Source organism: Malania oleifera, chromosome 10 (assembly GCF_029873635.1).
Source record: "Malania oleifera isolate guangnan ecotype guangnan chromosome 10, ASM2987363v1, whole genome shotgun sequence".
NCBI lineage: Eukaryota > Viridiplantae > Streptophyta > Magnoliopsida > Santalales > Ximeniaceae > Malania > Malania oleifera.
In genome coordinates, this window is record NC_080426.1 from 16,952,429 (window position 1) to 17,024,517 (window position 72,089).

The 72,089-nt window shown below is 36.8% G+C and overlaps 2 protein-coding genes across 4 annotated transcripts; both read left to right on the forward strand.

The window, feature by feature from the left end:
- The first annotated feature begins 18,719 nt into the window (after window positions 1-18,719).
- On the forward strand, window positions 18,720-34,534 carry LOC131165438 (protein RNA-directed DNA methylation 3). Of its 2 annotated transcripts, none has more exons than XM_058123263.1 (18): window positions 18,720-19,079; window positions 22,681-22,934; window positions 23,025-23,180; window positions 23,287-23,445; window positions 23,528-23,611; window positions 27,019-27,086; window positions 27,173-27,544; window positions 27,636-27,687; window positions 27,753-27,908; window positions 28,022-28,165; window positions 28,296-28,401; window positions 28,473-28,622; window positions 28,717-28,771; window positions 28,869-28,933; window positions 29,311-29,380; window positions 30,327-30,363; window positions 30,485-30,545; window positions 30,636-34,534. In XM_058123263.1, the coding sequence occupies exons 1-18, from the start codon at window positions 18,905-18,907 to the stop codon at window positions 34,352-34,354; spliced, it is 5,883 nt and encodes a 1,960-aa protein (XP_057979246.1). In that variant the 5' UTR covers window positions 18,720-18,904; the 3' UTR covers window positions 34,355-34,534. The 2 variants fall into 2 exon arrangements, with proteins under 2 accessions (XP_057979246.1, XP_057979247.1); XM_058123264.1 differs by having other exon boundaries at window positions 18,737-19,079; window positions 30,642-34,534.
- A 643-nt stretch (window positions 34,535-35,177) lies between these two features.
- On the forward strand, window positions 35,178-49,429 carry LOC131165439 (serine/threonine protein phosphatase 2A 57 kDa regulatory subunit B' beta isoform-like). Of its 2 annotated transcripts, none has more exons than XM_058123266.1 (3): window positions 35,178-35,317; window positions 35,544-36,765; window positions 48,786-49,429. In XM_058123266.1, the coding sequence occupies exons 2-3, from the start codon at window positions 35,602-35,604 to the stop codon at window positions 49,110-49,112; spliced, it is 1,491 nt and encodes a 496-aa protein (XP_057979249.1). In that variant the 5' UTR covers window positions 35,178-35,317; window positions 35,544-35,601; the 3' UTR covers window positions 49,113-49,429. The 2 variants fall into 2 exon arrangements, with proteins under 2 accessions (XP_057979249.1, XP_057979248.1); XM_058123265.1 differs by having other exon boundaries at window positions 35,198-35,420.
- Window positions 49,430-72,089: the final 22,660 nt, after the last annotated feature.

Here is a 72,089-nt window from a genome sequence, read left to right on the forward strand (position 1 = left end):
CTTCTCAATAAGGGAAAATAAACTAAATATAGCTGTGTGGCAACATGAATATTTAAGGTACATATACGTATACATATATAGTACATTTCATAATTCTGTAAACATCCATCATATCTTATTGGATAAACATATATTTTCACATCTGTTAATAAATCATAACATACATCAAATCATCTGTTATAACTGTAGTACTGAAAACAAACCCAGGATGAATAACTAGCTGGTGTCATGTATTACCCCCTATGATGGGTTGTGCAGCCCGAAGGCAGGACCCGACAATGGCTGGCCGACCACTGCCGAATCAAATATGTCTGTAAGTACGATGAGCCCGCCACACCCTATTCCGGACTGCCAGGTAGACGTCCACACTCTACTGAAAGCCACATCGACTATCCATCTCCCATCCCCTCGTGGGATGGTTAGCATTAATCTGACGTAAATATCTGATTTACACATATAGCTACGATACCGAGCCCCTGAACTGAACTAAACTAACATCCTGGTGGTGATAACATATAATACATGATCATATATATAACATCATTATGGCCTCGTGCCGAAAATATAGTAATTACGGCCTCGTGTCGAAAACATAAATACATGGCCTCGCGCCAATAACATAAATACGGCCTCGTGTCGATAACATAAATACGGCCTCGTGTTGATAACATAAATACATGGCCTCGCGCCAATAACATAAATACGACCTCGTGCTGATAAACATCATTATGGCCTTGTGCCGAAAATATAGTAATTACGGCCTCGTGTCGAAAACATAAATACATGGCCTCGCGCCAATAACATAAATATGGCCTCGTGAAAACATAAATACATGGCCTCGCGCCAATAACATAAATATGGCCTCGTGTCGATAACATAAATATGGCCTCATGCTGATAACATAAATACATGGCCTCGTGCCAATAACATAAATACGGCCTCGTGCCAATAACATAAATATATGGTCTCGCGCCAAAATTGTTTCAGGTATATATATTCTGAAAATACATCATTTATCATATAATCGTCAAAACCATCACAACATAATTCATCTTTTCATAATACCTGAAAACATGTTTCGTTCGTAAAATTTTTCAAATCCTAATACATTCCACGTAAAACAATATTCATGCTACACATGTGCTGCAAAAAAAAAAAACCATACTTCATATTCTAAAATCGTGAATTCCTTACATCTCATACATACATATACATTTTAATCATCATAGCAATATTTTCCCAATTGTACATTTCATTCGTAATATAACATATGCTTTTCTAAAAATAAATTTACTCATAATCAATAATAATTTGTATGAAAAATTACTGCTTTAGTTTATTCCCTTACCTGGCTACTGAGAAATTCGTTAGGACCCAAAATTTCACGCCCTTGGCGCCCGAAATTTAACTCCTGCAATTTACATTTTCCTCAGAGTAATTAATCTATTTCTCTAAAATAATACTCATCTAGCCTTCCCTAGGCTCCATATACCTCAAATTAATATTTAAACTATTATTTAACATCCCCACTTAATTTTCCAAATTTTGCCCGCGGGTCCCAAAATTACACCCGCGGCACTCACCCGGACCCTAAATTCCAGAAATCCTACTTCAGTTCCAGATGCTTAATATTTTAACATTTCTAAATTAATACTAATTAATTAAAAATAAGCCCCTTAATAACCCCCGTACCCCAAATTTGGGGTTTCGGTCTGACACCCCCACGAGAATTCCGTCCCACTAAACTTGTAGAGAATCATCCCTAGATTCTCGTGGTGGTATCCGTTCGTCAATTGGGCTTATATTTTGCAAGAAATTAAAGAAAAAAGGGAAAATGGCTTACCCCAGGGAATACGCCTATGCCGCTCCTACCACCGATCCGCTCTGGTAGAAATGACGGCAACGGCGAATGGAGTCCAGTGGTATTTTCGAATTTTTGATTGGGCGAAAATCTGTCACGAATTCAAGGAGAGAGGGAGAGAGAACGTGAGGAGAGAGAGAGAGATTGCAGGTTGCAGGAAAGAAAACAAATAAATAAATAAAGAAGAAGAAGAAGATAGAAGATAAGGGGGGGTGTGAATAATATATTAACAGAACTCACCTGAAGTTTTCAGGTGATTTTATATATATATATATATATATATATAATAATAATAATAATAATAATAATTTTAATTAATATCAATAATAATATATTTTATTAATAAAATAAAAATAAATTTTAATTAATTTTTTTTCTTTTTTTTTTCTTTTTTTTTAAATCCGTTTATTTAATTAATTAATTAATTATTAGTATTATTATTATTATTATTTTGTGAATCATTCTACTAATCTTTTATATCTCTTTTTGGGATTTTCAAAGGTGCTGTTGGAATCTTGGTTCCGCTGCCGACATTTCTACTGGAGCAGATTTTTCATGGGAACGGCTTAGGCCCTGGTCATGGGGAAAGATAATTTTTCTCCATTTTCTCAATTTCGCCGTTAATATATGGTTAAATCGACGAATGAACACCACAACGGGGTCCTAGTTGTCGTCATCGTCATTATGAGGTAGGTAATTTTTCAATTGGGATTTTTTAGGCCATACTCCAAAGCGAGAGTAGGATTTGAGAAATTTGACAATTTGGTTAAATTTAAGGGTATTATTATTAATTTAGGAATTATAGCCCTAGGAAATATTTAAATAATATTTTATTCAGGAATAATTTATTAGAACCAGAAATTTAATTTCAGGGTCTGGGTGAGCGCCGCAAGTATTTTTCAGAGTCCCTATTGGCGTAGTTCAAGAAACCAGGTAAGGGGAAAAATATATATTAAATCAAAATTTTTATGAATTTAATGGAAAAATAAATTGTGTTAGATATACGTGTATATGTTTCGGTATGGGTAAAATGCCAACTGTTTAAATTATATTTTTTTTCGAGTTTAAGGTTGTTTATTAGATATGTATATGCGAAAATGAACTGATGGAAGTGGAAAAATATTTTCAGAATAATCATGTAAGAAATGAAAGGGATTTTCAGTATATAAAGGTTAAAGGTTGGTTGACTTATTTTACAGGCAATGTATAAATTTTATTATTAAATTGTGTGGCATGAGAATCTGTGCAAATATATGTTAAATGTATGAGATGCAGGCTAAGTAAGTAAAACAATGAGAATAAAATATGATATGGACAATGTTGCCTGTGTATGTTAAATGCAATCATGTAAATGTAAGACAGCTGAAAGACAGCCATGTTAGCAGATCTAGCACACTTCTGTGTAGACTAACTGATGACAGCTAAAAGGAACTGTGTTAACAGATCTAGCACATTTCTACGTAGACTAACTGATGATGGCTAAAGATCAGCTGTAGTACGAAGTAATGAAATGAAATGTTATGCAATGAAATGAAATGACAAAGGTAAATGATGTAAATGGGAAAGAGTCACTTAAAGTGAAACGAAATGCAAAGTTAAGTTATGAACAGGAATGAATGTGCATGAATGTATAATGACAGAAAAGAATGATGTATTATGATATTAGAAGTATGTATGTATGTAGAACATGTTACGATTGGGCGAGACGTACCTTTTGTCTGAGGGCTTGCTGAGTAAGGCGAGTGCACTAGTAGCTACAGATGTAGCAGTAACTGCATAATGTACTAGGGTAGAGGAAACCTGCTTGTATAGGCAGGTAGATTTCCCTATCCTTAGGGCCTTTGTCGGTAAGCTATTATTGAACGGTGTGAGTACGAGATCAATTTATCACTTGAGGGCTTACTGAATAAGGTGAGTGCCCTGGTATGCTTTAGCTGCGACCTTTGAGTTGCCTAAATATCAGAGCAGAGGGGTGCTACTTGTATAGGCAAGTAATCACCCCTATCCTCAGGTAATCTCATGGGTTAAACATTTGCATGTGTTTGATTAGGTTCAGGAAATAGTTTCAGGAAATTATGTTAATGATTTGCAAATATTATAAAATGATATGTATAATCTCATGTTGGCCACACACTGTTTTAATATATTGTTTCTTCCCTTACTGAGATGTGTCTTACTCGAATATGAATTTTTTTTTTTTTCAGGATTTCCTCGAGATCGAGCTTTGAGAGCTCGAGGTTTTTATAGCATTACTAAGAAATAGAAAAGGAAAATGGTATATTTCTATGTTAATTTTGGGGAATGTAAATATTTAAGTTTTATGCCTTTATGTTTTAAGGCTATTGAGTAAGGAATGATTGTGAAATTACTGAATTGTTTTGGGAGTTATGTAGATTTATGGAAATGCAGGTGATGAATGATTTAATATAGATTATAGTTAGAATTAGTAAACTCTGGTATGATGTCATATGGAGATTATGATTATGTTTTCCGCTACGTATGTTATGAAATATGATTTATGAGGATATGATTAGGTATAACGCATCGGACCCGGGTTTAAGGGTTCGGGGCGTTTCACTTAGTCCAGCCTTCGGGCCCCACAACCCGTGCCATGGGGATGTAAATGACATGTTTGTCACAGGGAGTGTCTTATATGCATATCTGTTAATTTATGTGAATATGGTTAATTAATAAGATAATTTCGAGGGCTTACTGAGAAAGGTGAGTGCCCTGGTAGCAGTAATGGTACTAGAGCAGAGGGAAGCTACTTGTATGGGCGGGTAATCTTCCCTATCCTTGGCTAATTGTGTGTGTGAGTGTAAAATAAGAATATTTTCATAAATGTGTTTATCTATTTAATGAACTGATTATTTTCTGTACACTAAATGCATGCTGGCCACACACTGACATTAACTTAGTCTTTCCCTTACTGAGCTGTGCCTCACCCCTACTTTACAAACTATCTTTTCAGGGAATCCTAGAGATCGGGTCTAGTAGGCTAGAGGAGCCGGGCTAGTGGTGTAAATTTTATGTAGGTAGTGTGTAGATAGAGATTTTATTTTGTTTAGTTTTAAAGGATGTAATTATGTGAAAATGGATATATTCGTGTATAAAGATAGTTAGAACTCTGGTAATGTAATTTGAGGATTTTATATTTTATTTTCGCTGCGTACGTGTGTTTTATATTTGATGAATAAGGTATGAGGTACACTGACGTCACTAAAGTAGCACTCCGGATCCACGTAGCGGGTTAGGGTTGTTACAGGTAGTATCAGAGCCTAGGTTTGTTAGATTCTGCAAACTTTGAGATTTGATAATTACCAAAGTATAGGTTGAGATAAGATAGGGATAAGAGTGGGTAGGTTAAGATGGGTTTTAGTCTGGAAGCTTGGAGGCAGAAATCTATTGACGGACTTATGTGATTTTCTAAATCAGTCGCGAGTTTCAGAAAACCATGGTAAATCCATCGATGATTTCGTTTCTAGGTTGAGGGACTTGAACTCAGGAAATTTAGGTTGGAATGTTTGGATGAGTGGGTATGTGTGTGAAGTTAATGTTAAGATGGAGATTTTTTTTACCTTAATGGTTTGTGATAAAATTGGAATATGAATTATTAAATTAGAACCCGTATATTATATCAATTCCATTATTCCATATTTGCTTTAATTATGTTAAATGTGAAATTTTTAAGCCGGGTTATATCCTATTTACACACTGTCAGATAGTGTCATTGTATTATTTGATTGAGGTACAACCCACTCATTTGTGTCTCGAGGATTTGTTAGACTATGTGGGTTAGAGGCTCAATTGTTAGAGACAAAGTTAGTAGTGGGCACACCGATAGGGTTAGTGTTAATATATAACAGGGTGATCGGGGATTATCCAGTAGAGATTCGGGGGAGAGTGCTGCCTGCTAGTTTGATAGTCATTGATATGTATGGTTTTGACATCATTCTGGGCATGGACTGGCTAGCATCCAGCTACGCGAGCATTGACTGTCATAGGAAAGAGGTGGTATTCAGACCTCTTGGGGAGTATGAGTTTGTATTTGTTGGGTCGTGTGTGCATTCGACACCACAAATTCTTTCGGCTATCCAGACAAAGAGGTTACTTTTAGGGGGATGCTAGGGTTACCTTGCAATGGTGAAGGAAGTGCCGAAGGAGGAACTCAAGTTGGAAAATATCCCAGTGATAAGGGAGTTCTCTGATGTTTTTCCAGAGGATTTACTGGGGTTGCCTCCTGATCGAAAGGTGAAATTTGCAATTGATCTGATCCCAGGGACAACACCAATCTCTAAAGCCCCATACAGAATGGTTCCAGTTGAATTAGAGTTAAAGGAGCAACTACAGGAGCTTCTAGACAGGGGATTTATCGGACCGAGTGTATCGCCTTGGGGCGCACCGGTGTTGTTTGTGAAGAAGAAGGACGGGTCGATGAGGATGTGCATCGACTACCAAGAGATTAATAAGGTAACGGTGAAGAACAAGTATCCATTACCCCGAATTGACGACCTGTTTGATCAGCTTCAGGGTAGGCAGATTTTCTCTAAAATTGATCTACGATCTGGATATCATCAGGTGAAGGTTAGATCAGATGATGTACCAAAAACTACTTTTTGAACTTGGTACGGCCACTACGAGTTCTTGGTTATGCCGTTCGGGTTGACGAATGCTCCAGCGGTATTTATGGATATGATGAATAGGGTATTCCACGAGTACTTAGACCAGTTTGTTATTGTGTTCATAGATGATATTTTGGTCTATTCAAGGAGCCCTAAGGAGCATGAAGCTCATCTGAGACTAGTACTTCAGGTACTCAGGGAAAAGAAGTTATTTGTTAAACTTAAGAAATATGAATTCTGGCTAAAGCAGGTTGCATTTCTGGCTCATGTGGTATCCAAAGAAAGGATTTTAGTGGATTCGAGCAAAGTGGAGGTTGTAGTTGACTGGGCAAGGCTGAAGAACGTGCAGGAAGTCCAAAGGTTTCTAGTTTTGCCGAATACTACTGCCGATTTGTCGAGGGGTTCTCCAGATTATCAGGGTCTTTGACACGATTCACGAGGAAGAATGTGAAGTTTGATTGGTACGACGAATATGAGTAGAGCCTCTAGTAATTGACGCAACGTTTAGTCACTACCCCAGTGTTGAACCTTCCATTAGGTGAGGGTGGATTTGTAATTTAGAGTGACGCATCGTAGAAGGGACTTGGTTGTGTTCTAATGCAGCAAGGGAAAGTCATTGCATATGCGTCTCGCCATTTGAAAGAGTATGAAAAGAACTATCCTACGCACAACTTGGAGCTGGCAACAGTTGTGTTTGCATTAAAGATCTGGCGACACTACCTTTATGGTGTAAGGTGCGAGATCTTTAATGACCATAAGAGTCTCAAGTACTTTTTTCTCCCAGAAGGAGTTAAATATGAGGCAGCGCAGATGGCTCGAGTTGATAAAGGATTACAACTGCACCATTAGCTATCACCCAGGAAAGGCGAACGTGGTAGCCGATGCATTGAGCCGGAAATCTGGGGGTAAGTCAGCCTCAGTAGTTATGGCTTCTCATCATATCGTGATGGACCTGGAGAGGTTGGGTGTAGAATTGGTAGAAGGGAATCATCAGGCATTCATTTTTAGTTTGGTGGTTCAGCCGACTTTACGGAGAGAGAATCAGAACAGCTCAGTTGAAAGATGTAGAGTTGATGGAGATAGTAGAGAAGATACAAGATGAGTAGCATACAAACTTTAATGTTGTTGAAGATGGAGTTCTCAAATTTCACACTCGATTGTGTGTGCCAGATGATGCAGAAATAAAGAGGACGATTCTGGGGGAAGCTCACCGCTCTCTCTATATTGTTCACCCGGTAGCACGAAGATGTATAGAGACTTGCGAAAAAAATTATGGTGGAGTAACATGAAGAGGGAAATTGCTAAATTTGTGGGTCAGTGCTTGACATATCAGTAGGTGAAGGCCGAACACCAGAGGCCAGCAGGACCACTTCAACAACTGGACATCCCTACGTGGAAGTGGGAGCATATCTCGATGGACTTTGTATCGGGATTGCCTTCAGCGTTGCATGGGCAGAATGCCATATGGGTAGTGGTTGACAGATTGACGAAGACTGCCCATTTCATTCTGGTTAGAACCAGTTATTCTATGGATAAGCTGGCATAACTCTATGTTCAGGATTTAATTAGAATACATGGCGTGCCCGTGTCCATCGTTTCAGATCAGGATCTGAGGTTCACTTCCGTTTCTGGAAGAGTTTGCAGGGAGCGTTAGGTTCCCAACTCACTTTCAGTACTGCATTTCACCCTCAGATGGATGGATAGTCCGAACCAACCATTCAGATTCTCGAGGATATGCTACGGGCATGTGTATTAGATTTTAGGGCCAGTTGGATCCGATATCTGCCGTTGGTTGAGTTTGCATACAATGACAATCACCAGGCCAACATTGGAATGACACCATATGAGGCTTTGTATGGTCGCTGGTGCAGATCTCCGTTGTACTGGGATGAAGTAGGCGAGCGGTAGATTTTGGAACCAGAACTGTTCAGTAGGCCTCTGCAAAGGTCGAACTTATCAGGGAAAGGATCAGGGCAGCCCAGAGTCGGCATAAGAGTTATACGGATACTCGCCAACGGGAGCTAGAATTCGAAGTAGGTGATATGATCTTCTTAAAGATTGCTCCGATGAAGGGGGTGATGAGGTATGGAAAGAAGGGCAAGTTGAGCCCTAGATACATTGGGCCGTTTCAGATCCTAAAAAGGATTGGTTCGGTGGCGTACAGGATAGCACTACCCCCGGCACTGTCCAGGATACACAATGTGTTCCACGTGTCCATATTGAGGAGGTATGTTCCAGACCCCTCGCATGTGATCAGTTATGAATTATTGGAGATCGAGGATAGTTTGGCATACGAGGAAGTACCAGTTCAGATTTTGGATCAGAAAATACAGGAACTGTGTATTAAGGATATACCATTAGTGAAGGTGTTGTGGCAAAATCATGCAGTTGAGGAGGCTTCTTGGGAGTTGGAAACGGAGATACATCAGAAGTACCCGTAGTTGTTCAGTGAGGACTAGTGCCAGACAGGTAAGGGTAAAGTTATATATAGAGGGATTAGAGTAGGTTGTGTGGGTTAGTTATGTATAGTTTTAATTAGGGATAGTCTTTGGGAAAATTTGTTATGGATATTGTAATTTCCCAAAGGCAGTATTATAACAACGGTATTCCTCCGCCATAAGTGAGAGTAGTTAATAAACGTGGGATAAAGCCGCTATGTGGGTGGCTACCGACTCTTTTGTAGACAGGGGTAGTGAGTTAAGAATGTGATTGGTAATAGTTAACAAATTTCGAGGACAAAATTTTTGTAAGGAGGGGAGAATGTAGTAATCCTAAAAAAAAATAAATTTTTTTTTTAAAAAATAATTTAAATTTAAATTTAAATTTAAAATTTTTTTTAAAAAAATAATAAATTAATTAATTAATATTATTAATTAAATAATATAATATAATATATATATATATATATATATATATATATATATATATATATATATAAAATAACCTGAAGGATCTTGAGATCCTTCAGGATTAAGAAAAGAAACAGAGACAGAGAAGGGCGTCTCTCACGTGTCCGTCTCCTCCGTCTCCTCTCTCCCACTCTCCTCAATTTCGTCTCCGATATTTGGCCAATCGAAAATCTGAAAATATTGTTGGGCTCTGCTCGCCGTCACCGACATTTCTACCGGAGCGGATCTGTCGTGGGAGCAGCGTAAGCATATCTCCTAAGGTAAGGCCAAATTTCAAATTTATCTCAATTTCTCTTAAACTATAAGCCCCATTAACGAACGAAAATTGCTAGGAGACTCGTGGGGAGATTCTCTACAATCTAGCTGGAGCGAGTTTTCGAATCGGAGCTCTAGGGTACCAATCCTAAATCGGGGGTAAATTTGAAAATTTAGGCTTTTATTAGGCTATTTAGGGTATTCAAAACTTAGGAAAATTTTAGAGAAAGTTACTCTAGGAATTATGACAAATAATATGGTGAAATTTGAATTTCAGGATTCAGGGGTTTTTGAACACCTAGGGCGTAGGCCAGGGTGTTATAAGGTTTTTTCAAGAATCAGGTAAGGGGATTAAGTTAAATCAATAATTTTATGAAATTTGAATCAATTTAACTGTTATGTTTATATAAATATATATTATTTATTTATTTATTCATTTGAGAATTTAAAGGTTATTTTGAAAACCAATCGTTCGAAATAGATTTTACAAACCTAGGATATATGGTATGGTATTTTTGAATAAAATGAACGGTGGAAAGTTTGTTTGTTTATATGGATATGTTGAATATGGAAAATCGTGTGGCAGGTGATTTAATTTGTATGGATTATTGTATATCTGAATTTGGGATTTTGAAATACTGAATTGTTTGAGAAATACTGTAAATGCTTGTGAAAATACTGGAACTGTTTATGAAATGCAACAGTTTGAACCAACGGCCAATGGCCGGGTGTTATTGGATTGGCCAAGGGCTAGGATTATTATTTGACGGTCGAGGGCCGAGTTTTAATTAATAGCTATATGCTAGATTGTGTTTTGTGGCTGGGGGCCAGGTTTTTTGAATAACAGGAAATATATGTGAATTAATGTTAAATGGTGATTTCTATTATCTAAATTGCATGATATGCTTTAGGAACCCTGGGGACCAGTATATTGTGAGCATGGTATCGTTGTTAGTTAGACCATGTGCACCCACACTGTCTGGATAGAAGTGTAGGGGGTCCAGCCGATTGCCTGCGTGAGGTTGAAGTAAGAGCGTCGGACTTGCAGCTTTGCTGTGGATGCCTGCAGATGTGTTTGCAGAGGATGTTGTTTTTGACTTTGTTTGGGCTGATCACCTAGGCTTAGTCCAACTTTCGGGCTGCACAACCCGTGCCATGGGGATGTAAATGACGTGTTTGTCACAGGGAGTGTCTTATATGCATATCTGTTAATTTATGTGAATACGGTTAATTAATAAGATAATTTCGAGAGCTTACTGAGAAAGGTGAGTGCCTTGGTAGCAGTAATGGTACTAGAGCAGAAGAAAGCTACTTGTATGGGCGAGTAATCTTCCCTATCCTCGGCTAATTGTGCGTGTGCATGTAAAATAAGAATGTTTTCATAAATGTGTTTATCTATTTAATGAACTGGTTATTTTCTGTACACTAAATGCATGCTGGCCACACACTAACATTAACTTAGTCTTTCCCTTGCTGAGCTGTGCCTCACCCCTACTTTACAAACTGTCTTTTTAGGGAATCCGAGAGATTGGGTCTAGCAGGCTAAAGGAGCCGGACTAGTGGTGCAATTTATGTAGGTAGTGTGTAGATAGAGATTTTAGAGGAGCCGGACTAGTGGTGCAAATTTTATGTAGGTAGTGTGTAGATAGAGATTTTATTTTGTTTAGTTTTAGGGGATGTAATTGTGTGAAAATGGATATATTTGTGTATAAAGATAGTTAGAACTCTGGTAATGTAATTTGAGGATTTTATATTTTATTTCCGCTGCGTACATGTGTTTTATATTTGATGAATAATGTATGAGGTACACTGACGTCACTAAAGTAGCACTCCGGACCCACGTGGTGGGTCGGGGTTGTTACACTAGGGAGTACATTTGTGTTGGCATATGGGTTTACTCTCAATTGGTGCCATCATGTACTAGACTATGAAGGGATGTTGAAAGTTCGTATATTTGTATTGACTAATGGATGGTGTCATTTCCTTTAGTAAAGATTTGCTAGCGCATAGTGGCAAGTATATGGTCTTATAAAGATGGTGTTATAGAATGTGAGTTGTCTTTAATGCTAGTGGAATGTGAGTTCAACACTTTCAAGACTCAAGTCATGATTTTCTTAATGACCATCTCAGTTGGGACAAGGGTTGTGGTGCTATGATATTTGATCACAAAATTAGATCCATGAATGTTTTTAGACATTTGAATGAGTGACTTAACAAAACTTGATGTAATCTTATTGTTGCATGGGTATGACTCTGTCGCATGATGGACATATTTGAAAGATGATCCTTTCAACTTTGAAAATTTTCACCCCATGACACATTACCTTACAAGCTATATATATATATATATATATATATTTGATTAAATAATGGAAGCAACACAATCGGGATAAATACAAATGCAATGGGGATTTCCCCCATTAAGTGGATTGAGTAATATAGCCAAACATAGGCATACAAACATGGACAAAGTATTAATCCCCATTTATTGTCGCCTTCCTCACTAAGGAAAAATACTTGGAAGGACTGATTCCTCCATCCAAGATTTGAAATCCACCACTCATAATACATTATAAGATCACTATAGGGAAAAAAAACTTGTGAGTAATGGTTGCTCCACATAAGATTGAAAATCCACCAACCACAAGATTATATATTGATGCCCTAGACCCCCTAAAGTGGTGCCTAACTAGCATTATTGGGACCTACATCAAATTATGTGTACAAGTGCTAATGTAACATTCTATGATTAGTGACTCTAAATCTTATGTGGTGGAACTATTCATTCCAAGTATTCTCCCGTGATGGTGTCATGGGGCCCACATACCTATGACTCTCATCAAATCATATCTATCGCTTGCATGAATCGAAGTATTAACGTGTTTTCCGCAATTGGTGGATTCCAAATCCTATCTGAAGGAATCAACCTTTGCAAGTCTTTATCACTTAATTTTTTCCCATCACCTTGCCTTAAATGAAAATAGTTTTTTTAAGCAAGAAAGTTTAGTAAATTCAAAATATAACAATCACATATGATATTCATATTCAAGTCAACAAGTATTCTTTAACATGTCATTAGGTGTGAAAATCATTTGTAACATATATGATGAGCAACATTGGTGCACAATAGGAAGATTTGCTTGAATTCAACAATTTATTATGATTCATTAAAATGACTAATTAATTTTGTAACAATTTAATAATACATCATTTTTGTTTTTTTTTAAAGATGTTTTGCTGTACTGTCCATAATAAAAAATAAATACTTTCCAATACTTCATAGAAGCCTTGTACATATTTTCTTATATCTAATAAATTTAATTGCCATGTACTAATCTTTCTCTCTAGCTGTTATATATATTAAGTTTAAAGTGACCAATTGCTTGACAAACAAATTATAACAAATAATGTTTTTTACCTATATCGGATTATAGAAATATATACTATCACCCGCAAGACTTTTATTAATTACAAAATTTCTTTATGAAATAACTCTAACCTTCCCGACCTTATAGGGTTAGTGAAAAATCAAACTTTATTAGATTAAGTATTAGTTAGTCAACAAAAATTACGGGCTAACGATGCCAAATTTTTTTTGTCATGACACAAATACCCTTGCAAATAAATTTAAATGAAAAGAACAAATATAATTGATTCTTGATTAGAATTTTAACTAAATGGATAATAAATAATGTAGACAACAATAGGTGATAATTAATTTATGGACAACATGATCTGTATTACTGCACTCACCGAAAAAACTCACACACTTCATGTTTATTCATTATTTATTTAATAAAAATACATCTAGCCCGTAAAAAAATATTTTTGTCATTACAAATTTAATTATTATAATCATTTGGTAAGCTAGTAGATTGTTAAACTGGTGTTGTTTATATTTTTACCATGGAAATGGAGGTGGCAATTTAATTTTTTGTGCATTTCAATAATAGTATTAATTTATATTATAGTTTTTTCAAATTCACATTATTCTATATTCGAACCTTTATTTCCATCATCTTAAACAATATGTATATTTTTCCACCAAATTTACATTGCGAGATGAATAAGGTGTTTCTCATGCACGAAAAAATATGCAATTTTTATTAGAAATCTGAAATATTACCATGAATTAAAGCCCCAAGTTTATTGTTTATTTTTAATGAGTATCTTTAGAAAAATTAGACACATTTTGTACTCATTTTTTAGGGTTAAAAGACATTGACTTTCCCAGAACTTTGAAAAATAGATGCAGATCTCTTCCGGAGTTTTGCAAAAAGAGGGGAACTTCCCCTTTGTTTTGAGAATTCATAATTTTCATTGATATTTGATTTTTGAGACACTTAAATGATTATATACCGCTTCGTATGTTAGTCTTTTTGTCAACTATAAGAAAAAAATTGCATTAGACCTCAAAGGAGGTTCACATATTTTTGTTAAGACTTTAATGGCTAGTTCAGATCAAACATTTTGTTTGAAAAAATAAAAGGAAAGGAAAATAAAAAATAAATTTATTTTTCACTATATTTTCTCTCTATATCGAATACCATTTAAAATTAAAAATTATTCTAATTTGATTAAAAACTAAGAAAACCAAATGTTATGGACGTGTAAAATTATAATTTCATTCATTGATTTGGTATATTTTTTATTTTCCGTCTCACCAAACATGAAAAAGTAGAATTCTTCTCATTTTTTTTCTGAATATTTTTCAAGTTCCAAACGGGTTGTAAGAGGGATTGCACCCTTTTATCAAACTTCAGTGAATGTTATTGTTTTTGACTCGTTATTTTTATTTTTAATTTATAAACAACTCAAAGCATATTTGACAAAATATTTTTAGTGTCTTTGATAACATATGTTAAGATTGGACAAAAATGATTTTCTCCGCAGTAAGTAAAACAGAAGATAATTTAGAGAACCAATTGCGAGAAGCTTGCTTGAGGCCATAAAGGGATTTCTGAAGACGACAAACACGAGTCTCCCCCTGTTTGCAATAACCTGGGGGGGATCATATAAACCTCCTCATCGAGGTCACCATGAAGAAAAGCATTGTTGACGTCCAATTGAAGGAGATGCCAATTCCGAGTGGCCGCCATTGCAAGAACACACCTGACAGTGTCGAGTTTAGCAACAGGGGCAAAAGTATCATGATAATCCAAACCTTCTACCTGAGTGTAGCCCTTGGCCACCAAGCGAATTTTGTGTTGCTCTATGGATCCATCGGCTCGGAGTTTTGTTTTGAACACCCATTTACAGCCAATTGGTTTTTTTCCAGGGGGAAGGTGTTGAATAACCTATGTATTATTGGTTTCTAAGGCTTGGATTTTAGAGGTCATGACATCATGCCAATGGGAGTGTAGCACAACCTAAGAATATGAGGTGGGTTCGGGATGTTGGAACATAACAGAAAGAAAAGCCAAATGTGGAGTAGAGAAACGATGGTAAGATAAAAAGGAGGAGAGACAATGAACCGTACCTGAGGGACATCTTGAAACTTGTGAAACCGTGGAGGACTTTGGCAAAGTAAGACAGATATAATCAGCTAAGTGAGAGGGATGTGTGACAGCTCGTTTGGGCCGTGAAGAGGTAGGTGGAGGGGGTGATGGGGGGGGGGGTGGAGGGGAAGGGGGTGAGGGTGGGGGTGTTGGGGAGGGGACCAAGGGAGAAGGAGAGAGAGAGAGAGGAGGGGCTAGGGTTAGGTGTGGGTGGTGGAGAAGGTAAAGTGTAGGAAGGATGTATAGTAGGAAGAGGAAGAGGAAGGACTGGAGAAGATGTGGGAGTTGGAGAGACGAGATGATAGGGAAAAACATTTTCTTCAAAAGTGACATCACGGGAGATGAAAATTTTTTTGTTTTCAAGATCGTAGACACGATAAGCCTTATGATGAGTAGGATAACCTAAGAAAACACATCGAAGAGCATGAGGAGAAAATTTATCGCGATGTTGGCGAGTAGTTTGGGCATAGCACAAGCACCCAAACACTCGCAAGTGTGTATACAAAGGGGGTTTTTGAAAAAGAAGTTCATATGGGGACTTATGATTGAGGTTGGGTGAAGGAGTGTGATTAATTAAATAGGTGGCTGTTTGAATGCATTCGCCCCAAAAGGAAACGGGAAGATTGGCTTGAAAACGTAAACACCGAGCCACATTAAGAAGATGACGATGTTTACACTCGGCAACACCATTTTGCTGTGGTGTATCCACACATGTGCGCTCGTGAAAAATGCCTTGATCATGGAAAAAAGTTTGAAGTAGGGTGGATAGAAATTCTCGACCATTATCAGTGCGTACATGCTTCACAATGCAATTGAAATGATTTTTGGCCACGGTGCAAAAAATTTTAAGGTAAGTGAAAGTATCAGATTTCATGCGCATAAAATAAAACCATGTAGCACATGAGTAGTCATCCACAATTGTTAAAAAATAATGTGCACTAGAGAGTGAAATGGTAGGATAACCACCTCACATATCACAATAAATCCGATTAAACAAAATGTGCTCTTATGTGTATTCAAGGAAAAAGGTAAATGAATGTGCTTGGCTCGAGCACAAACATCACAAGGCAAATAAGAAGAAGAAATATTGAAGGTTTTCGGCATACATGAAATGGAAGGGTGACCGAGACGTTGATGCCAAAGAGTAGTGTCAGAAACACGTTGAGAGTGGAAAACTAAGGCGGAGGGGGGTTTATAGTGGTAAAGCCCATCACGTACTTCACACGTTCCAATCAGCCTCCTCGTTGATAGGTCCTGAAAGACACAAAAGGTGGAAAAAAATATAGTAACACAATTGAGATTAGTGGTAAGTTTGCTGATGGATAATAAGTTAAATTTAAATGAAAGCACATAAAGAACATTAGAAAGAGAGAAATTAGGAGAAAATCGTATATTACCCATATGAGTTATAGGAATAATATCACCATTTGGAAGCTTAATGGGGCATGACTAATTGAGAAGCTGAATATTATCAAGAGAAGCCAAATTGGAAGTCATGTGATCGGAGGCACCTGAATCAACAATCCATTCAGTGTTAGAAAGAGAAGCAGAATGACAAGAGGCGAGGTTACCAGAAAAATTGGTAGAGTTGGTGTTCAAGGGTGATAAAGGATCCAAGAGTCGACGACATTGTTCGCTGGTGAGACCAGGGATAGCAATCTCAGAAGAGGTTGAAGAACCGGTGATAGTATGTGCAGCCATTGAGGAATCAAATGCTTCCATAATGTTAGATAGTTCAGATAAAGGCGTTGAATCTGGTTAAAGCCGAGCTTTGCAATGACCAGAAAAAGAACTTTCGATTGAATAATTGTGCCGTAAGAATTGTAACTTAAGAGATCGCCTGAGCACACGCCAGAGAAATACAACGAGCGCCGATGATGAGGACTTAGAGATATGGCTGGACAAGACCGCTGCGCGCCCTTTCCTGAGAAAGGGCCGGAGGACTGAGACGCGAATCAAGAACGTCAGAGAAGACAGTCGGAGTATGCTGCTGGTGGAACACGGGGCTGCTCGGGTAGGCTGGTGTGGAGAGGTTGCCGGGAAAACCAAGTGAGAGTGCAAATAACCTTTATTGATGCAAAAGAGCAAAAACCAAGAAGCTGCCAGAAAACAGGTGCCGGCGGTGACGGTCTGCAATTTTCGGTGAGGCAGAGGAGGGTGTGATTCTGGAGGTTTCTATTCCAAAGAGGGTGCGACGGAGACAAATGACGACGGCGAGGAGGGTATGATTGTAAAACTCAGTGCAACGGAGACGAATGACGACGACAACTTCATGTAAGAAGGAAGAAAGCAAAGCGACGACGAATGAACGATGACGGCAACGACGAGCAAACGACGATGGCGACGACGATTTCAGTGCAGGAAGGAAGAAAGCTGAGCGACAACGGCCAAGTAATGATGCTATTGCGCCTACAAGATGACCAAAATTGCAAGTACCGGAACTGCATTGAGAGTTACAAGACGCGATTGAAAATGGAGCGCTGCAAGATGGCTGGAGCAGAGGATGATGCCAGAACGAAGAATGACCAGTAGGCCGGGACTGGATACATGCGAGTCGGAGTAGCCCGAAGTCGAAGAGAGATCGCCGACCTGAGAGAGAACGCCAACTTAGAGAGAAGGAGCAGCCCGAAGTTAGAGAAAACTACAGCGAGTGCCGGAAACTGAAATGGCAAGAAAGTAGAGATCTGAGAGACGATGATGACCGGAGAACTGAACAACAAAGGATGACGACGGAAACGAAGGACGAATCGCCGGAAAAAATGACCGAAAAATAGAGATTGAAAAATAGAGCCGGAGACGAGAAATCAGAGAGTTGGGAGAGACGGCCAGAGAAGACGAACTGATGAGCCAGATATACGAAGGCCGCGACTGAGAGATAGTGAGCGCCACAAACTAAGAGAGATGAGAATCCTTCTGAGGGCCAAACGACGGCCGGTGACTGAGATACTGAGAGCCAAGAGAGATGCTGGAAACGAAGCCGAGGGATATCGCCGGAAACGACGATAATTGAGAAGGAGAGAGCGGATGGCGGCGGTAGCGGCGGCAAAGAAAAAATAATAGGTTAAGAAACCCTAGTCTCTGATATCATGTTAAGATTGGACAAAATTGATTTTCTCTATTGATATCTTTAATACAAGGATTACAAGGGTATATATACATAAGAGAATTGGAAAAAATGGAAAGTAAAGATTGTGTTAAAATGGAAAGTGTATATATATCTAATAACATCTAATCTCCAAGAAATTAAGAAATATTGTTTTATAAAATATCAGAATATAATTATCAAACATTAAAATTACCGAACTCTTTGGTGTTTGTCATATTAATTTTCACCCCTTTACATTGAACAAGCAAAAATTTGATTCTCAATAAATTTTAGATTCTTCATTTTCCAAACAAGCGGGGTTCGTTTTCTATCCTCACTCAAATTTTACCGAAGAAAAAAAAAGTTATGATTTTTAATTCTAAAGAATATTTTTTCATTTTCAATTCTCCCCAGTAAACAAACCTAAATATCGGATAATTGTGGGCCATTATTATAAAATCAGTATTTGTTCCATGTATAAAAATGTTCCTTATTACAGCTTAGCCACTTACCGCAGTAAACTCTCCATCAGACCAGCCCTCCCTCCCTCCCTCTCTCTCTCTCTCTCTCTCTCTCTCTCTCTCTCTCGCTCTCCCGCTGTCTATCTGTCGCCCCCAGCGTGCGACAATGTTCTGGTGTTTTCTGCCGTGAAACCCTGAAATTTGTAGCTGGAAATGGCGTCGAAGGGCAAGGAAATCGCCGGAAAAGGCTCCGTTGGGAAGAGGAAGCGGGATGACAGCGACAAATCCGGTGGTCGCAAGCGGAAGAACTTGAGTGTTCTCCAGTTCTTCGAGGATTCTGCCGACGTCGATGACTACAGTGATAGCGAGGATAGTGAGATTGGTGATGGTATATTCGCTGTATCTCTTAGTTCATTTTCTGGAATTTGCAGATTTTGCATGAATGTCCGAGGTTTTAGATTATTTTTCCCCCATAGGTTTTGTTTTAGGGTTTATCTGAAGATGGTAATAAATATTACAGGTTGTACACTTATTTTAAGACAAAATGGAGGTGGATGATTAAATGATGTTGCTGTTAAAATTACCGGGGTAATAGCAGGGTTTTGAAATCTACTTTTGAACATTTTTTTTGGGAGAAATGGGGGTTCATCTTCGTTTGTATCGCCAAATGCAATGTTGATTGTGTAACTTGGTTGAAGTTGCCGTCTTGCAGGGTTTTAATGTCTTGTTTTGGGTTGCGTGTGTACAACCAGGTTCAGTATTGGAAATGTCTAAGAGTAGGGTTTGTTTGTGGTGATCGAGCATAGAGTTTTATTATAGTTTGCATGCCCATATTGAGGGAAGATGGGATAGATGCATTTCCAGTTTTCCTGTTGTTATGCATTGAATTTATTTTGGGTTTATTGTCCTTGTTTATATCGTTTCCCTTTGTTTAATGTAGGGTTTAAAATGTTAAAATTTTAATTTCTGGTAGAATGGATAGGAACTTTTTTTGGGTTCAAACAAGGGGGCACCAGGCGTCAGGCTCTGAAACTATTCCTGCTTGTTGTATGTCCATGCGAAATTGTGATGCCAGTTTGGAGGGTAAAAGAAACTAATTGGGTCTAGTATTGGATTGTCTAGATGAGCATTATTCAACATTTCAACCCAGATTAGGTTTGGCTTAGTTTTTGATATTTTGACATGGTTTTGTTTGGCTCCACCCTTGACCTTTATTAGATGCAACTGACTGTTTATTTCCTTCATTCTCATTGACATGCAGTGCTTCTATTTTTATTTTTCATGCTAGAAATTGCTGCATTTTGAATAAAGATTTTAGTATTTATTAATGCTTTTCTGTCTCCATACTACTTGCCAAAAGTGTGTTTTTATTTTTAATAGATTTGTTTACACAAGTTTCTTGAGGATTGTGTGCAAAAATGCATCATGCAGTGACTGACACGTTAACCTAGTGGCCTTAGAACCAGCGGATGAATTTTAGCTTCTGTTACTGCAGTCTCTTAGTTTTTCTGTTGGAGAAAGAGTTTGAAAAAAATGGATGCCATTTTTTGGTATGTCACTAATTCCCTTGCAAACACACTGAGTGATATGCTATTACCGATATCAACCATCCTAAAACTGTACTACGGAAAAATAATCCATAATTTTAATATCTTTATACTATTTTAATTAATTTCATAGGCTTAAGATTTCATGCATTGATTCCCTGATCATGACAATAGGGATCTAGATGGTGCTTTTTTTTTTTGGGGTGCTATTTTCTTGTAGCACTCATTTTTTGGCCATCTAATACTAGTTAAAGATTTTATATGATCATGATGTCAGTCATTTAACTCATGAATTGTTAGCAAACAATTATGGCCATCAATTTCTATGACATGCACCTGATTTCATGCTTAACTGTTATTTTGTTGCTGGTTTTCACATCATTTTGTCGAACAATCATGCATCAACATATACTCTCATTCTAAGGTTTTCTTGCTTTGACACTGCATATCTTATTATTATGACATGCCCTAACACCAAAGGTTTTAAGATATCATCACTTTGTATATTAAAGATTATGTAGAATGTATTAAGCTGGGATAGTAGACATGAAAGAATAAAATAGAGAATCTTGCTGCCAAGAAATAAAATCCTAAGGCCACTTGAACATTTGGTTTTCCATGAAGTTGGCATGTTCAAATCATTCTGAGATGTTCCTTCTGTGATTATTTTTGCTTAAGAATTGTGAGCATTTATAAATTTCAAGATCATTTTGAGGTCCCTTTACTCCTTCATGGTACCTTGTAACTGATGGTGGCTGATCCTTTCTTGTAATCCCATTTACACAATATTAGGTGCTTAATTGTTTTAAGCTAGCGTAATTTGTATGCCCCCAAGCATTGCCCTTAATGAGCCTAGGGGGCCTTTACTCATGTCTGATATGGTGATATTGCAATTTGCAAGTACTACCAGCTGGGTCATGATCAGTTGGGGTTGTCATTGTAAGAAGATAGACGCATTGTATCCTTGTATTTACAGTTATTTACCTTGACATTGCTGAAACCTGAACCTACACCCTCCCCTAAAACACAAAAAATAAAATAAAATAAAGGTTTAAAAAGTGTGGCCTATTTTAAAATAAACGGTAAATCATTTGGTTTATTTTTATCATCTAAAATCAAGTACATGGCATAAATTTCTTAGGTGGCATCAAATAGATTTTGGTTCTAGACTCGTTAATGGCAAGCCTTGTGTATGGGTATGCAATTCTTATATCCAAATGAGTGCTGTTCAACATGTTAAAATTACTTTATATGTTTAAGCTTTTTCTGATGGTGTGCATTTCATACTGTTAGCAAAAAAATGGAAAGTACGTTGCATAATAACATATAATATGAGATTAAATGGCATCAGTGCATCACATGATTTGTGATGTGGCACACAACACTTAGGGGTGCCTATAACTATATGGACCATACTCCATGCCGTGAAGGGTGAGTCTATGGAAGGGAAAAAGCTTGTAGGACAATAGGGGCATTTGTTTTTGAGTGTACCATCTCAAAAGTATGTTAAAGCTGCTTATCTCAAAATTGCATATCTATAGATATAAAAAACTAATAATATTTTAGGAGGAGTGACCAATACGGGCAGGCCTCCACATCATGTAAGCTGAACAAACCATCTAAGGCATGTTGTTGCTGTCTATATGAATAACTTTAGATAATGGAAATTATTAACATTCTAGCAATATTGATATTCTGATTAGACCAAACTCGTGGCTTTATGCTACATCTTGCTTTCATTCTTGATAAGCATTCTATTTGAGATGAGCATGCATGTGCACAATTGGTGAAGTCCCAACACCAGCTGTGTCGTAATTGCAACACCTTGTCTATGTGATTTTGTTTCCACTGAGAAAAAGAATGAGAATCTGATTATCATTTTGTTTCTTCTTATAACTTAATTTGTAACAAGTTTGCTATTTGATGCATTTTTCCAATGGATTTTGTTCTACTACAGTTGATACTGCCTGCAATCATGGCCACTCTAAAAGAGCTTAGTGTAGTGAAATTTTTTTTTGTGCTTTTCTTACAACATGATGAAATCACTTGATACTGCCTGCAATCATGGCCACTCTAAAAGAGCTTAGTGTAGTGAAAAGGTTTTTTGTGCTTTTCTTACAACATGATGAAATCAATTTATTTTTGCCCAATGATTTCTGAAGTTGGGTAATCATGTGCCTGTCAATGTAGCCATAGTTTTATCTTTGAGTTTTTTATGGCCTTCCAAAGGGGTTTTGTGTTATGGTTGGGCTTTCTTTAAATATTTGTTTCTGTTACACGAGTTCTTAGGTTTTTAGATTTGTTATTCTAATCTCTTGCCTGTACCATGGTTGTGCTGTTGCTGTGATTCTTTACTATATGAAATAGTAACACTTACTCTATTAGTGTTAACTAATGTGGCATTGTTTTTGAAACATTTCGATATTTTGAATACCGGGACAGATTTTTTCGAAGAAGAGTTTGACATGGATGTGAAAGAGAAGAATGAAACTGGAAAAGCTCAAAACCTTCCATTTTTGCCAAAAGAAGAGGAGCTGACTGTAGATGAATTTGAAAGAGCATTGGAAGAGCGATATAAGAGTGGTTCAGGACTTGTTACGTATGCCGATGATGAGAATGATTCTAAAAGATCAATTGATAGAAACTTTCTTATGCCTTCTGCGAAGGATCCAACTATATGGAAAGTCAAATGCATGGTATATGGAAATTTTGAAATTGCTTCCCTAACCAATCTTCTGCCCTCTTCTTTTCCTTTGTGTTTTCCTGAGGAAGCTTCATCGTTGTAGGTTGGACGAGAGAGGCATTCTGCTTTCTGCCTTATGCAGAAGTACATTGATTTGCAGTCATTGGGAACGAAACTGCAGATAATTTCTGCATTTGCTGTTGAACATGTAAAAGGCTTTATTTATATTGAAGCTGATAAGCAATCTGATGTTAATGAGGTGCTTTTTGCTTTGTTTTTGTTTTTATTATTAGCATGTATTACTGCCACTACTTTCAATAATATTTTGAGTAGCTAATGTTAAAAGTGTACAATTTTAAATTCAGGCATGCAAAGGACTTTGTAGCATATATTCTAGTCGGTTGGCACCAGTTCCAAAAAATGAAATTTCCCATTTGCTCTCGGTCCGAAGCAAATACAATGAAGTTTCTGAGGGCATGTGGGCTCGAGTGAAGAATGGAAAATACAAGGGAGATCTAGCACAGGTATGATGGTTCCTTGGTTGGATCTTGATAATCCTTAATTATTTTTAATTCCTTTATCTTCCGTGTCATTTTATCTGTGTAGGTTGTGGCTGTGAATGATGCGCGAAAACGAGCAACAATAAAGCTGATCCCCAGAATCAATTTGCGAGCAATTGCTGAAAAATTTGTAATATGATTTACTTTATACGTCTCTCTCTCTCTCTCTCTCAGAGGCACACACACATGGCACAGACGCAAGGCACATGTATAGATTGATATAGAATGATGTATGACGATATAAAAAATAAGATATATAAAGATAATGTTATAATAATAAAATAATGAAGATGATGAGTGCACTCCTATCAGAACAAAAATAAGGTAGTAAGGGAAAATGGAAACTGTAACACTGTTACATCCAGAATGCATGTGCTAACATGGGAGTAGGGCTGAGGAGTATTCAGTGAAAACTGAATTCACCATCTGAACCAAAGTTCGGTTAAATTGGTTTGATGAATTTCAGTTAGTTCGGTTGGTTTAGTTTTTTAAAAATGTCAGTGTTCGGTGATCATTTCAGTTTAAGACTTTATTTATTTATTTATTTTATTTTTATTTTTTATGTTAACCGAATTAACCTACACTTAGTGTGTGTATATATATTAACATATAAATTTTAAATGTTTATGTACATAGGTAAATATATATTATAAATATTTACATATTTAGGTTATATATAGATGTAATATATTTATTTATATTTTAAATAAATCTAATATATTTATTTGCATTATATGTAAAAATATGTACGTAAATTTGAAATGCATCATAATTTTGGTTAACCAAATTAACTGAAATAATATTCGGTTGGATGAGGGTTTGGGGCATTCAGTTTGTTTTGGGTTAAGGGATATGGTCAACTGAAAATTTTTGGTGAATTTGGTTAATTCACCAAATTCATGGCACCGACTGATTGCAGAGCCCTACGTAGGAGTGAAAACAGAATGGCTATTCCTTTTTTGTGAACCAAATAAATTAAGCTATTAGCTATGATGGACATGCATTGTACATTGTTCAACTTACTTTCTAATAGCTTAATTTATTTGGGTTCGAGTGGTAGTTTAGTGAGGCATGAGGTTAATTCACCAAATTCACAGTATTGACTGATTGCACAGCCCTATGTGGGAGTGTAAATAGAATGGCTATTCCTTTTTGTGAACCAAATAAATTAAGCTATTAGCTATAATGGACATGCATCGTACATTGTTCTACTTATTTTCTAATAGCTTAATTTATTTGGGTTCGAGTGGTAGTTTAGCGAGGCATGAGAGTTATTGGGCCTGTTTAGTTGTGGAAAACATTTCCCGTTTTCCCTTTCCAGTTTTCATCCCTGGTGTGTTGTTATGGCAGTAACGGTGGCAATGATGGTGGTGTGTGGTGGTGGCAGCAGTGTGGTGATGACAATGCCAGTTGTTGGTGGATAATACCTATGGTTTCTGGATGATGTCAATGACGATGGATGATGGCACCTTGGCTTGGAGTAAACTTGAGAAATAAACTTGGAAAAAATGTGGAGAACATATAAAATAAGTTCTCCTAAGTTATCATAAATTTGGAGAACTGGAAAATTAGCTATTGAGTTTTTATTTAATTTTTTTTAATAGCTTCCTTGAATATTAAAAAAATTTCCAAAGAACTGGAATATTATCTTTGCTGAAAGCTGGTCTGTACTGGCTGCCTGGACTGGGTTGACGGGAACTGGTTGCTTGGCCGGTCTGTGTTCAGGATGAAACCCAAATTGTGCTGAACTGGGGTCAACGCGGTGCCACCGGGCGTAAACTGGCCAGACCCAGTCAGCCAGGTGAGTTGACCCATTCATCACTGAAACTGTGAAAGACAAAGGGCTCGAACCTTATACCCCCAGCACAGAACGGTGAGCAAGGATGTGCTTCAGTTTTAGTTATATGAGGGTATGCATTGTATTTGAATACTATATAATGTGGTTTATCACTTTTGCATGGTTTTTTGTTCTGTCCAAAACATTAAGTCAATATACACTTTAATAAAATGTTATTTTTATTTGAACGCACGCAAACATAGATGAATGATTCAATAGTTATGTCGTATGTTGTGGTGATGTCACAGGATTGACCTACCAAACTGACCAGTCTAAAGTTTAAACCAACCCAATAAGTTTATTGGGATGGTCAGTGGTCCAGGTTTTGAGACCCTGAATATTTTCGTGTTAGTGAGCACGCCTATGCACAAACCATCCATTCCTAATTCCTAAAACAGCTCAACTAAGGCCTAGTGATAGCTTAGTGGGTTACATTTTTATGTTGGTTTGTTAGCAATGGTTATTGGGCCTTTTCTCTTTGATGTGATCTTATGCCTTTTGGCTATCCTATTGTATTTGCTTCAATTTTACTCGTGATGTCCTTTTTATGCAGTTGCAGAGGCTAGATAAATTTAAACTTGATGTTGTAATGTATTTTCAGCTAAAATCATAAATTTCTATATGACCCATGAAAGTTATATTTTGGTAATTTTTTTTGTTCTGCTGTTTTTCTCTCTCCTCTTATCTCCTCAGCGGCCACAATCCTCCCCCCCCCCCGCCCAAAAAAAAAAAAAAATCAACACCACCAATCTTCTCCCTCCTTCAAATTTGTAGTATTCCTAATAATTTTTCTTGGAGCTATTTGGGAGGTAATATAATTGTAGAACCACAATTTGAGTTTTGTAAAGTGTAAATGAGCTGTACTGATATTGTTGCCTCCATTTTTAGCTGGATTTTATTATGTTAAAAATTGTTTTTGTTTTCCCTATCACCAAAATACGTGTTTGCATTCCTATACTTCCAACTCAAACCACTGTATACTGGTCCTATGGTTGCCTTATTAGAATGACAAGTAAATGAATTTTGAGTATGAGCCTTAGGTCCAGTGACTAACCTCCTTGTCCCTCATAATCATACGCAGGGTTGGACTCCCTTCTGGGGAGAGAGCATTCTGGGCACATTTTTTACCATTAAAGGGTTGAAGTTCAAATTTTGTTAAGATCTTCCAAGTGTAAAAAATCTGTCTTTATTCCCCGAATTTTTTGTTTTGGAGGGTTATTTCTACATTGTAAAAAATATGGCTGTATTAAGATACAATTATCTATTCGAATCACTGGCATTAACTGCTAATTATAGGGAAGCATTAATTAGTATGGGTTCATGATTTCCAAAATTTAGGTTAAGATCTGGAAGTCAACATGTTAGTTTTATGGTGTGTGTTGGTTTATTTGCAGTTACATGATTTAATTTATTACACCTTACAATCAGTTCTGAAGGGATGCTTGCTCTATTTATTTATGTTAAAGCTTTGGTGTATGTACTGACTTTTTTTGATCATGCTTTTTATAAAACTGTGCCCAATTGTGATGTCTATTAATGCCCTGTAGCTGCTTATTTATCTTGAAACTTCTTTTTGTAGGAGCTTGTGGGATCTTCAAATATTACTTTGTTTATTTATAATGTCAGTGTATGTAGATATGCTCTAATGGATTCAATTATTTCATTCATGAAAATGATATCCCATTGAAATACAATTGTAGGGTTGGGGGGTTAGTTTGAAGAAAATTGCTACGCCAGCTCCGAGATTGATCAGCTCAAGTGAACTTGAGTAATATGAATAATATCATATCTTTTTTCTTGTGTTTGATGTTGCAGTTTTTACACTTCTCTTTCTGAAAAATCTCAACTTTGTAGGGAGTTCCGGCCTCTCATTCATTACCGTCGTGATCGCGATACTGGCAAGCATTTTGAGATTCTTGACGGTCTGATGCTTAAGGATGGATATTTATACAAGAAAGTCTCCATTGATTCATTAACCTGCTGGGGTGTTGTGCCTTTGGAAGAAGAGCTTCAAAAGTTTACACCTTCCAAGAATGATGAGTCTGAAAATGTGGAGTGGCTTACACAGATTTATGGTGAACAAAGGAAAAAACGCTGCCGCTTTATGAATTTGAAGAGTGAGAAAGGGGGTGGAAGCAAAGGGGGTGGGAAAGGTGGGAAAGGTGAGGGCACATCAGGGTCTAGTATGGAGAACAATTTTGAGGTGGATGATCTTGTGTGCTTTGGGTAAGCCTAGAATAGACATATTATGTAGCATTTTCGGTGCTTTATCGATATGCTAATTTGTTCTTTGCACTAATTATCTTTGGTGTTGCAGCCGGAAGGATTTTGGTGTTATCTTGGGCGTGGATAAAGACAATAAGTACAAGGTATGTAGATTATGATTTGTTTCATTTAGTTTTACTGGCTACTAACTTGTAGCTCATTGTTCTAGATTCTAAAAGAGGGTTCTGAAGGACCAGTAACGGTGACTGTTGATCTGCGTGAGTTGAAGAATGTGCCCTTTGATAAGAAATTTACTGCATTAGATCAGCATATGAAGATCATATCCATCAATGATACTGTCAAGGTCTTGGAAGGTCCATCTAAGGTTTGGCTCTAAATTCCAATTTGGAGTATGATTTCATTGCAATGTACTGAAATCAAATGTATCTGCATTTAATGAATTGTAAGTATTGATTCCAATTTCTCTTTACTTTGCAGGGTAGGCAAGGGATTGTCAAGCAAATCTACAGAGGTACTATCTTTTTATATGATGAAAGCGAGATGGAAAATAGTGGTTATTTCTGCTCTAGATCTCAGATGTGTCAGAAAGTTAAGCGTTCTGGTGGTGCATGCAATGAAAAGGTTGCAAGGCATAGCAATACCTTCACCCCCTTCCCCCAAAAAAGTCTTCACCGTATATCTGAGTTTGGTTTCTGATGTTATTCAGTTTTTGTTGTGTCTATCTCTCTTTCCCACTTCATTCTTAATTCAGGGTGGTGAATCGTCAGGTCTCCCAGCTTTTGATGATTTTCCATCATCTCCTAAATCTCCTTTGTCACCTAAAAATCCATGGCAAGCAAGGGAAAATAATCGTGACTGTATGTATATATGGCTATTTGCTCTAAATACCAATCTCTCTGTTTCCTTACTAATTATGAATTAAATGCAGTCAACCGAGGAGATAAAGATGGAATATTCTCTGTGGGTCAAACATTGAGAATCAAAGTGGGTCCTCTAAAAGGGTACATCTGTCGTGTATTGGCAGTACGTCGTTCTGATGTTACGGTGAAGCTTGATTCTCGACATAAGGTTCTTACAGGTTTGTTGATAATAGCTCATGCTTTATTTTATATAATGGTAGGTAAATTCCTGTTACTCTTTTCAATTTTTATTTTTATTTTTATTTTTTGTAGTTAAATGTGAGGATCTTTCTGAGGTCAGGGAAAAGAAATCTGCCATTTCGCTGAGGTATCTTTCTATCAGATCAGATCTACTGGTTTTCAATTTATTGTTTGTAATGATATGTGGAAATTGTTCTGACACTATTGGTTTTCCTCTCACAAAGCGAGGATCCAGAGTCCAGTACTATGAAAGCATTTGACTTCCTTGGAACACATGGTTGCTCAGCAGGTAGAAGTTTCATATGTGCATGCATTTATCCATCTATACGTGCACACACACAAAAATGCTTGTGTATGTGTGTTTTATATAAAATATCTTTTTTATTCTGATAATGAGACACTACTTCTTCCCCTTCTTCTTTTTTAATAAAGAGTATCATTTTGGTGTTCCCTGCATTGAGGAAGCATGGGATGATACCTGATGTATGCTGCAGAAATTATTTTAGCATCCAGCGTGAGATAGCAGTACGGGAATGGCTTAAGTTTAATGCAATTTTGAAAACACAAATGAAGGATTTTTTATTAATTTTTATTTACTTGTTTTTTTTGGATGCTGTGGCAATGCTTAATGTTATGATGATTTGTCATGCTTGTTTTATTTGGAAGATTGGATGGAGGGAGCGGGAAAACCAGCAGAGAGTGATGGGTGGAATGCTGGAGGGCTGTCTGCTGAAAGGTAAAATCCATGATCCAATTAGTTATTGATGCTAGATGATACTTGTGGACATATAGTATATTGGCTTATGAACAGAGTGAAGTATCTCTTGTAGGTCACTGGATGAGTCATCTTGCAACATTTTGCGGCTGTCAAATTGCTTATTCATGTGTTGAAAAACCAAGCATTTTCTTTATGATTTGTACTTATTAATTGAATACACGAGCCCACTTGAATAAGTGGTCAATAGAAGTCATAAAAATATATGTTCAATAGAAGAAATGAAGAATGCTGGTAACATCTATTTGTGGTGGTTCATGTCACTGATGAAACTGCCATAAATCTTCAATTGAATATGCCTGGTTTTGATCTAATTCTAACTTTCCTTGAGCTGTGGTCAATGCCCTTCCTTTCTGCTGTGAAACAAAAACTATTTGGCACAAAACATGCAATATTGAGCCATTGCCAAGTCAGGCCCCACAGCTCTCTAGGTACATAGTAGTGAAGTAGGAGATGGTTCAAGCTCTTGTGTCTCCTTACATGTATAGTACCAGTTACCTAAGATGACTTATTAAGGTTGTCCCATTTAAGTAGCCTTTCAAGCTGCCTCCCAATGAAGACAAAGCAACAGTTTTTGGAACATTAGCTCTCCACACAGCTTTCCCAGGGAAACTGATGGTCCTTGCTCCACTGTTATGGTTGTAACTTATTTTATACAGGAAAACACAGTTTTTGCCACCTGACCATCTGACTGTATCTTCCATTTTTTGATTGATACTGATTGTGGGTGCTTGTTCTGGAGTTGTGATAGTATTATTAGATGTAATATCTGTTGCCAATTCTTGAATATTGAATTATGATGGCTGGTACCTATTCTTGAGCTGTAATATTATAATTTTTTGTATGCTTGTTTCTATTTATTTGTTGTTTGTTACCTTTTTCTTAATCTGGAAGCACTTCCATGCAGGAGCTCTTGGCCTAGTTTCCCCACTGCAAGCTTTTCGGTTCGTTCAGATTTGATTCATAGTTTAGCTTCCTCCCAGCTACTCCCCTCCCCCCTCCCCCCAATCAATTCTTTTTTCTTCCACAATGAAAATTTTAATTCCATGTCTTTGTTGGTTTCAGCTTCAACCAGATTCCAGTTCTGCAAATCCTCTTGGTTCTGTAGACAATGATTCCAATAAAGGTATGGGAAGGTGCCATGTCACCGAATAAGCCATGTGTATGTATATGCACAACATTTATGCATATTACATTTGTTCTGTATAATGTGAAGATGCAGGGGATGATGCTTGGGAAAGGAAAATAACTCAAAATCAGGATTCACCATGGGGTGCTGCAATAGCTGATGTTAAAGCTTCTGTTGAAAGTGATCAAGCTGGAGGCTGGGTACAAAGTGGAGACTCCTGGAACCAAGCTTCTTCCAAAGATGTCACTGGTAATCATGAAAATAGTCGGAAAAAATCAGAGTCGTCATGGGATAGAGGGAAGAGTGTATCTGTGAATCCAACTGGAAGTTGGAATAGTGAAGCTGCTGGGAAGAACCAGCTGGACTCTTGGGGGAAGGGAAAGAATATAGTTGAAGCAGGCTCTGTAGATGAGCGAGAAGATGGTGGAGGTGATGGATTTACCTGGGGCAAAGCTGTGGAGTCCAAATATAAAGGCATTGGTAAGGAGCTTCAAGAAGATTCATGGGGCAAAGCAGCAGAAAAGTGGGGCTGCAAAGATGCTTCGAATGGAAGCAAAGCAGATTGGGGTAATCCAATGGCTCCATCAGAGAATACGTCTGGAAGCTGCGCTAGTGCAGGTGAGGGCTGGTCTGCACGAGGGTCGGAAAATATAGTTCAGTCAAGTGGCTGGAATAGAGACAAGAGTGTGAATGGAAGTCAGAAGGAGAATTGGGGTGGCTCCAAGAGTGTTGGCGAAGATGCAGCCAGATGGGGGAATCAGAATAATGATTCATGGAATAAACAAGATGGGGGATCCTCTTGGAAGAAACAGGATGGGGGATCTTGTAATAAAGCTGAAGTCAATGCAGAAGATGAGTTTAAAGGGAGAGGGAACCAAAACAATGACTGGGGTGGATCAAAGAGTTTTGGTGGGGATAGAGGATTCAGTGGTTGGAATAAAGGACAGACGGGGGATAAAAATGATACAGATCAGCAAAATACGTGGGAGAGGCCAAAACAACTTGATGGGGGTCGTGGGTCAGGAGGTGGGAGAAGGGGAAGAGGAGGTGCCCGAGGAGGTAGAGATCAATTTGGCAGAGGAAGATCATTTGGTCAGGATCAATCTTCTGGTTGGAACAAGGGTGGTCAAGAAAATAATTGGTCAGGTGATGGAGCAGGCTTGGGGAAGCCATCAACTTGGAACAGCAATCAGGTAGGTGGTTGGAGTCAAGGCAAAGGTTTTGATGGAGATCAGAAAGATGATGATTGGAACAAGCCAAGTGCCTCCAGTGAAGGAGGGGGAAGTAGCTGGAGCAAAGTTGGAGATAAATGGACCAACACAAAACCCTCTGGTGGATGTGAATCAAGTTGGAATAATAATCAAACTGAGCATCAGGATGGTGTCAAAACTAATGCAGGTAATCAATCTTCGGGTTGGCACGGTGGAGGCAGCAAGTGGAATTCATCCAAATCATCTGATGGGGGTTCTGCTTCTGGATGGAATAAAGGATCTGCTGCAAATGAAGAATCTGGTGGAAGTGGGTCTCAGCAAAATAGTTGGAATGCAGGTAAAGCTACTGTTGGGAACCAGGGTGCTGGTTGGGGAAGTGGAACGAGTGCTGCTAGGGATGGACCACCTGGTATGGTTGAAAATGGAAATAAATGGACCAGTGCAAAATCTTCTGGGGGACACAAGTCAAGCTGGAACAATAATCAAACTGAGCAGCAGGATGCTGACAAAGCTAATGCTGGTAATCAATCATCTGGTTGGCACAGTGGAGGCGGCAAGTGGAATTCATCCAAATCATCCGATGGGGGTTCTGCTTCTGGATGGAATAAAGGATCTGCTGCAAATGAAGAATCTGGTGGAAGTGGGTCTCAGCAAAATAGTTGGAATGCAGGTAAAGCTACTGTTGGGAACCTGGGTGCTGGTTCGGGAAGTGGAACGAGTGCTGCTAGGGATGGACCATCTGGTATGGTTGAAAATGGAAATAAATGGACCAGTGCAAAATCTTCTGGGGGACATAAGTCAAGTTGGAACAATAATCAAACTGAGCTGCAGGATGCTGACAAAGCTAATGCTGGTAATCAATCATCTGGCTGGCACAGTGGAGGTGGCAAGTGGAATTCATCCAAATCATCCGATGGGGGTTCTGCTTCTGGATGGAATAAGGGATCTGCTAAAAATGAAGAATCTGGTGGAAGTGAGTCTCAGCAAAATAGTTGGAATGCAGGTAAAGCTACTGTTGGGAACCAGGGTGCTGGTTGGGGAAGTGGAATGAGTGCTGCTAGGGATGGACCATCTGGTATGGTTGAAAATGGAAATAAATGGACCAGTGCAAAATCTTCTTGGGGACATAAGTCAAGCTGGAACAATAATCAAACTGAGCAGCAGGATGCTGACAAAGCTAATGCTGGTAATCAATCATCTGGTTGGCACAGTGGAGGCGGCAAGTGGAATTCATCCAAATCATCCGATGGGGGTTCTGGTTCTGGATGGAATGAAGAACCAGCTGGGAGTGGGTCTCGGTGCAGTGGTTGGAACACGGGTAAATCTGATGCTGGGGATCAGGGTACTGGTTGGGGAAGCGGCAGCGGCCAAGGAAATGGTTGGAACGGTGGAAACACTTCAGGAGGCGGATCAGAAAAAGGGTGGGGTCAGAGTAACAATTGGAAAAGTACAAGCAGCGAAGCAGCCGATTGGAGTCAGAAGAGCAGTTGGAATTCTGGGAATGCTTTTGGCAGTGACCAGTCAGGAGCTGGTGGAAATGATTATGGACTGGACAGCTCCAACAACAGGGGAAGGGGCAACAATTGGAGGGGTGGTAGAGGCAACTCTGACAGAGGCGGCTTCAGGGGCAGAGGTGGCTCTGACGGGGGCGGTTTTGGCCGTAGAGGTGGCTTTGGGGGTAGGGGCAGTTCTGACAGGGGAGGCTTTGGGGGTAGAGGCAGTTCTGACAGGGGTGGCTTTGGGGGTAGAGGCAGTTCTGAAAGAGGTGGCTTCGGTGGGAGAGGTAGTTCAGACAGAGGAGGCTTTGGTGGTAGAGGTCGAGGAAGGAGGGATCCGGGTGGTGGCTGGAACAATAGAAATGAGACTGGTGAGGGCAAATCTTTTGGATGGAACAAAGGGCCTAACAGTAACACTGAGGATTGGAAAGGTAATGACGTGGCAGTCTCTTGGAACCAAGGAGGTGGTGACAAGGGCAATTGGCAGAGTTGGGGTTCGGGAACTGGTTCAGCTAAAGAAAATGGTCTGAATGAAAGTCAACCTGGTGGTTGGGGTAGCCAGAAGTCTGGATGGAGCCAACCAGCCTCGTGGGATAAAGATGCTGGTGGGAGTAATGCTGAAGGGGGCGGTTGGAACAAAGGGAGTGCTGTGAATAATGAAGCCGGAGGAGGCAAGGATACTGAAAATAAATGGAAACCATCAAATACATGCGGTGGAGGGTCCAGCTGGAGTCATTCAGCTGCTGGTGAAGAAGCTGCACAGAACACTGGTTGGACTCCGGGAACTAGTGCGTCTAAAGGAAGCAGTGGGGGGAACAACAAAGCTGGAGGTTGGAATTCAGGATCAGGGTGGAAGCAGTCAAAGGCAGCAGTAGAGAGTGATGGCACTGATGCTCAGTCCTGGGGTTGGAACAAAGGAACTAGTAGCTCTGCTAATGATGGGGAGGGGAGCAATGCTAAAAGCGGGGGTTGGAAAACAGAAGCAGCTCATCAGACAACGGGAGGAGGTGGTTGGAATGAAGATGCAGGTGCAAGCAATGCTCAAACTGGAGGTTGGAACAAGGGAGCACCAAGCAGCAAAGGGAGTGGAGGGTGGTGAGCACCCTAAAAAAAAATCTGCTTGGATAGTTTTTGTTTTATTTTGAAGAACGGATTTGGTACCAGTTGGGATGGGGTCTGAACAGGTTGTTCATGGTTTTAAGGTTGTCCAGTCAGAAACCTTTTTTTCTTAAGAACTTATTGGATTCCTTGATTTATGTAATCTCTCTCTCTCTCTCTCTCTCTCTCTCTCTCTCTCTCTCCAAAGGTTTTTTGTGTTTTTTGTTTTATTGAAGAAAAAATATAGAAATGAGAGCCAGACCTGGTGGAATCTGGCCTCAAGCAGCTGCAGCTCAGTAATAACTTATGATTGGAAAAAAAGCATTAATGTGAATTTGATTTATAAAATTATATTAAATTTTGTTTAACTTCACTCAAACTCAAATACAAGGTTTAAAATTTATTTCTTTAATAGTTTCTTTGGCTTCTACTTATTATTTCTGAACATAAAAAATGAAAAAAATGTTGAGAGATCGCGCCTAATTTGTGGGATATTTGGAGGATAGAAATATAATAATTTAGGAAAAAAGAGCGGTATGGTAAATGATAATGCTAGAAGTTTTAATTGATGATGCATAATGCACGAGGTTGATTTGATTCACCAAAAAACACGATTGATAAGAGGAAGAAATTCTTCTCTTCTTCATGAAGTCTATTTGAAATAATTTTTTTTATGTATATATTTTAGAATCAATACTCTCATGTTATCAAATGTATTTTTTCTATAGTTAAATTAAAAGGCCCAAAAAAAAAAAAAAGAATATACAGAATTTGGCGTAAGTTAATTGCGTGTTTTTATTTACCGGAATATTAAATGAGAGAATGTCTAATTCATTTTCAGTTATTTTAAATTGTCGCTGGTTACTATTTTTGTTCTTAAACTTAGCCCGCTTTTCCGTTGTTCCTCACTGAGAAGACCAGAGCCCTCCTGTTCAAATGGAGTTCCGAAACTCATCTGCTTTTGGTAACCTTTCCGCCATTTTTATATGCATTTTGCATTGTTGATGTTTTTTATTCTTCCCTCTCTCGCCCTTCCATGTTCCCCATCTATATTTGATCCCGGAGAGGTACTTTCTTCGCCCTCTTTTTTGTTTCATCTAATTGAGAAAATTTTCGCACCATCTTCTCCCTTGTTCTCCCAATTATTGTTTTCTCTAATGTCTAGCGTTTTCATTGGTTGATGGATTTAGGTGACGGTGCTGTGTAACACCAAATCTGCCTTTAGGGTTAGGGTTTGAATGCGGTGAAATGTTGAACAAGATCATTAAGCGCGGTCATCGAAAAATAACTCAATTGGAGGGAAGTGAAGCTGCCGTGTATGGGCATGAAGCGTCTGCTGTGGCGAATGTAACTGTTAACCATGCATCTCGAACCACTGTTGTCGCCTCTGCTGGTGCTGGCGTGAACGCGCAGCAACAAGCTGTGTCTTTGGCTGCCTTCCTCACCTCAGGACCCATCGAAGTCCTTCCCTTGTTAAGGGATGTGCCCCTTCTCGACCGTTCCAATCTGTTTCTCCGCAAGATTCAGATTTGTTGTTTGCTCTTTGATTTTTCTGATACTTTGAAATTGGTTCGTGAAAAGGAAATTAAGCGGCAAACCCTTTTGGAGCTTGTTGATTTTGTGCAATCGGGGTCATGCACAATCAGTGAGCCTATGCAACAAGAATTAATTTGGATGGTATCCATAAATATTTTCCGGGGCTTGCCTCCAGCTTCCCATGAAAATACTGGCGCTGAGGCTGTGGACCTGGAAGAGGATGACTCATACATGGAGCCATCGTGGCCCCATTTGCAAATTGTGTACGAACTTCTCCTGAGATATGTTGTGTCATCCCATACAGACACCAAGGTTGCAAAGCGGTATGTTGATCATTCATTTGTGTTGAAATTGCTTGATTTGTTTGATTCAGAGGACCCCCGTGAGCGCGATTATTTGAAAAATATACTTCACCGTATATATGGGAAGTTTATGGTCCATCGCCCTTTTGTAAGGAAGGCTATTAGTAACATTTTCTATCGGTTTATATTTGAAACGGAGAGGCATAGTGGGATTGGTGAATTGTTGGAGATTCTAGCGAGTATAATAAATGGTTTTGCTCTGCCAATGAAAGAAGAACATAAGTTATTCCTTGTTCGTGCACTTATTCCACTTCATAAGCCTAAGACGATCTCCCCATACCATCAGCAGCTCTCGTACTGCATTATTCAGTTTGTTGAAAAAGATTACAAGTTGGCTGATACTGTCATCAGGGGTTTATTGAAGTACTGGCCAGTCACAAATTGCCAGAAAGAGCTTCTTTTTCTTGGAGAATTAGAAGAAGTTCTGGAGGGAACTCAGTCTGCAGAATTTCAGCACTGCATGGTCCCTCTTTTCAGACAGATTGGACGTTGCCTCAATAGCTCACATTTCCAGGTTCTCTTTTTAACGATAAATTGATCTTCTTTTAATTATATTTCAACATTATGTTACTGTGATGCCCTCACCGTTGTGCATGGCTTTGATTTATATAGAGCTCATCCATATTTTGGATTGCTGTGTGATAGAGAACTGGCAATGCATTTTTCAAAGTTGTCCAGGCTTTAAATCATTTTGGTGGAAAAAAATTAAATGAACTAATGCTTTGAGACTGGAATTTCATCTTCTTGTATTAGACTATTGAAAAAACATAGCATATATGTGCATTTCTAATGTGCAACTTGAACTTTGTTTGTCTCAAGTTTCGACCTGTTTATCTGTTTTCTAATTGCCTTAGTCTGCTTCAACTGCATTTTTTTTCCCCAATTTCTGTTTTGTTGTACTCTCTCTCTCTCTCTAAATTTTGTAAGTACTGCCAATGACAGTAGAAGCGATCACTGATTTTCCAGAGAAAAAATTATAAATTTCTGAATTTGGTAGTCAAGTCACATACAAGTACTGGATCTTGAGGGTCTGGAAATATGTTTTTCAAGGAGGTTTTTGTGGATTTTGGCCTTCAATTGTTAGCTGGCATCTGAAGCATTTTTAAAAGGAAAAAAGAAAAACTATGATGCTAGTAATATGCATGCATTTCTTATTAATTATAAAAATTGAAGAAATGGACTAGAACTTGGGCTTTCTAGTATTGAATTTATTTCGGTCCTACGGCATTTTGTTTTAGAAGATAACCAATGTAAATTATTTTATTTTTTATTTGGTTGTAAGATACCTTACCACCGAGCTAGCCTGCATATCATGAATGAACATTATTGAAAAGAAAAAGGCAAAGCCAGTGTGCTTCTAGGGTGGACATACTGTTGTTTTACTGTGCATCAGCAATTCATTTGTCACAACATATGAAAATATTAATTATGGTGTACCGCCATTGATCTTCTAATGCCTTATTCTTAATTGTTTGGTAACACCACTTTTGAACGATAGAGACAGAAAGTTTTTGTGTGCTTATGCACATGTATATATATGGGAATGATTTGTGTTGAGGGTGTAAAATGTTGTGTTTTACTAGAATAGCTTTAGTCTTCTAGTTAATTATATGAAAATAGCCTTAAATGGGCCTACCTTATACAATATAATGTTTGAAAACAAATATCTGTATTTTTGTGACAATATCATGCATAATTTAGATGTGTTTAACTGGAATTGCCTTACTTCTTAGGTTGATTATACAAAAATAGCCTTATACAATTGAAAACAAATATCCTTATTTTTGTGACAACAACGTGGATAGATTAGATGTTAAGTCTGATGATACAATCTGGTGGTATAACAATGTCATTTTGCTGTTAATGGGTGCTTTGGCTTGAGAAAAATGCTTGTATGAAGTTGTATGTTTGAGATTGCACTTTCTCTATTGATTTGATTTGGTGGGCTGGATTTTTTTATTTGCTTTGCTGTGGATTTTCTAGTCAAGTTGTTTTGCAGTGTGATTTTGCTTCGTGTTCAACGCGATTGGATGACTTTGTTAGTCTTAGTTTTCTTTCTCTTTCTTTTACTTGTTTTCTTTGTTCATTTTTGTTTTCCCTTGTGTGTTTTAGAGGATTTCTCATCCTTAAGTATTTCTACATCTCCAACACTTCTGACATAGTGACATGGCCTCTACATGTGTCAGAAGACTTATTTTGAGACATGTCAGAGATGGCCAATATGAAGTGTCTGACACTTACATGACGCATTGAATATTATGAGAAAAATAATAAAAATCTTAGGGGCCATGTTCTAGCATTATCAAAATTTGAGGGAGAAAAAGATATATTTTCCAAATTAGGCAAACTTGTAACTTGCATTGATTGCATTACGAAAAAAATTTGCATCAACCACGATACTCTGAAAATCAAACAGACCATATTTATCAACATTAAATGCAAATTCAATGATGCTTGACAACTGTTTTTTTAGAGGACCATATTTTGATTTTATATATATATATTAACAGGGTCATACATAAAAATATATATGTTTCTTTTATCGCTGTGTTGTCATGTTGTGTCTTTATTTTTAAAGATTTGGTGCGTCAATGTGTTTGACACATCATGTCGGATGCCCATGTCTGTGTCCATGCTTCATGTTGTGTATTCTTTTTTATCTTACAAATTTTTTTCTTTTTCTATAAGAAAGAAATATATATTGGAAATTCATATAAAAATAAGATTAATTCAATACTGTGGTGGTTCAATTTAAATTTGTTCTTATAGAATTAAGCATGTACATATTAGATCTTATTTTAAAATTTTAATTTTAGATTATAGAATCTAATCGTACTATGTTATAACTATTCTATTTTTAATTACTGCAGGGAAAATATTATGTGTAGATACATTTTACAAAATTTTTATGAATGAGCTTCAGTATTGATACTTGAATATACAACTTGAATTAGGACGGTTTATTATTTGCTTTCCTTTGGACCTCATGGATAGAGAGGAACACTAGGATTTTTAAAGGTCGATCAACCTGCTCGCGGCTTTTATGGGATAAAGCGACTTTCCTTGGTGCCCTTTTGGATTTTTTTTGGGTCTTTCGCTGTCCAACTTCATAAAAGATTGGAAGGCATGGCTTTGTAATTGATTCTTATATTGTTTTTTCTGTTTTCCTATCCTTTCTTCGCTGTATTATAGATTTTTCTGCTTTCCTAGTTTCTGGGGAGGACTCCTTATCCTCTAAATCATGTACTCAGTTTTAATAATATTGTTTGCTTCTTCAACACAACAACAACAACAAAACCAAGCCTTAGTCCCACTAAGTACGGTCGGCTATATGAATCCTTTTCCGCCAATTTGTGCGATCATGGACCATTTCTTTTGATAGATTCAAGGATATTAAATCCTTACTCACTATCTCCTCCCAAGTTATTTTAGGTCTACCCCTACCCCTTCTACTGCCCCCCACAGTAACTAAGTCACTCTTCCTCACAGGTGCACTATAAGGCCTACGTTGCAAGTATCTATACTATCTGAGTCGTCTCTCCCTTATCTTATCTTCTATAGGAGTTACACCTAACTTACCACGAATATGTTCATTCCTTAATTTATCTTTCAATGTTATACCACTCATCCATCTAAGCATCCTCATCTTGACAACTTTTACTTTTTGGATATTATGTTTCTTCGTCGCCCAACATTCCGATCCATATAGCATAGCTGGTCTTATAGCTGTCCTATAAAACTTCCCTTTCAATTTTAAGGGTATTCTACGATCACATAGCACACTTAAAACACTTCTCCATTTTATCCAACCTGCTTTAAATCTATGCATTACATCATCTTCAATTTGTTCCATTTCTCCTTCAGCCTGCATAATAGATCCAAGGTATCGAAATCTACAAGTTCTATTTATTTCTTCATCATCAAGTTTAACTTTGTCTCTAGTATTCCTTCTATCATTACTAAAATTACATTTCATATATTTAGTTTCATTTCTACTTATCCTAAAGCCTCTAGATTCCAAAGTTTCTCTTCATAATTCTAACTTAGCCTCTACTCCAGCCCTAGTTTCGTCAATTAATACAACATCATCTGCAAACAACATACACCATGGAACCTCCTTTTGAATACTCTTAGTCAATTGGTCCATCACTAAAGCAAAAAGATAAGGACTCAAAGCAGATCCTTGATGTACACCTATGATAATTGGAAATTCTCTAGTTTCTCCATCTATAGTCCTTACACTAGTCATTACTCCATCGTACATATCCTTAATGACATCGGTATACCTACAACATATACTCTTTTTTTCTAAAACCCACCATAGAACTTCCCTAGGTATCCTATCATATGCTTTCTCAAGGTCAATAAATATCATATGCAAGTCTCTCTTCTTTTCCCTAAACTTTTCCATTAATCTTCTTAAAAGATAAATAGCTTCTGCGGTAGATCTCCCAGGCATAAAACCAAATTGATTTTCTGAGATCTTCGTTTCTAACCTTAATCTTTGTTCAACAACTCTTTCCCATAGTTTCATCGTATGACTCATAAGTTTAATTCCACGATAGTTATTACAATTTTGAATATTTCCTTTATTTTTATATATCGGTATTAAAGTACTTTTCCTCCATTCATCTGGCATTTTCTTAGTTTTTACAATTGTATTAAATAAATTAGTTAACCATATAATTCTGTTATCACCCAAGTATTTTCAAACTTCAATTGGGATGTTATTCGGTCCCATAGCTTTCCCATTTTTCATCTTTTTTAGTGCAAACTTAATTTCGTTAACTCTAATTTTGCGAATAAATCTTATATTTTTAGTCTTTTCCTCATTTGACAACTCTAAGTTTAAGCCTTCTATTTGGTTTTCCTTAAACAACTTACTAAAGTAACTTCGTCATCTTTCTTTAATATCGTCATCCTTAACCAAGATAATATCATCCTCACTTTTTATGCATTTTACATTTCCTAAGTCCTTGCTCTTCCTTTCTCTAGCTTTAGCAAGTTTAAATATATCTCTTTCCCCTTCTTTTGTACCTAATCTATCATACAAACTATTAAATGATCTATATTTAGCTTCACTAACGGCCCTTTTTGCATATTTTCTTGCCTCCTTATATTTTTCAAAGTTATCTCTATTTCTACATTTTTGCCACGTTTTATACCAAGTTCTTTTTGTCTTTATGATTTTTTGTACATCTTTATCCTACCACCAACTTTCTTTACTATTCGAGAATCTTCCCCTTGATTCACCTAAAATCTCTTTTGCTATCTTTTTAATAGAACTAGCTAATCTATTCCAAAGAGTATTTGTATCTATCCCATCCTCTAAGGTCCAATCCCCATCTTTGATCATTTTATCTTTAAATTTTATTATGTTTTCTCCTTTTAGGTTCCACCATCTAGTTCTCCTACACTGGTTTATTTTATCCATTTTCTTCCATTTTTTAATACATATATCTAACATTAATACTCTATGTTGTGTGGTTAAGCTTTCACCTGGAATAACTTTACAATCCTTGCATGATAAACGATCTACCCTCCTAGTTAAAAAAAAATCTATTTGACTTCTATTTTGTCCACTTTTAAAGGTTATTAAGTGTTCTTTTCTCTTCTTAAAGCAAGTATTTATTATACTAAAATCATATGACATAGCAAAGTCTAAGATCATCTCCCCTAACTCATTTTTGTCTCCATATCCATATCCTCTATGTATCCTCATAATTTTTATTATCTCTTCCAACGTGTCCATTCAGATCTCCTCCTATAAATATTTTCTCAGTTCCTAGTACTGTATAATACTATACATATCTTCCCAAAATTGTCTCTTAAGATTTTCTGCTAAGCCAACTTGAGGAGCATAAGCACTAATGATATTTATTATCTCTTGTCCTAATTCCATCTTGATTTTTATAATTCTATCCCTTACTCTAGTTACATCCACAACGCTATCTTTTAAGTTTTTGTCTATAATAATGCCTACTCCATTCTTATGTTTTTCTTTTCCAGTGTACCAAAGTTTAAATCCTGATTTATCGATTTCTCTAGCTTTCTTCTCCACCCACTTAGTTTCTTGAAGGCAAATTATATTAATTCTTCTTTTAATCATTGTATCCACAATTTCCATGCTTTTACCCGTAAGTGTCCCTATATTCCAAGTTGCTAATCTAATCCTAGTTTTCTGAACTAACATCTTTACCTGCCCACGTCTAGAATGATGCAAGAACCTTTTCATATCTGACACCATACCCGGGCGCCGGCGCGGCTCGTCGCTTCGGGGTGACAACCTAGCCCACCCTCTCCCACTTTTCGCTATAGTCGGGTGGTTCAAGTGCAACGTGTCGCTCGTAGGGGATGCCCCAGCAAATATTCGGTAAGAATTCATATCATAGTGATCTGACAAATTTTACGCTGGCTGTCAGCTACCTAATGCAACCCTCCTCCTTAACCCGGGCTTGGGACTGGCTGTGTGTGAAAAAAATTAGGGCATTAAGTGCATCACAGGCGGAGTTATGTTGTCTGCTTCTTCTATCCAAAAAAATAAAAGCACGTGAACTATGTTAGAAATTATATAAAATACAACTATTAGTTCTAACTATGTGATAGATGTACTCAATTCATAAAATCAAATAGAATTAAAAAAATTTCAGCATATTTAATTAATATATTTACCTGTGATAATGTGCAGTGTGCACATGCTGGTGTTGTGTTACCTCATTGTGTCACTCCATTCTATTCATCTAAGAATGATGCCAACTATAATTAATTAGAATCAATGGCTTTACTAGGAGTTCAGGTTTCAGATGAAATTTAAATTTTGTAGGGGTCTAGCCAGATACAATTAGGATTTGATACAATTGTTTCACTTTTTGTGTTTCCAAGTTCAATCCCTGAATCCTTTTTAGATGGTGTGGTTCACAATCCTAGTAAAGAGCGAAAGGTATTTTTCCTCTTTGGGTATATCTCAATACTAATTTCAAATCTCTATTATTCCAAAAGGGGTTACCAATGAAGGGGACTTGCATACCATGGACTTCCTAGGAGGTGAAAGAAATAATTGGGGATGCTCAAGCGCCTTTTCATGAATTAGGTCTTAGTCTTGTGAACCCTAGCAGGGGAAGTTGGGGTTTGCAGGAAGAGGTAGACTTTGAAATTGAGTAGAGTTAATTAGACTTGCATCCTTCCTTAATTATGACGAGAGGTAGGAGTTTATTTGGGAATCTAGGTTCAGAGATTTGGTTGGGTGTTTTGCACTTTTCGCCTGCCTTTTTGTTGAGTTGGGGGGGTGGACCAGTGGGGTTGTTGTGGTGGGGCAGATGATTGTGTGGATGGGATAGAAACTAGCATCTGTTAAGTGTCACCCACATGATTTGTTATAGGCTAGATGCTAGAAAACCCTATAAGGCTTTCACTCCTGATATATGCATTGTATGCCACAAGTTCAATGATGCTGATGCACACAATTATCTTCATTGTTGGGTGGGGAACCATTTATGGAGTGCTTTTTTTCTTGTTTTGGTGAAGCATGGGTGGCACCCTTGAGTTGCGGGCGACTTCTTGCTAGTGAGGTATCGGGGCTTTGAAAGAGTTGAAAGGAAGAGCATTATGGAGTCATGGTTTTTGCTGTTCTGTGGACCCTTTGGATTAAGAGGAATACAAGAATCTTGAAGGATCGTATAATCTGAACTCGTTGTTATTGGATAGGGTAGTGTTTTTGGCTTTTTTTTTTTTTTGGACCCATTTTTTTGGGTTTTAGGCAATGATGTTGTTTGACCTTCAAAGGGATTGGAAAACAACATTATTGTAATCTTTCTATTGTCTTAAGGGGGACATCTTATTCTCCTCACATTTTACTTTTGTTTTGTTCTTTTCTAATATATATTTTTCTTATTTAAAAAATTAGAGGCAACATTGAATCAATTGAAAGTTTAAGGGGCACATTGAAAATTGACTAAAACTTTAGGGGTGAAAAATGCATTGTCTTTTTTTTTTTAGGGGGGGTGGGAGGTGGAAGGGTTTGAGATAGAGCTTTGATTGACAGTAACATGCAACGTGCAGTGAAACTATAGTGTTTTCATCACTAGCCTTGTATTGCTGAATATTTATAGTTTCCTCCTTGTCCTGTTTTGCCTTCTTGTTTGCTTGGAGGGTGCCTTGTACTCCTTGAGGGGGATTTAGAAGAAATTTAAAACATTCTAGGAAGGAATTAAAACAATTGAAAGTTTAGTGGACATTGAAACTTGGCTAAAACTTTAGGACTTAGGAGTAAAAAATATGTCTGACACATTTTTCTAAATCCTTTTTTTAAGGCGAGGGGGTGGGCAGTGGGTAGGGATGTGCAAAAATTACCAAAAAATTGAAAACTGGACCGAAACCGGACCGAAATACATATAAGGTGGTTTTTCAGTTCTTGGTTTCAGTTTGTAAAAATGAAAAATTTTGGTTTCGGTTTCGGTTTCCAATTGAAAATTGAACTGAAAAACCAATTAAATTAAATTATGTTATAAATTTATACAATATTAATGATAAATATGTTGTATAATTAGATTCATAAATTGTTTTATCATTTTATAATGTACAATTCACCCACTAATAAATAAATATTTTATATTTTCAGTTGGTAGTAAATCTTAATTCAAACTGCTAATAGAAGAGCTTCATGGAACTTATATTTTATACATGTGGAGAGGCTTCCTCACCTCTTAAATAATGGCCTGAGTCTGGGCTGTGCAGTTTAATTGCAGGCTTAAGAGCAGCTCCTTGCTCCCCCAGCCCATTAATGGTTATTATTTGTTCCTACAGTTCAAAATTTTAAAAAACCAAATATAAGCGAACTGAACCAAAAAACTGGTGGTATGGTTCTTTTGTTAACCGACGATTAACAGTTCAGTTTCAGTTTATTGTTTTTTATTACCAAGGAGTTCAGTTCGGTGCTCGGTTTTGACAAGAACCAAATTAAATAAAACCGATTACACCCCTAGCTGTGGGGGTGGTGACCCTGGTGGGCGTGGGGATGTTTGTGAGATAGCTCTTTGACCTACATGAGCAAAACTGTAGTGTTTGCTTCATTAGATTTGTACTGTTGATCATTTCATCCTGTTTTGCTTTCTTCTTTTCTTGGTGGGTGCCTTGTCCTTTCCCTGAAAAAACACAGTCTATTTATCATGCAAAAAAAAATACTGTCATTTTTTATGCAGGATTACCTATTTTTACTTTTTTTCCCCCATTGAAGGCCCAAAATGGGCCTAACTCAACAGGAGGTAGCCCCATCTCCTATCCCGTACTCCTTCCCACCCCCTCTTAGGATAACAAAACTTTAAAAGCACATTGTAAACATTCCTAATCAAACTACACTGTAATGACATATTAAGACTTAATTCCTCAACTTTGAAAACTGATTAAATTTGGCAATGTGGAAGAATCCCCGTATTCTTGCTTAAGAAACTGAAACTCATAATTTGCTTTCAATATTCTTGTTGTTAATGCATCAACATCAAATGGATGCTACCTGGACATATTAAATTAACCAAACTGTGCAGCTAAGTTAGTGTTTGAGTTAGAAACTTCAAAATAAAAAATCCAACTGGATTGACGCTATTGATGATGGTAGAGGATATTGTTTGTGCAATGTTCTCAAGGGCTTTGCATTTGTGTAATATAATTTGTACTAGTAAGTATTCTATTGTTTATTTTATTTAACTTAGCTCTGATGTAGTTCTCTCATTTATATGATTTGTAGAGTTTGAGGTCCTCACATGCACATATAGGTGGTTTCCCCTGTCAAGATTTTATGGGATTTTCATGTTAGTCATCCCATATTCATGCCATGCCATGGTACTCATTTTTGTGGTAACAACTTTGACGCTGGAGCTGGACCCTTTGCTTTTTCCGAGATGCCTGGCACTAGTTAGGTACATTGATAGTCACTATTCATTTGGATGCTTTGACATGAGAAATAGAAATGTACCTGCATACACTCAACCAAAAAAGGAGGAATTTACAGGATTTGGTGATGTTGAAGTTAAGGATCACATGATTTATGTTTTGGATGAGATTGACTGATTTAGTACTTGGATATGATGGAAAAAACTATGCTATTTGAGTCTCAGGCTGCTTTGAGATTGACTCGTTTCTAGAATTGACTTGGATGAGGCGCTTTTCTTTTAGAAAAGATAAGTATTTGTCACAAAAAACTAGATGTAAGTAAGTGGGTTTGGGAAGGTGATTGTAAAGATTCTTTCATGGAGTAGTTAGTGGGAGGGCTAAGGAATTTTTGATCGAGGAGTTGAAGAATTTTGATGGAGAGGTGGATCGATGGAGAACATAAAGAGGGGCAAGAGAAGGCATTTGGGGTTTATTACTTAAATTTAGCATATTTATGTAACACCTATACCATAATTCTTGTGATGTTTGAGTAGTATTTTTATTAGGTCATAGTAGACTTTAGGAACCTTGCTATTAGGAGAGTGGTTGTTTTAGTTTTGTTAGGTTTCCCTATATTATTTTCTTGATTACTAAACATGCTAGGCCTATAAGTATATGTGTGCAGATGATTTTATTCGGAGTTGAATAATATGGGTTGAGTTATTTGATGAATATTTGTCAAGGTTTCTGAGAGAAAAAGAAAAGATTTTTGGAACTAGGCAACACTTTAAGATCAAAGGAGTCACTGGACCTGATGATGACGACACAGCTGCAGTGTGGAGCAATGATAGATGTGCTCTAATACAAAATGATGCAGGACCTTAACGACAAGTTAAATATTGTTAATAATAGAGCCAGGAAGGATTGAAGGAAAGGAGATGATGAGTTAGCCAATGCTGGAGCTGCAACCAGTTGAGTAGAAGAAAATCTCCATAAATTAAGAATGTTGCTCTGGTGGGTAAATGGTTTTGGCATTCTCTGTCGGAAACTAATTCTCTTTGGTATGAACCATGAAGTAATAAAGAGCAAATTTGGCTTGCAAGCAAATGGGTGTGATGCTAATATCAGAGTTAAGAGTTACTGATGAGAGCATGGGAATTCATTTCAAGCTGTATCCCGTTTCTTTTCTTGTACTAAATTAGAAGTGGGAAATGGTTGTTGGGTTCATTTTTGGGATGATCTTTGTTTTGAAGAACTGTGTCTTTCAAAGCACCTTTCGCTCTTTCAGCTTTCTGTATATCATGATGCCCTTATGTCTTCTTTTGATGGTTGTTGAGAGTGACCTTATTTCTAGGAGTTTCCATTTCTATAGAAATCTTATTGATAGATAAGCCAAGGAGCTTTATTTATTTCTCACGATATTGGAGTCATTTCGTTATGATTATTTTTAGGAAGTTAGGGTTTGAAATTTGGATTCTTCTTATGTATTTTGTGTAATTCTTTATATTCTCATTTGACTCAAACCTTGTATTCTCTTCTGCTTGCAAATCACTTTTGGAAAGACTAGGATCATTCGTAGATGAAGGCTTTTTGTGTAAATGACCATTCTTAATAGAGTTTGACAAATCTGTTACAGATTAGGTGGCTTTGTAAGGCTCCATCTCATGTTTTTCTTCGTTGATCTATGGTTTGCTCTTCACAAAAGAAGCCTTTTGGTTTGTTTGAACTTTGATGAGTGTTGGGTATGATTACAATCTTTGGAGGACTTTTTGTTGACTAATTTTAGAGGATTTGCTAGGCATGAGGATGTGAGTTAACTTGGTTGGTGTGCTGTTTTTGCTCTCATGTTTAATATTTGTCTGCAAATTTAGCTTTGAATTTTCTTCTCAGTTCATTTGGAGTGTTGGTTTCTCCAATTAACAATGAGATTGGTTGGCTCTATAAGCTTGGTTTTATTCTCTATTTCTAGTTTATATATTGGTTTTTTTTTTTTTTTGCTTTTTCTCTTTTTGTATATTCTTTCCTTGCTTTCTTTTTTTAATCAATAAAAAAATCACAGTCGGAGCCCAAAGAATTCATGAAAGAGCTTCAGAATTTGGGACTTACAATGAGTAAGTTATCTGTAGAGGACAGGTCTTGAGTTCCAGGCCGAAGAAGCGAAAGACTGCTTATGTGGAATTTGTTATTCCTGATATACTTGTCTTTAATGACTCTAACCACATTTGTACTATTATTCTTAAAGCATATGGGTTATTGCTTGATTCTTTTCTTCATTCTTCAAATGTCTATTTCTATGCTATTCTATGTTGCTGAGAATGGCATGGTCATTTGCTTAGAATGAAACCATATTTTTTTATGTCAACTATTTAAATCTCTATACTATAATCATTCCATCCCATTCTATTCTGCATTGATTCCTAGCTCTCTCGCACTTGTTTCGAAGGACACTGAAAATTTTTGCTTCTACTATTTATCATTGTTTTTTGTCATCTGTGATTGAGTAAAAGCTTGTTTAACCGGGGTGCGTAAGTGCTGTAACTTTTTGGAATGTCATCACTGGCTATCCATGGTTACAGAAGCGTAGAAAGCACCAATATTTTGTCATTTGATGCCTGCAAGGAGGGATTTTTTTTTTTTTTTTTTTTTAACTAATGCGAAGTTGTACGGCAGGTTGCAGAAAGAGCCCTTTTCCTCTGGAACAACGAGCACATATTGAGCTTGATTGCGCAGAACCGGAATGTGATTTTCCCCATCATTTTTGAAGCATTGGAGAGGAACATAAAGGGTCACTGGAGCCAGGCAGTCCATGGACTGACTGTGGAAGTCCAAAAGATGTTCCTGGAGATGGATGCTGAACTGTTTGAAGCATGCCAGAGGCAACATTCCGAGAAAGAAGCAAGGGCCAAAGAGTTGGAAGAGCGGCGGGAGTTGGCCTGGAAGAGATTGGAAGCAGTTGCTGCTCAGGCTGGAGGAGGGGATATGGTGATGGCTAACTAATTTAGAGAGAGAGAGAGAGAGAGAGAGAGAGAGAGAGAGAGAGATTTCTTTTTTCTTTGTTTTTGTTTTTGTTTTTTGATAGCTATTTTTTTTTTTTTTCTTGTCTTTCTAGAAAGTGATGTTCATGTGAAGAGAGGCAGTGAGTGATGTAAGTTTCAAATTTTGGTTTAAAAAAATAATAATGCTGTTTACTTTGGCAGTGAAAAAGTAGGCAGCAAGTGTGATCCAAAAGCAAAGGTTGATGTTGGTGCACTCAATATATAGATGTCTTGTAGCTGTTGGAACTATTATTAATGCAGGTTTTGAAGGATTTCTTAAGATACTTCGTTTTTATACTCTTGGTCAAGAGGACCATTGCCCTATAGCAATAAAATTTTCATTTTAAAAAAGAGGACTAAGTGAAGGGATGAGGCAAAATTTGAGAAACGGGTTGCCAAAGGAAAATCATGTTTTAATTCCTTTATTGTTTGGTTGTGCCAAATCTTTTTGAGGCCTTGCTTGCATACAAATGCAATAGCTAGAACTAAGGGTTTTTTTAAAAAAACCTCCCTTAGGTTTAAATTTAATGATAAGATAAACCTTTGTTAGTCGACCATTCAATTATTAAGTATATATGAAAAAAAGAATAAAATGATAATTTTATCATTTTTTTTTATTCATTTGTGATTAGATAGCTTAAAAAAATGACATAAAAAATAAAGTCAAAAAAATTATCCAGCTAAACACAATCGTTTTTGTAAATTGAACATGTAAATAAATTGGACGCCTAATTCTCGAGTTAACCTTTCGATTGGTTTGGGTCAACCAATTGACATAAGAATGATAATATAATTAAATTATTATTTTTTTAAAAAATAAAATATACGTAAAGTAAAAAATAATTTAATAATTTCAAAAAAATACTTAAATACTTTTATTGTTTTAAAATTGTTATATACAGTTTACATGCAAATTAAATGGCTAAATAAATCTTTAAAATTAAATATAGTTTGAAAATCGACTCATATAAATCGGTTGATCAAATTGTCAATCGTTTTTTGAGTCTAATTGAATCCATATTTAATAAGATAGCAATTTGGTTAAAATTTAAAAAAGATTGGTGAATTGGCTAGATCAAAGGTTAACCAATTAATATAAATTTAGGTGTTCTTTATCTGCTTAGCACTCATATTTTACATAAAGAACAACTAAAATTCAAATTTATAATTTCAATTTATGAAGTTTGAATTTTGAAATTTTAGTTTATGTTTTTTTAGCGTTATAGTTGATATGTTACTTGAATTTAAAAATATTGAATTATGTTTTATCTGTTTTATGATGTGTTTAGTCATTAAATTTTTATGAAATTACATCTAACAAATATTTTATAATACTATAATTACTAGTGATTTTTGTAATTTATTAGTAATTTTATTTTTTTATATCTTTTAAAATTTTAAAATAATAATAAAATTATTTTATCATACTTATGTCAATTGATTGATCCGAAGTGATCGGCCGGCAAACTGTTCAATTCGAGAATCGGTTAGGTTTTCAATTTGTTTATTCAATTCTCAAGACATTACACTAACCAATTTTTTAATTTAATTTATTTAATTCAATATCATTTTATTCTTTTATTCTTTATTTTTTTAAAACTTATAAAATAATAATAAAATTATTTTGTCATACTTATGCCAATTAATTGATCCAAAATGATTGGACCGTGTTAAGTTTCCAATTCATTTATTTAGTTTTTAAGACATTACATTGGCCAAATTTTTTCAATTTAATTTATTTAACTCAATATCATTTTAAAATATTATTTTAGTAAGAGTAAAAATTCTTTTTTTTTAACATATACTTAACAGTTGACTAACTATCATGATGGGGATCAATAACCCTTGCCTTTCACCTTCACCGACATGGTGACATGTGGACAGCCTCCAGATGTCCAGTACAGTGGTTGGTAGCTCTTGCAGGTACACATGAAGTATCTTGAGGATTTTTAGCATGAGAAGACCCAAGTTGATATGCCGTTGCAAGTCCGAGTTCAAGACCCATGTGGGCCTCACACGACTCCATTGGGCCTCGCATAGATAGGGCCTCTGTTTTATCCCTTTTGACTTATGTCTATATTTAATTTGTAATCTTACAAAACTGCTTGCTTGCATGTGTAGGTTTAGTTAGTTGTGTGAGTTAATGTGTTTGTATGTTGTGAGCATTAAGTGTGTTGTCTCCCATGCCTGTATGGGAAGTGCAAGTGTAACGACCTGCTTAATTTATCACATAATAACCATAAATAATAACAACATCAATCCGAACCCGTGGGTAGCGGGGATAGCCTAACATAAACAGTGAAAACCTAAGCAACAGTAAAAATAAAATTACATCCATCAAACCATTAATTACATAATATTCAGAGTCTACTACATTCCCAAAATGCACATCAAAATAGATCTAGGATCATACAACAAAAATCTCCTGATCCTAGATCAAAGCTTACCCTTCTAGTACGGAAGCTCAACTCACTCAACGGCGGCCACGACCCGCCGGTCTCTCATGGTCTCCTGAAAAATTAATTAAGTTTGGGGATGAGACACATCTCAGTAAGGGAAAATAAACTAAATGCAGCTATGTGGCAACATGAGTATATAATGTAGTTATACATATACAATACATTTCATATATTTGTAAACATTTGTCATAACATACTGAATCATCATATACTTTCATATTTTTCTAGTAACTCATATCATTTATAAATCGTCTGTTATATCTGATAATACTGAAAACATACCTAGGATGAATAGTTACCTGATGTCATGTATTACCCCCCATGACGGGTTGTGCAGCCCGAAGGCGAGACTCGACAATGGCTGGCCGACCACTGTCGAGTCAAAAATATCTGTAAGTACGATGGGCTCACCGCACCCTAGTCCAGACTGCCAAGTGGACGTCTACAACTCTACACTGCAAGCCACATTGACTATCCATCTCCCACCCCCTCGTGGGGTGGTTAGCACAAGTATGAACATAGATATCAGATCTATATAACTACGGTACCGAGCTCCTGAAACTGAACTAAATTAACATTCAGGTTCTGATAACATATAATACATGATATTATAGTGGCCTCGTTCCGATCATTTCATAAATACGGCCTCGTGCCGAACATTTCATAATTACGGCATCGAACCGAACATTTCATACATATCATTCTGAAAATAAATCAATTATCATATATTTCAAAATCATCATATACTGCATTATTACGTAATTCCTGAAAACATGCTCATTCGTAAAATTGTCATAACATAATACTTTTCATGAAAAATAATACTTATGTCACACAATGCTGAATTAAATCATACGTTACATCTAAAATCGTAATTCTTGTATACAGCAGTATTTTCCCAAATATGCATTTATTCCATAATATTCAAATATCATACATATTTTTCAGAAAATCAATTTGCTCATAAATAATAGTAATTTACGTGAAAAATAACTGGTTTAGTTTATTCCCTTACCTGTGTCCTGAAAAGCCCTTAAATCAAACACTCCCGCACTCGCAAGGTTCCCTATTCAACACCTTGAAAATGAAATTTCCTAGAACTAAAGTTCAGTATTTTAACGTGTATATCATTTCCTATAACTACCGTAAGACCAAATTTGGCTTAAAAAGTATTACTTTAACTCAGGGACGATTTTCAACTCAGCTCCACTGACGATCCACTCCGGCAGATATGGAGAGAACTTCCCCAGGAGCGTCGTGGTGGCTCCAGATCATCGATCAAGCGAGTGACAGAGCCAGAATCGAAGAGAGAAGAGAGAGAAATCGTATGGAGAGAGAGAGAGAGAGTGAGTTTTTTCCTTAATTTTGACGTTAAATCCGGTTTTTTGATATTTATAGGACTGGATTCGTCGACGAGCCACGTTATCTCGTCGACGAGTCCTTTAATAATTTCGTCAACGAAACCCACTTCTCGTCGACGAAATTCAAACTGCTCCAAAACCTCTCTCGGTATTTCCTCGTCGACGAGGCCCTCATAATTTCCCTTCCACTTTATTATTTTAAATACTATTTTTATTTGGGTTGTCATAGCAAGTGTGTTATTGTTGTGTCTTCTATTTCCCCCATGACAGTTATATATTCCATTGTAAGAACTAAACCGAAGCTAAGTCTGAATATTGAATATATTAAAGGATTTTCCTTTACTGAAACTTGTTATAGCTTTGTCCAATCCTTGTGATTGAGTGACAAGAGGTTGCACATTTTTTTTTCAAAGATCAGGTGGTGAGAGATCACTATCTATCCAGCATTTCTATCACCATCTCTTCCCTTTCACCCATGTCACTTTCATATACCTATAGCAGCTTACATCTTCACTTGTTCAAAGTTTGTTGCAAGGATTTTCTATTGTGCTTTGAGTTTGTGGTGAATTGTACCAAGTCATCCAATAATTTCCCCTGGTAAGATTGTTCTTCACTTAACCTTGAATTGGTTGTGGACCTTTATTTGATGCCCATTATCCTAGTTTAGAAATAACCGTCGTATTCCTGCCTTTATTCAAAATTTGTGGGAGATCAAGCGATTGACCCCGACAATTCAGTCGACTGAACTGCTACTGCCACTCCAGAATTCAATTTAAAAATTCATTAGGCGACTGAGGTCATTGGCTTAGTCGACTGACTCGCTATTGCCTTCCTAGAATTCTATTTCAAAATTCTTCAAGTGACTGACTCTAAAGTCCAAGTGACTAAAGTCACCGAGAACCTTAACTTTCAACATTTATACACTTATTTCTTTGTCAATTTTGGGAATATTGCTTTGTTAACTTAGACTTTTATTCTTGAATGATTGAAATAGCATCTTTAAAGCATATAACTTGATTACTTTGTGAAAGAACCTTTGAGATTGAATTTCGAAAAAAATAATATACCCTTTCAAAATTCTTAAACATGTGAAGAATAGCCTACTTTATATTGTTTAAGTTTGGTTGATTCAATTCTCAATTTAAAGTGTTTCTGATGTATGTGCTGATTTGAGGGTTAATAGTAGGACTAGGTCACCCTCCCCTATCCTACATTAGATCAACTAGCAAAAGGTTCATATTGTCAATAGATTTAAATCTCAGGAAGCTTTCATGTAGTTTTCAAAAACACAAGGGGTGGAGTGTCATATTTGAAAAACTCAAGGGGTGTTATTGGATTTTAGCCCTTAAAAGAATGACCTAGCATAAAAGGACAAAAAGATACACTTAACAGCACAACTAAGTATAATATGTCAAATATCTACTGTTAGCTTTACCGTGATCCCAAGAGTGGGGGTGAATTGGTATTTTTAAATTTTATCTTCTAGGTATTTCTCCTAGCAGCAGCATGTTCACAAGCCTAGGGTCAATCTAGTGCAAATAATGTAAATATACCAGAAATTAAATAAAGCAGTTTAAACAATCATATAAGCGTCAGAAAGCAGTAAAGGAAAGATGACACGCAGATATGTTATCGAGGTTCGGCCAACTGCCTACGTCCCCGCCTTGGCTAACCAGCACAAGGATTATCACAATACCTTGCTCACTTAAACGGGTGGAGCGGCACCTATACAAACCAGGTCAAATTACCACAGGGCTGACCTCAACCTTTACACCAATCCTTACCAGGCTGGATTACCGCCCCCTCAGGCCACGCCTGGAATCTCTCAAATGTACAATCACAAGGTACAATGCAGGAGTGCTTTCACGTAAAGCAGATTTGTACCACAAATGCGCACAAACACAAACACCACAAGTGATTTAAAATGTAAGCTCTGTGTGGTCTGAATATGTCAACTCTCAACTATGTTTTCTATCAGCGTAGTACGTACGTGAGAGTGTTAATAATAATCTGTGTACTTTAAAATATTCAATCAAGCGTATTCACACAAAGTATCAAACAAGCCTCAACATAATCAATCAATAGAATGAGTCAATCATACGAATATGTATATGCTTGAATGGCAAAATAGATAATCTTTGTTTTCGGTAAATGCTATATTACTTGTATAAATAATACCACAAAGATTAGTGTAACAAGCACAAATACCTTTTCACAAATTGTTCAATAAGTTCCACAAGATATTTGAGTAAGCTTGAAATATGTTTTTGCAAATCAAAACAAATACACACTTCCAAAGATGTTGCAATGATAATGCAACACTCAGAAGTTTACCACAAGTTTTCTTAGAATAGGCTTATTAGCCAAGCCTCCTAAGAAAACTTAGGTTATGCCCTCGAGAGAAAAATCGATTTAAACACTCTTAAACAATGAGAGCAAAACCTGTTTGAATATACACTCAAAGCACTTACAAATGATTTGAAGAAATGAGCTAAAGTGCTTTTGGGAAAGATTTGAGCAAGTAGGAATCACAAGGAGGTATTTTTGCTTGAGAGAAATTTTCCTAATCCTTTTTGCTAATCAGTGCTTAAATCACCAAATGAATGAGTATATATATAGACATACTAAAAATTTTGACCGTTGGGGACTTATTAGGGATTTTCAGAAAAGAATAATGACACTTAAGAAACTTTAACCCTGTTTAAAAAATTTAACCTCGGTAAAAAAATAGGAGCAACCCGAGAGGTCCGGTCGACAAAAAGTGGTTCGGTCGACCAGGACTCAAGTAGCTCGGTCGACCGGGAGCATTTTGAACTGAGTGGTCGGTCGACCGGACAAGGGTGATTTTCAAAAATACCGCGGTTCAGTCGACCGAGGCCTTTTGGAACTGCGTGGCTCGGTCGACCGTACAGTTGGGAATCCTCCAAAACCCTTCGGTCGACCAGGTTGTTGCAGTACAATTTTGGTCGGTCGACCGGGGGGTCAAAATGTTGACTCCCAGGGTGTTCGGTCGACCGAGGTCAAATAACCTGTAAGGGGTCGGTCGACCGGGACCGGGTCAAATAGTTGACCCGGACCGGTTTCGGTCGACCGGGCCAATTTGAACTGAATTGGCTGGTCGACCGAAAGTGCACCAAGTGTGCATTTCGGTCCCGAATTGGCCTAAAAAGGTTTATTCCAAGTGCCTAATAAACATATGTGCATATGTGTGTATCCTAAGGTCACTTGGGGTCTACAGTACTCTTTCATTCAGGGTTTGGTTCAAGCTTACAAAATAAATCATGCATGTGATGTGTGTGCTTATTACAAACCAAAACCCTAATTACTATTACAGACATCCTAGTTACTATTACAGACAAAATTCACTTAGAGATATTACAATTTGGAATATGAAATTGTCTTCAAGCTTTCACGTGTCCTTGAATATATGCTAGTATAAACCTGCACATGAACTAGATATTTATTAAATACAATTGTATTTGTCATTATCAAAACCAGGGTGCGACCTATAAGGTCACATCTACTTTGCATAATGACGAAGTATAAAAAGGTCAAATAGACTCACTTGGTAAAATGACCAATTACAGAAATACGAAAAACCAAATATGTCCACTTTATGAAAATGACTAAAATACAATAGGCCAAATAACTTCATCTGATAAATAACCAAGCACAAAAGGTTAAATGATCCAACTGATAGAATGGTTAGGTACAAAAAGGGCAAATAGATTCATTTAGCAAAATGAACAAGGTATAAAATGCCAAAAATAACCTTAACAAATAGTCTTGGAAAGTAGCTCATATTTTCAAGGTGATAACCCTAGGAAATTCCATTAGAGAGAACGCCTCCTTGGTCTTAGGAAAAGATATGGGAACCTTGGGAGGACCCAAAAAACAGAATGTCAACTTAGTAGTAAGAAAAGAGAGGTAAGGACAATAGGGCAATAGGGCACTTATCATCTAATGAAGAAGAAAGTCGAGAAGGTTTCTATGGCCGCAAAACCAATATTGTAGCCTAAAGAGAAATCTAAAAAATAAAGAGTCACCCTATTCGCTAAGACATAAGGATGCTACCTTGAAAAATACCAACAAGAGAGAAGGTTGACTCGGTTACAAAACTAAAAATGGTAACCTTGGAGAAACCAAATGTAGAGACCTAGAAAATTGAAATATTAAGAAAAATAGAGAAAAGAAGGAAATTTGGTTTGGTGTAGACCAAACCGTCGATGGTTTGGTGAGAGGTTAGAAAACCGTCGACGATTTTGTTTAACTATGGTCCAGTAACGGTAAAAAGGAGAAAATAGGTTTGGTTAAAAACCAAACCGTCGATGATTTCAAGAATCCTGTCAACGATTTTGTTTGGCAGTAACTTGTATATAAAGATCCTGCAGCTCATTTTCTTCTTAATTCATTTCCTTTCTTCCTTCTCTCTCTCTAGGCTGCTGGATTCCTCTCTCTCTCTCTCTCTCAATTTTCTCCCTCAAAACTCGTTGTTGACATGATTGGTCACACCCAGTTTTGATTATGAAAAATGCTTTTGGTACTAATGGTTGTACTGAGAATTGCATGCAGGTTCACCTTGTGCGCGCTTTAAGACTGAAAGACTTATTATGATGGCGTGCAGTGTTCGTGCCGATGAATGAAGAACCTTATGCTGCATTTATATTTATTTTTCAGTTTCTTCATTCTGGGATGTAATTTTATAATGGACTGTACACTCATATGGCTTGTAATAATTTGCATCATGCATGATAGGTAGGTATGCTCAAATTGACCTTAGATTGACCATAGGACCTCCAAATAACATGAAAAACTTTTTTCATAAAATGCCTAACTTATACAAAGGTTTTTAAATGGTTTTAAAGTTAAAAGAAGGCAAAAACTAAAATTTTCAAAGGGATCGGTCAACCGGCCAGTCGACCGAATGTTAGAATTAGAAATGAACAATTTTCTTACTCAATTGGATGTCATATCAAATCATGTTCAAAATGAAAGTTGTGTAATTTTACCATAGCTTGAGTTTGATACCAAGAACGTCCAAATTGGAGTTACATAGAAAAAGTTATGGCCAAAACACTGAAACGTGTCCGTAAGAGAAAAACTCCCTTCATGTTTCTTCCGTATCATTGATGGACATTTTTCTAAGGCTAAAAGTCATTTTCATAAAATGTGTTCAACATAAAAGTTGTGGTATTTTCTCTTACCTTTCTATTGGTATCAAGAACATCCAATTTGGAGTTGTATAGGAAAAGTTATGGCCGAAACACTGAACAGTGTTTGTGCAGAAAAGTAGAGGCCGGTCGACCGAGCCTTCACTACGGTCGACCGAAACTCGTTGATTTCAGCCCCGGTCGACTGAGCCTTCACTACGGTCGACTAAAACTCCTTTTGGTCAACATTTTGACCACCTAGTCGACCGAAACATGTAGTTCAAGAAGCCTTGGTCGACTGAAACCTCCCTGGGTCAAAGATTGACCACTCGGTCGATCGAATCTTGTAGTTCAAAAGGCCCTGGTCGACCGAAACCCTCCTGGGTCAACAGTTGACCATCTGGTCGATCGAGATCTTTTGTATTACAACTACCTGGTCGACCAAAGGGTTCTCGGGAGAATTCCCAACGGTCTGGTCGACCGAACCAAGCAGTTCAAAATGCCCTAGTCGACCGAAACTCGAAAAATTGGGAAATCGCCCTCTCCTGGTCGACCAAGACCTCAGTTCAAAAGTCCCCCGGTCGACCGAAACATTTTTGGTCGACCGGACCTCTCGGGTTGTCCTGATTTTTACCGCGGATAAACATATTTTAAACAGGGTTAATTATTTTAAAATGATTTAAAACTTTCTTAATAATGCCCAATAGGTCCTCAACGGTCAAAAATACCTCCTTCCCTATATATACCCATTCATTTATCATTATTAGCAAGGATTAGCAAACTTGATTAGGGCAAAACTCTCTCAACTCTTAAAACCCTATATTAGCCAAAAACTTCTTGCAAACACTGACATACTCTTCAATATTTATTTCTCTAAGCATTGTGAGTATTTCTATAAGGCTATAGTGCGTAATCTTTCAAGCTAATACTCTATTTTGGTATAAAGTTTGATTGATTTTATTTGAGAGTATAGCCTAAAGTTCTTCCACGGATTTCATTTGATAAATCTTGTGTGGGAAGACTTTAAGGGTTGTGGTTCTTGCATTGTTGTTGCAAGATACCTAAACCTAAATTTTGTGTGCAAAAATCCTTTTGTGAAAAGCTAATCTTTCAAACAACTCCATTGTGCTTTAGACATTGAAATATCGTATTGAGTTTGTTTGATCTATCTTGCTTAACATATTTGAAATCCTGATCTGATTTTGTGATATTCGAATATTGTGTTTCAAATCTTTCTTAGATACACACTCTAGATCTTGATTGATTATCATACTTGATTGAGTGTTTAGCACACATTAGAGCACTGAGCATATCTACATATCATTCGTGCTTGCTTTATTGATTGAGCTGTATTGGTGCACACATCTGCTTTTCTATAAGCATATTTCTGTGTACAAATTTTATACACTTTGGTTGTATTTCCAGGCATGGGCCGGAAGAGGGAGACTAGCCTTGGAATAGTCCCAAATTGGCTTAGACCCGGTTAGGAAAGCTAGGTGCGTCGTCCTGTTAAGGCGTGTAGGTTGAGTTTAGCCCCGCTAATTGACCTGGTTAAGGTTGAGGTTAGCCCTGTGTTAATTTGACCTGATTGTAAACGGTGTCGCTCCACCCTTAAGTGAGCTATTAGTGGAATCCTCCTACTTGCGAGCTAGAGGCGGGGACGTAGGCACAGTTGGCCGAACCCCGATAACATATCGTGCTTGTTCTTTACATTTCCGCAATTTACTTACTACACGTGTATGTTATATTGTAAATGATTAGATTTACATTTGCATAGACAAACCCTAGGTTAAGTAATACTGCTTATCTGGTTTAACCTAGGTGATAATTTTTAAATACCCAATTCACCCCCCCTCTTGGGATTGCACCAAAGTTAACAATTGATATCAGAGCCTCGTAACTTAGACTTTGACGTTATTTAGTAAAAGATCATGATGGCTCATGTTAGTGCATCCCCTTCATGTAAGGGAACAGTGGTCACACACCCACTTGTATTCTATGGGAATGATTATACTATATGGAAATTTAGAATGGCTGTGTATGTGAAAGCTTTAAATTGGAAATTTTGGAGAGTCATTGATCAGGGTGATTGTGTGCCTACAAAATCTATTGGGTGTACCGATGTTCCTAAATCTGAGTGTGAAATGAATGACCATGATAGGAACTTAGTATAAGTAAATTTTGATACCATGAATACCTTACTGCATGTTTTAGATTCTAATGTTTTATGTGAGGTTATGGCTTGTAGTAGTGCTAAGCAGATATGGGAAGAACTTGAGAGGAGATATGGAGCACCCATGCAAAACAATGTGATCTCTTCATGTGACTCAAGCCCTATTAATCCTGAAGGAGGTAACCAGTGCTTTGTTGCCTCAATACATAATGAGGTTGTCTCTGTTCCTTCTGCTTTAGTAGATAAACTTGGTAATGATTCATGTGACGAATTGAATGATGCATCTGATACTGAATCATGTAATAGTACTGATAGTGAAAGCATGCCTACTTATGAGGAATTGCAAGTTGAATATATTAGAACTCATAAGTCACTTGTTAAAGCTAATAAAAGATATACTGCTTTAAAAAACAAGTATGAGGCATGTGAGAAAGAATGTGAATCAAAAGTTCTTGTTGAAAGAGAAAATGACTTTAAAATCAAACAATTAGTAAACAAGAATGAAAAATTGGAAAAAGAATTGAGTGTAGTAAGATCCCAACTTATAATTGAAAATGAAAAGGATCTTCATATCCATGATCTTGAGAATAAAGCAAACAATATGTTTGCAAGGATCTGAAAAACTCAAAAATTCAAGATCTAGAGAAGAAAATAGAAGACCAATCTAAGATCATCTACACGTTCACTAGAGGCAAAGAAAATTTTGATAAATTGCTTGGCTCACAAAAGATGACCTTAGATAAGGAAGGTATAGGTTTTAATGGAATTGAAAATAAGAAAAAGAAGAACCTATACATGGGGTACTTTGTAAAAGAGTTAAAACATTATGCTAGTACCTCCTCCGGTCCATACACTCACACCATATGCATTCTATGTAAAAAGAAGGGGCACACAAAATTTGATTGCCCATTTAAAAGAAAAGGTGTGAAACCCAAACAAGTATGGAGAGTCAAAGTACCACCTAGTCCTAACCCATCGAGAATAAAAGGTAGAAAAATGATATGGGTTGTTAAGAAAGAAAACTCCTTGCTATTCAAGGAAGAATTTGCTCAAACAGGAATTACATAATCACATAATTCTTCCTTATCGTTTAGGATTAGCCATAGGGGGTAGTATCTTCTAAAGGCTTAGGAGATGGTTCGAGACTGAAAATGTAAAATCTTAGTATATACCAACTATTTAAAATCTTACATACTAAGTATTTTGAAAAATCAAGCCAATCTGCAAATCCAATCATATAACCAATCTGAACTTAATGCATACACTCCTTGGTTGAAATATGAAATTATTGGCTGCTTGAATGAAAATCCACTTCCAAATGGTCATGATATTTTTGCCTTGTATTAAAATTTCAAATTGCTTAACTCATGCGTAAATATGAATATCTAAAAGTTAAGCATACATTTTATCCATTGCCTATCTTGTGGTTTAGGGAATCCATCTCACACTATATATCATTTAATCCTAAACCCTTCGTTGAACTTAAATGCCTAATAAAATGTTTAGTCATCACTCTAGGCTTGTAGCACTATTAATCATCAACTCCAAATATTTATGGTTCTTATTAAAAGATATCACTCCATACTTAAAATTAGAGGCAATCACTAAGGGATTCAAGTTTCACTGTTAAATCAAAAATTCCCTTTGAGCTTATATTATAAATCCTCTAATTTTGGTTTATGTCCTCCATAGGAAATCTTTACCTTACCACGATCATATCAGGTAAAGATCCATCCTTCTCATTGGGTCGTATCCTTGCTCTAAAATTATGATCATATCTAAAGGATACATTCCAATCACCAAAGAGCATCAGTTCCTAGTTATTCATATCCTCCACAATGCTCTTTGCCAAAATAAGTTAGGGCATATTCTCTAAAATGCTTATCTTGTACAATGTCCTACTTTTGAATACCCTATTAAACTTAAATAAAACGTTTAATCTTTAAGAGTATTCAATTATCTTCCAAGCTCTCAAAGTTTATATAAAATCATTTAAGAGCTTCATCCTCATGAATTAAGTTAAAATGGCTAATTTAATTGATATAGGTTTCAATCTAGATGATAGAACAAAAATTCAAAGAAACCTATGCATGAACCTTAAAATGAAAAGTCATTTAAACTTGAGCCTCTCACATATTGTAAACCATAAAAAAAGAGGCAAATATTGGCTTAGCTTATTTAAAGATATATATCTTGTGACCTTTTGGTCCTCTAAGCCTATTCATCCAAAGCCAAGCATATAACATTGAATATCTTAATACACTTGGCCTAAAGAACCTGAAAAATAAGAAAAGGCATAAAATGAATTAGCGCATAATTGAGGGGGAGCATTCATCTTTCATATTCTTTAAAATGCTCTCAAATTTTTTATGCTTATATGTTTGTATGCCTTTGTGAGAACAACTCTGCATTTATCTCATAACTATCCATTGTTAAGTTATTGGTCATGTCATATGTTGGATAGTTCATTACTATTATGAGTTGTTGATTGAACTACTGGAAAGCATGCTTGTATTGAATGCCTCCTGCATGACGGATGCAGTGATATATTGTGCATGCTAGTTGTGGATATTAGGTTGTTGCTTGCTTTATGTAATCTATCTGTTGAAAGCAACCTACTATCAGGTACAAGTTTTTATGGGAAAATGTCCTATATACAAACGGCATGCTGTCGAAATTTTTCCAGGATTTTCCCATATAAAATCTTGTATTAAAGATGATTATGATATTTTTGAAAGGATGAGTGAAAAATATTTGAAAATTAAGTTTCATCCTTGCATAATCATCAAGCACTTAGAGAGCTAAGAACCTATCCTATAGAAAGAACTTATAGGTCTCACGTGTATCACTATTGTTTATTGAAATATTGAGGCTCTTCTGATATCCCTGAACATTATATACTACATGTAAAGTCTCATGTTTTGATATGAAATGTTTTTGGATCAAGAGTTGCATTGAGTGCCTTAATATCTATTTTCGATGCACTTGTTATTTATAAGTATGACTATACTGATTTGAGATAAATGTTGTTAATTTGTGTGCTCACTTATACTTTGGCATATTCAATGAAATCAATCCCTCTCAAAGTATAAGTAATTTTCAGTATCTAAGCAATAATTCAAATTGATAGGGGGGGAGCATCTAAAATTGAAATGCCTATCACATTATGCTTACCAACTTTTTAGCTTAGATATGGTGTCGAATCAAATGTGGCATGTGCTTAACTGATATGCTGTTGTTAAAAATCTTACATTGACTTATAGTCCTTTGCCACATGTTGTTTGTGTTTGCCATATGATCCCGCATGTGAACTATTAAATCTTTAGGATCATCATGGTTGTGATTTTCTAGTTATACTTTTGTATGTACTTAATTGACAAACCATAAAATTTAGGCTTGCTTGTTTTAAATTAAAGCTTCCTTTCTGCAAGCTACCCCCAGCACCATCTTGCAAACATCATAAGGGGGATATATATATATATATATATATATATATATATATATATATATATATATTTATTACTTTATGGCAAGAACTAATTTCAAAACTCAAACTTTTTCTCTTGCCTCATTATTATTATTATTATATACATATATTGTTTTAAAGTAGCATAACTGGTTCTATACCTACACATAAAAATGCATGCGAACTAATTAGATTGTGTTTATGCTCAAACTTCCTATTTGGTATCATATGCCGTGGTTTTTTTTTAATTCAAATCTTTCACGGGTCTTATGATATGTGTCAATTGAAATGGTCGGTGCATATCTACAATCTAACTTCGTTTTTCATGACATTTAAAATATTTAAATGACCAGTTGTATTACTTGTGTGCTTAATTGTTGAGGTTATTTTCGTCATTCTGTTTGCATTGTACGACTATTATATTTCTTGAATGTCTAAAAGTTATACCTCTATTTTTGTGTGTTGAAAATACTGTACTAGTGGAGTTACGTGTTGAATATGTGCTATATGCTATTGATTGGAACTCAACACAGGTCACTTAGGTACAAAGTTATTATTGGGAATGGTTTATTTTCAAACGGTATGCTGCCGAATTTTTCAAAAATTCCTCCCAATATCCCTTTTGTATCTAAATGACATCCTTTGCCTTCGAGTTTTATTGTTTAAACCCTTTTTGTTGTTGCCAAAAGGGGGAGAAAATGCAAAAGTGGGTAAAACAATGCTTAATCTTTAATTATCCATTACTTTAATTATCTTTATGCACAAAGTCAGGGGGAGCCTTTCTTGGCTGTACCCACTTTTGCATAAAGTATTTGTCATCATAAAAAATGGGGAGAATGTTGACCTGATTGGTCACACCTAGTTTTGATTATGACAAATGCTCTTGATACTAATGGTTGTACTGAGAATTGCATGCAGGTTCACCTTTTGCGCGCTTCAAGACTAAAAGACTTATTATGATGGCGTGCGGTGTTCGTGCCGATGAATGAAGAACCTTGTGCTGCATTTATATTTATTTTTCAGTTTCTTCATTCTGGGATGTAATTTTATTATGGACTGTACACTCATATGGCTTGTAATAATTTGCATCATACATGATAAGTAGGTATGCTCAAATTGACCTTAGATTGACCATAGGACCTCCAAATAACATGAAAAACTTTTGTCATAAAATGCCTAACTTATACAAAGGTTTTTAAATGGTTTTAAAGTTAAAAGAAGGTAAAAACTAAAATTTTCAAAGGGGTCGGTCAACCGGCCAGTCGACCGAATGTTAGAAATGAACAATTTTCTTACTTAATTGGATGTCATATCAAATCATGTTCAAAATGAAAATTGTGGAATTTTACCATAGCTTGATTTTGATACCAAGAACGTCCAAATTGGAGTTACACAGAAAAAGTTATGGCCAAAAAACTGAAACGTGTCCGTAAGAGAAAAACTCCCTTCATGTTTCTTCCGTCTCATTGATGGACATTTTTATCAAATCAAAAGTCATTTTATTAAAATGTGTTCAACATGAAAGTTGTGGTATTTTCTCTTACCTTTCTATTGGTATCAAGAACATCCAATTTAGAGTTATATAGGAAAAGTTATGGCCAAAACACTGAATAGTGTCTGTGTAGAAAAGTAGAGGCCGGTCGACCGAGCCTTCACTACGATCAACCAAAACTCGTTGATTTCAGCCCCGGTCGACTGAGCCTTCACTACGGTTGACCAAAACTCCTTTTGGTCAACATTTTGACCACCTAGTCGACCGAAACATGTAGTTCAAGAAGCCCTGGTCGACCGAAACCTCCCTAGGTCAAAGATTGACCACTCGGTCGATCGAATCTTGTAGTTCAAAAGGCCCTGGTCGACCAAAACCCTCCTGGGTCAATAGTTGACCATCTAGTCGACCTAGATCTTTTGTACTACAACTACCTGGTCGATCGAAGGGTTCTCGGGAGAATTCCCAACGGTCTGGTCGACCGAACCAGGCAGTTCAAAATGCCCTGGTCGACCGAAACTCGAAAAATTGGGAAATCGCCCTCTCTTGGTCGACCAAGACCTCAGTTCAAAAGTCCCCTGGTCGACCGAACCATTTGAGACTTGGTCGATCGAAACATTTTTGGTCGACCGGACCTCTCGGGTTGCCCTGATTTTTACTGCGGATAAACATATTTTAAATAGGGTTAATTATTTTAAAATGATTTAAAACTTTCTTAATAATGCCCAATAGGTCCCCAACGGTCAAAAATACCTCCTTGCCTATATATACCCATTCATTTATCATTATTAGCAAGGATTAGCAAACTTGATTAGGACAAAACTCTCTCAACTCTTAAAACCCTATATTAGCCAAAAACTTCTTGCAAACACTGACATACTCTTCAATATTTATTTCTCTAAGCATTATGAGTATTTCTATAAGGCTATAGTGCGTAATCTTTCAAGCTAATACTCTATTTTGGTATAAAGTTTGATTGATTTTATTTGAGAGTATAGCCTAAAGTTCTTCCACGGATTTCATTTGATAAACCTTGTGTGGGAAGACTTTAAGGGTTGTGGTTCTTGCATTGTTGTTGCAAGATACCTAAACCTAAATTTTGTGTGCAAAAATCCTTTTGTGAAAAGCTAATCTTTCAAACAACTCCATTGTGCTTTAGACATTGAAATATCGTATTGAGTTTGTTTGATCTATCTTGCTTAACATATTTGAAATCCTGATCTGATTTTGTGATATTCGAATATTGTGTTTCAAATCTTTCTTAGATACACACTCTAGATCTTGATTGATTATCATACTTGATTGAGTGTTTAGCACACATTAGAGCACTGAGCATATCTACATATCATTCGTGCTTACTTTATTAATTGAGCTGTATTGGTGCACACATCTGCTTTTCTATAAGCATATTTCCGTGTACAAATTTTATACACTTTGGTTGTATTTCCAGGCACGGGCCTGAAGAGGGAGACTAGCCCTGGAATAGTCCCGAATTGGCTTAGACCCGGTTAGGAAAGCTAGGTGCGTCGTCCTGTTAAGGCGTGTAGGTTGAGGTCAGCCCCGCTAATTGACCTGGTTAAGGTTGAGGTCAGCCCTGTGTTAATTTGACCTGATTGTAAACGGTGCCGCTCCACCCTTAAGTGAGCTATTAGTGGAATCCTCCTGCTTGCGAGCTAGAGGCGGGGATGTAGGCACAGTTGGCCGAACCCCGATAACATATCGTGCGTGTTCTTTACATTTCCGCAATTTACTTACTGCACGTGTATGTTATATTGTAAATGATTAGATTTACATTTGCATAGACAAACCCTAGGTTAAGTAATACTGCTTATCTGGTTTAACCTAGGTGATAATTTTTAAATACCCAATTCACCCCCCCTCTTAGGATTGCACCAAAGCTAACACTCGCCCAAATTGATGATCAGACACCACAACAGGGTTCAAGGGTCAATCCTCGTCGATTTAATTGGAGCGGAATTGTGTTTTTGGAATCTTGGGCACCACTCCAAAATTGAGGTATGGGAGTTAATTATGTTGTTGTTATAATATTCAACTGCTTAATGGAGTGTGGGCCTAGGAATGTTAAGTAATGATAATTTCGGGGTTGAGCTGATTGAACTTAGGCATGTGAATACAGGGGTTTGTGCAAACGCTGCGGGTGTCAGTCTGGGATACTTGCAGGCTTGTTCTCGGTAAACGGGTAAGGGGTATAAGTTATGCCAGTTAGTTTTAGAAATTCTGCCGGTTAAAGTATAGTATTTAATTATGGAATATCCGTATATGATTTTCTGAATATTACAAGATATGAATTTATGGGTACGGAAATTTATGTCTTTTCACATGTTATGTACATTTGGGAAAATTCAGAAATTTGGGTTTCAGAAAAACCCTATAGATGATATATATTATTATTTCAATACAGCAGAGAATATGATTTTCCCATACAATAGTAAAATACAGTTTTCTCATGCAGATTATAGTATTCTGAGTATTACTCTAAACTATGTGGCATAAGAAATACTAGTTTTAGTATAAAGTTTTAATTTAGAATTTTAAACAGCTTTTACAGAATCATGATATTACAACTTTTACAGAACCATGATTGTAGAAACCCGGGAAAATAAAATAATAAAAATAATTGAGAAAATAAGGTTTTTGGCTGGAAAGGGAGAAAACCGACGACGGTTTTCTGTTCCCTCCAGAAAATTGTCGCCGGTTTTGGAATTACCGCGAAGCGATAACGGGTCAACGGTAAAATTTGGGTCGGTTAAAGAGAAAATCGGTAACCGTTTTTTGGAGGCTTGAGAAAATCGGTGATGATTTTTTGCACAGTGATGATATATAGAAAGTCCTGCGAGCATTTTTCAAAGGAAATCAAAATTTTTCTTTCTTCTCTCTGAAAACCCTATGGTTTCTCCCTTCTACTTCTTCGATTCTCACTCCATTAAGGTTCGTTTTGACAATCTGGAACCACCACAAGATTCGTAGGATCGTTCTCTACAAAGTAGTCAGAGTGGATCGTTAAGTTGGGATTTTGGGGCACCATCCCAAAATCAGGTTAAGTAAGGTATTTTAAGTTTTATTATTAATATGGAGTATATAGGGCCTAGGGAATTATAAAATAGTGTTTTATTGAGATTTGAGTTGGTAAACTCGAGTTTTTGAATTAGAGATCAAGTGAGTGTCGCGGACATTGTTTGGGGTCTTTGCGAGCGTAATTTAGAAAATCAGGTAAGAGGAATTAATTATAGCAAGTTTTTATTAATTTTAAACCAGTTAAATTCGAGTTTACAAAGATATATATATATAGGTATGATTTTCTGTACAGTAAGGCATTTGGAAAATAATGAATTTTGATATATAATATATATATATATATATATATATATATATATATATATATATATATATGGGATAAAATTACATGGCAGAGATACAACTTTCATAATTTAACTAGATACGATTATGGACTGTTGTGAGTACTAATTGGTGAGTAATACTGCTTGATTGTGAATGTTGGCTAGTTGTGAATATAGTTTATTTGTGAATAAAGATTGGTTGTGAATACTAGCTATTAGTGATTACTATGTGATGAATAATGTGATGTGTGTGAATGGGTCATTTTGTGTGGTTATTCATGTGTATCGCAATATAACGTTGGCAAGCCAGAGGAGTTAGTTATATTGCCTAGATATAATCACGATATACGTTGGCAAACCTGAGGAGTTCTTATATTGTCATTATATATTGGGGTAGAGCATTGGTAGGCTTGAGGAGGTTGTTCTACTGATATACTACGGGTAGGTCATGGGGGATTGGTACTGGTGATTAGTGGTGTCTATGTGAGCCACGTGTTGCAGAAGTCAGAGTGATGCCTAGGTGGGCCACGTTATATCTAGTGTGGATATGAGTCATGTATGGACCGTGTATCCTGTGTGGATGTGAGTCCTATGTGGGCCGTGTATTTCTTGTGTGGATATGGACCCTATGTGTAACAACCTCAAATTCCTTAACATAAATGTAATATATTAAATGGAAAAGTCGACTCGAACCTATGGGTAGCGTGGACGCTTGTCAATCACAGTGGAAACCTAAGCAGCAGTAGGTATAAAATCTCAATCATCCATCCATAAAACATAATACCAGAGTTTACTACAACATCAATAAACTGTATTTATACACATCCTCATAAACATCAAAATATCTCTAAGATCAAACACAAAATAATTTTGACCCTAGTACAAAATTTTACCCTCCCAACGGGGTAATATCACTAACCCAACGGCGGCCACGACCCGCTGGTCACTCAGGGTCTCCTAAAAAATTAATTAATGTTGGAGGTGAGACACATATCAGTAAGGAAAAATAAACTAAATACAGTTGTGTGACAACATGAATATTTAATGTAATTATACATATATAGTACATTTCATATTTTCGTAAACGTTCATCATATCATACTGAATAATCACATGCTTTCATATTCTCTAATAAGTCATATCATACATAAAACATCTGTTATAACTGATAATATTGAAAACATACTCAGGATGAATAGCTAGTTAATGTCATGTATTCCCCCCCATGATGGGTTGTGCAACCCAAAGGCGAGACCCGACAATGGCAAGCCGACCACTGCTGAGTCAAAAATATGTCTGTAAGTACGATGGACCCGCCACATCCTGGTCCGGACTGCCAGGTGGACGTCTACAACTCTACATTGAAAGTCACATCGACTATCCATCTCTCACCCCTTTGTGGGGTGGTTAGCACAAGTCTGAACATAGATATCTGATCTATATAACTACGGTACCGAGCTTCTAAAACTGAACTAAACTAACATCCAGGTTTTGATAACATATAATACGTGATATTATAGCATCTTTCACAATTACGGTCTTGTGCCAAACATTTCATAATTATAACCTTGTGCCAAACATTTCATAATTACGGCCTTGCGCCGAACATTTCATAGATACGGCATTGCGCCGAAATCATACATAAATACGACCTTGCGCCAAAATCATACAAACATACGGCCTTGCGCCGAAATCACACATAAATACGTCAATCTGAAAATAATCATTTTAATCATGTATTTGTTAGAATCATAATGTACTGTATACTTCCATAACTTCTCAAATCATACTGCATTCATATCATTATCACATCATAATATTTCTCTACGTAAAATAATATTCATGTCACACATTTGTTGTATAAAACCATACATTGCATTTTAAAATCATACTTTCTGGCATCTCATACATATATATATACATTTTAACATATTAGCAGTATTTTACTCAAACATACATTTCCTTTGTAATCTATAGCTATAATACATGCTTTCCAAAAAATGACTTTTTTCATAAATAATAATAATTTGTATGAAAATGACTGCTTTAGTTTATTCCCTTACCTGGCTACTGAGAAAACCCCTAAAATATCCTAACCTGACACCCGTAGGATTTCTTGATCAAGACCCTGAAAATGAAAAATTACAGTACTAAATTTCAGTATTTTTATGCGTACATCATTTCCTATAACTATAGTAAGGTCAAATTTGGCTTAAAAAACCTTACCTCAACTCAGGGATGATTTCCAACTTGCTTTCACCAACGATCCGCTCTGGTAGATTCGGAGAGAACTTCCCCAGGAGCGTTGTGGTGACTTCAGATTGTTGATTTGGCGTAAATCCGGCCCAAAATCGTTGAGAGAGAGAGAGAATGAGTTTTCTTAGTTGTGAAGTAACAAAAATCCAGATTTTTATATTTATAGAATTGGATTCGTCAATGAGCCACGTCATTCTTCGAAAAATCCTTTAATATTTTTGTTGACGAAATTCAGTCATCGTCGAAGAAATTCAGTTGGTTCAAAACCTCTCTCGGTATTTCTTTGTCGATGAAACTTGTCTTCATCGATGAATTTTCTTATACCCTCGTCGACGAATCCCTTGTATTCATCGACGAAGCTCTGATGATTCCCCTTGGTTATTCCTTCCAAAGTGCAATGACGTCGACGAACGTGAAGCATTCATCAACGATTTGTGTTCGTCGACGAAATCGACTTCCTCCTTCTGTTACTGCTTCCATTCCCCTTCCTCTTTATTATTTAAATTCCATTTTTATTCGGTTTGTCACACTATGTGGGTGTGAATGAAGTGTGTGTGTGTGTGTGTGTGTATCCTATGTGGATTGGTTGTGGTATGCGTATATACAAGGATCTTTGTGAAATGATTAGCATTGGATGCGTATAGATTTAATTACAAAAGTATTTATGGCAAAGTAAAGTTCTCCACCCGAGGGCTTGCTAAGAAAGATGAGTGCCCTGGTAATTTTTAGTTGGTATTAGAGTAGTGGGAAGTTACTTCTATGGGCGGGTAATCTTCCCTATTCTCAGAGACTTTGTCTAGATACATAGCCCAAGGGCTTACTGAGTAAGGTGAGCGTCCTGATATTAGTATTAGAGCAGAGAGAAGCTACTTGTATGGGCGGGTAATCTTCCCTATTCTTGGGAATTATCACTAAAAATAATTATGTATGTGTGTATGATATCAGATTTCAGTATTGTTATTAATGATGCATTTTCTCAGCTGCTATTGATAGTGAATTACAAATGAATATATATTTTGTATTTATTTAAACTCTCTGTCACATATTGCTATGATTTATTCTTCTTTACTGAGATGCGTCTCAACCTAGCAAATGATTATATTTTCAAGTCCACCAAGTGATTGAGCTTAGAGCTTCGGGCAGGGTAGTAATTTTGGTAAATTTTGGGGTGAATGTAAGAATAGTTTATGTATAATTTATGTTTTTAAATACTGGAATGTAATATA

Bases quoted from the DNA above. Each gene is read 5' to 3' on its own strand.
- LOC131165439 (XM_058123266.1), top strand. From the start codon at position 35,602: ATGTTGAACAAGATCATTAAGCGCGGTCATCGAAAAATAACTCAATTG. The intron at 36,766-48,785 runs GTTCTCTTTTTA...GTTGTACGGCAG, and splicing joins TCAATAGCTCACATTTCCAG to GTTGCAGAAAGAGCCCTTTT.
- LOC131165438 (XM_058123263.1), top strand. From the start codon at position 18,905: ATGGCGTCGAAGGGCAAGGAAATCGCCGGAAAAGGCTCCGTTGGGAAG. The intron at 19,080-22,680 runs GTATATTCGCTG...ATACCGGGACAG, and splicing joins GGATAGTGAGATTGGTGATG to ATTTTTTCGAAGAAGAGTTT. The intron at 30,546-30,635 runs GTATGGGAAGGT...TATAATGTGAAG, and splicing joins AGACAATGATTCCAATAAAG to ATGCAGGGGATGATGCTTGG.